General features: G+C 41.2%; 1 protein-coding gene across 1 annotated transcript; it reads left to right on the top strand.

Moving 5' to 3' along the window:
- The first annotated feature begins 17,367 nt into the window (after nucleotides 1-17,367).
- valopa (vertebrate ancient long opsin a) lies at nucleotides 17,368-50,324 on the top strand. Its single transcript, XM_072239375.1, has 5 exons — nucleotides 17,368-17,614; nucleotides 31,711-31,921; nucleotides 40,572-40,689; nucleotides 43,613-43,852; nucleotides 50,106-50,324. Exons 1-5 carry the CDS (start codon nucleotides 17,383-17,385, stop codon nucleotides 50,322-50,324), a joined length of 1,020 nt encoding a protein of 339 aa, XP_072095476.1. The 5' UTR covers nucleotides 17,368-17,382.
- Nucleotides 50,325-72,089: the final 21,765 nt, after the last annotated feature.

Below are 72,089 nucleotides of genomic sequence, written 5' to 3'. Positions count from 1 at the left end.
GAAAGCTTCAGACACTCAAAGAAGTGCAGCAATACAATGAAAAGATAAACCTGTATTTAATTTGTGCATAGCTGATGGAAGTTCTTCCTGCTTTAGAAAGAGGGCATTGACTGGAGGTCTGAGCTCTGAACTGGTAGCTGTTGTGTAATATTGTCATTGTACATTTAGTGACCAGCCTTCTTTGTGTGCACTTGCAGTAAGTCAGTGCACTAAAGACCTACAATGTGGAGTCCCTTGTGACTTAGATCATAGGCATACTGTCCGCATGTTGCAGTCACTAGTTTGGGCTCGTGACATCTATTGTGCCAGAACATCAGATTTTACTCCAATACTTTTACAGGCTTCATTAATTCATGATGTATAATCTGTTGACACTAAGCTGAGAACAAAGAAGATTGATGGATCAAGGTGCCGCTAGTGATGTGTCCATTTCAGCTGTCTGAACTCTAGGACCTTCTCTATACTTGAAGATTGTGCTCACATGCAAGAGAAAGCATGTTTATTACTACCAAACTAGAAGGGTCATCTAGATACCTCATGAACACTCTGATCTTTTATTTAAGAATGATTTCAGATTATTGACGTTTGCTCTGCTTATCACTGACTTGAGAGTTAAACATCTGTCAGTCATGTATAATGACCAAGCAATATGATGTTATTTAAGACTCCTGTCCAGGCCAATGCTTTGGAGTTATTCTAATCCAATAAAATCCTCAACACTCTGATCTTTTATTTAAGGATGATCTCAGATTATTGATGTTTGCTCTGCTTATCAGTGACTTTAGAGTTAAACACCTGTCAGTCATGTATAATGACCAAGCAATATGTTATTTTAAGACACCTACCCAGGCCAATGTGCACGCTTTGCAATGGGTTAACGGGAGAGAGAAGAAACATAACTTTTAATTTTAACAGCTTTCTTTATCTAGTCCAGTTTCGTGTGGGAAGTGATTGAAATTATAATAATTTTACATTTTGTATATCATCTTGAATATAGTAAAACCACCTTTAAGCACTACACAGGAAAGTTAGTAAATATCAGCAATGCTAGGGATCTTGTTGCAGGCAAATGACCAAAAGTTTAGTGAGGAAACAATCTTAAGAGAGAAAAGGGGAGGGAGACAGAGAGAATCACAGAGTTGATGGTCTTGATAGCTGAAGTCACAACCTGCAATAGTAAAGTGATGACATTTGATGATGATTATACTTGATTAGAATGGGAGCAGAGCATGTATCATAGACATCTCTAAGTCTGGAGGAGATGGGAGAGAGAATAGTAATGATAATCTAATTGATCTGAAAACAAGTCTATGAAGTTTAATATTAACTAAGACCCAAATAGCAAACATGGGTGATGGGTGTTCAGGCACCAGAGCAAATCAGGATATAGGCAGTAAAGTTCTAGATACCCTGGAATTTTCAGAGAATATAGCAAAGGAAGGGATGGTAATTACATATGTTAATAGATTGGTAGCCTTGATGATGTTGTAGCAGCAGAAAAATCAATAACTCTTGTATTTAGTTTGAGTGATCTGAATAGCATGGAATGCAATGGTTAATGTAATATTATTACAGCACTAGCTATAACATCAGGGTTCAATTCCTGCTGCTGCCTGCAAGGAGCTTGTACTTTCTCCCCATGACCACGTGGCTTTCCTCCAGGTGGTTTCCTCCCAAATTTCAAAGATGCACAAAGTCTAACAAAGAATTAGTGTGTTGTGATCATGCTACAACAGTGCCAGGAGCATGGTGGGCTGCCCAACATGACCCTCACTGATTTGATTTGCCGTAAATGACACATTTCACTCTATGTTTCAATGTACATGTGACAAATAAAACTAACCTTCTTCTCGAATTTTATTTGTGCTGATGGCAATGTGTACTCCAGTTAGACGCTACAGGAGGCGCTACAGGAGCCTCCGCTCCTGCACCAGCAGGCACAGGAAGAGCTTCTTCCCTGAGGCTGTGACACTGCTGAACCTCTCATCACAGCACTAAGCAGTATTGCATCCGTATTGTACTGTCTCAGTACTTTCATATTTGTGTGCTGTAGCACTTCTTAAATTCACAGTTATTTTGTAAATAACACTATTCTTTGCATTTCTGGTCAGATGCTAAATGCATTTCATTGGGTTTGTATCTGTACTTGGCACAATGACAATAAAGTTGAATCTATTCTAATCCAATCTAATTAAGAGGCCGAAGTTGATTGGATTTATGCTTTGGTTTAATAACAGTGCTGAGTTGCTGAAACTTGCTGCTTCTGCAGGTAGTTCACTCATTTGAAGGCAAATGGGCCATTTGTTAGCTTGCTTACCAATTGAATCAAGAACCTAGCAATAAAGGCGAGGAAAGTCAGCACTGATCACACCGCCATCAGTGGTAAATGAGACGACATTCCTCAACATGCCTGAACATGCCTTCCTGTTTTCATAGGCAGGGAATCTCCAGCTTTCCCAGCCTGGTCCACAGAAAAAAAATCATTATAACAGCTAGATATGTTTGGAGTTATTGGAAATGCTTAATGTTAGATACATTAGGTATTACCATATCTTACAAGTTGGCCAAAGTGAGATATCAAACTGGAAATCTTCATTCAAGACACATCCTTGATGAAAGAACTGAAACTTCCTTTATAAACATCTGGGAGATCCTTAAGGTATTTGCTGCCACATAAACTGGCTGCCAGCCCTCACTAATGAAATCCCAGATTCTGATGGATTACATTGAACCTAACTGAGAACAAGGAAGTAATTAGAGTGAATTATTTTACCCTTTTACCATTTTAATATTACATTTTATGCATTATTCACTGCTAGTCCCTTTGACTTTGTGGCTAAGCACAGCTCTGACACCAAATACAAGTTTGCTAATGACACCACTGTTGCCAAATCAAGGGTGGTGATGAATCAGCATAAGGAGAGAAATTGAAAATTTGGCTGAGTGGTGTCATAACAATAACTTCTCACTCAATGTTAGCAAGATCAAGGAACTGATTGTAGACTTCGAGAGAGGAAAACCAAAGGTCCATGAGCCAGTTCTCATTGGAGGATCAGAGGTGGAGAGGGTCAGGAACTTCAGCTTTCTGTGTGTTACTATTTCAGAAGATCAGTCCTGGACCCAGTGTGTAAATGTCATTGCAAAGAAAGCAAAGCAGTGCCTCTATTTCCTTAGGAATCTGCGGAGATTCAGCATGACATCTAAAACTTTGACAAACTATTGATGTGTAGTGGAGAGTGTATTGACTGGCTGCATTGCAGCTTGGTATGGGAACACCAGTGTCTTTGAATGGAAAATCCTAGAAAACTTAGTGGATTCAGCTCAGTACGTCATGGGTAAGCCCTCCATAGCATTGAGCACATCTACGTGGAATGCTGTTGCAGGAAAGCAGCATCCATCATCAAAGATCCTCACCACCCAGGCCATGCTCTCTTCTCGCTGCTGCCATCAGGTAGAAGGTACAAGAGCCACCAGGTTCAAGAACAGTTACTACCCCTCAACCATCAGGCTCTTGAACAAGCAGGGATAACTACACTCATCTGCCCATCTATTGAAATGTTCCCACAACCAATTATCCCACTTTAAGGACTCTTTATCTTGTTATTTCATGTTCTCGCTATTTATTTATGTTTGCATTTGTACAGCTTGCTGTCTTCTCCACTCTAGTTGATCTTTCATTTTATCTTGTTATAGTTACTATTCTACAGATTAGCTGAGTATGCCTGCAGGAAAAGGAATCTCAGGGTTGTATGTAGTGAGATATACAGTCTGTACTCTGATAATAAAATTTACTTTGAACTTTCTTCATTCGCACATAAAGCTTTTCTTTTATCATTCCTGCTGGCCCTCTCACAAACTGAGCTTCACCTTTTCTGGAACTGCCACATCAGTTGTTTCACATTCTGTTACAAAATGTTTTGCTTCAGTGAAATTGTCCTTTACACGCTTCAAACCTTCCTTGTTCTATCTTGTAATTAATGTTCTGACTCTAATGCAATTGTTTCAAGTCCAATATTTCATTAGCACATTCCTAATAGATTTAACATAGCTGTTCTCTCCCTTGATATCTGCCTGATTCAAAAATATTAATGCAACCTTAATTAGTACTCCAATCTTCATGTCTGCAATTTTTATTCATGTTTCTGTTTGGTAATATTATTACAGAGAGTGGCAGAAACTGAACCTCGATCCTACAGCTGACACTGGAAAGCATGACACTAACTGCTACACTACCATGCTGTCCTTTCCATGTCTACATGGTCAGATTTACAGTATACAGTTCAATATTTCACAGACTGAAAGCTTAGCAAATATTAATAAGAAGCTGCATGGTTACCAAATGTCCAACTGAAAGCTACATTAGATAAGCTTGATTTCCCTAAGGAACATGAATTTGTTTGTACTGAATCCTGTTCCTCGAAGCACCCTGCTTCAATCTTTGTTTTATGCTTATTAGTATCAAGTACAGGATTACCTTCAATACATTTCTCAGGTCAAACTAAACATTACAAAGCATGACTTTCAGTCTTAGAAGCCAATTTCAAATAGCTGCAAAATTTTTTTTAGGCCTGCACTGAATTTGTTACAAATACTGAAAATATTGTCACGCTGTGCGCTGACAGATGACTGAATCCAGGTGCGGAGGAATGACAAACTCCCATGTCGAGACAGGAACAAGAGTTTATTCACTGGAACTCCTACTGAACCTTGCTGGCTTGACCGAGTGTCACCGAGAGATGAATCATTCTCGAAACACACACAAGGACCCCAAGATGAGTGCTAATTGGGAGTCCACTTTCAGTAATCACAGAATGTGGATAAGCTGTGCTATTCACAATTAACTTGACAAGATTAAACAGAAAGCACATAATGACTGTAGTTAAGACAACATTTAGCAAATGCAGGTGCTGGAGAAACATAGGAGCCCAATGCTCTACGGCTCACTACAAAGGCCTGCAGGGATCATGATAAACCAATCTCCATTTTTTATGTCATTATGAACTCTGAACAGCAGAACCTTTCTCCATAATCACAAGAGATTCTGCAGATGCTGGAACTCTTTCCCCAGTTATATAATTACATTAAAACTATGCAAGTCTTAAGGACAATATCAGGTGAAAATACTTACGTTACACGAGGAACACACATCAAAGTTGCTGGTGAACGCAGCAGGCCAGGCAGCATCTCTAGGAAGAGGTACAGTCAACGTTTCGGGCCGAGACCCTTCGTCAGGACTAACTGAAGGAAGAGTTAGTAAGAGATTTGATAGTGAGAGGGGGAGGGGGAGATCCAAAATGATAGGAGAAGACAGGAGGGGGAGGGATGGAGCCAAGAGCTGGACAGATGATTGGCAAAGGGGTATGAGAGATCATGGGACAAGAGGCCCAGGGAGAAGGAAAGGCGGGGGGAACCTAGAGGATGGGCAAGGGGTATAGTCAGAGGGACAAAGGGAGAAAAAGGAGAGTGAGAGAAAGAAAGTGTGTATAAAAATAAATAACGGATGGGGTACGAGGGGGAGGTGGGGCATTAGCGGAAGTTAGAGAAGCAAATGTTCATGCCATCAGGTTGGAGGCTACCCAGACGGAATATAAGGTGTTGTTTCTCCAACCTGAGTGTGGCTTCATCTTTACAGCAGAGGAGGCCGTGGATAGACATGTCAGAATGGGAATGGGATGTGGAATTAAAACGTGTGGCCACTGGGAGATCCTGCTTTCTCTGGCGGACAGAGGGTAGGTGTTCAGCAAAACGATCTCCCAGTTTGCGTCGGGTCTCGCCAATATATAGAAGGCCCATTCCATGCACTCACCACTCTCTGCATAAAAAAACTTACCCCTGACATCTCCTCTGTACCTACTTCCAAGCACCTTAAAACTATGCCCTCTCATGCTAGCTATTTCAGCCCTGTGAAAAAGCCTTTGACTATCCACACGATCAATGCCCCTCATTATCTTGTATACCTCTATCAGGTCACCTCTCATCCTCCATCGCTCCAAGGAGAAAAGGCCGAATTCACTCAACCTGGGGAATCCTGCCTGACACATCTTTTGGAATTCTTTGAGGACATACGAGGCAGGACAGGCAAATGAGAATCAGTGGATGTTTACTTGGATTTTCAGCAGGCTTTTAACTAGATGCCGTACAAGAAGCTATTAAATATACGAGCCCATGGTATTACAGAAAAGGTACTAGCATGTATAGAGGATTAGCTGACTGGAAGGAGGCAGAGTAGGAATGGGGGGGCCTTTTCTGTTTGCCTGCCAATGACTAGTGGTGTTCCACAGGGGCAGTGCTGAATCCAGTACTTTTCATGTTATATGTTAATGATTTTGATGACAGAATTGATGGCTTTGTGACCAAGTTTGTGGATGATACAAAAATGGGTGGAGGGCGAAGGAGTCTTGAGGAAGCATGTAATCTGCAGAAAGACTTGGACAGATTGGGGAAGTGGGAGATGGAATTCAGTGTAGGGAAGTGTATGGCCATGTACTTTGGTAGAAAAAATAAAGGTCCTTTCTAACAGGGAGAGAATTCAGAAATTGGAAGTTGAACAGTACCTGGGAGTCTTATTGCAGGATTCCCAAAAAGTTAACTTGCAGGCTGAGCCAATGGTAAAGAAGGCAAAGGCAATGTTAGTATTCACTAAGAGGACTAGAATATAAAAGCAAGGATATAATGCTGATGCTTTATAAAGCATCGTTCTGACCACATCTGGGGTATTGTGAGCTGTTTTGGGCCCCATTTCTAAGAAAGAGTATGTTTACATTAGAGAGGGTCCAGAAGAGGTTTGTGAGAATGATCCTGGGAATGAAAGGGTTAACATATGAGAAATGTTTGATGGTTCTAGGCCTGTACTCGCTGAAGTTAAGAAGAATAAATGGTGATCTCATTGAAATCTACCAAACATTGAAATGCATAGATAGAGTGGATATGCAGAGGATGTTGCCTATAGCGGGGAGTCTACGACCAGAGGGACTTCCCTTTGGAACAGAGATAAAGAGGAATTTCATTAGCTATATGGTGGTGACATTGTGCATTCCGCTGCCACATTCAGCTGTGGACATCACATAATTGGGTATATTTGAAGTTAATTTTGATAGGTACTCAGTTAGTAATGGTGACAAAGGTTATGGCAGAAGAATAGGGTTGAGAGGAAAAATAATCAGCCATGATCAAATCATGGAGCAGACTCAATGGGCCTAATGGCCTAATTCTGCTCCTACTGTTTGTTTTATGGTCTAGTCCTCGGTAGGAAACAATGTGTGAGACATCTGGGCTTCTGTAAAGAAGGTTTCAGTGAAAATATTGAAATTCGTCACTTGGTGTATCTGCAATACCCAGGGAAGGGCAAAATATGAATTGCCAGTTGACTTAAGAATCAGAATCAGGGTTCTGGCATATGTCAATTCTGGCACATTGCAATACTTAATAATAAATGCAACTATAAGTTACAATAAGATATATATATATATATAAACAGTTACAATTAAGTAAGTAGTAAGTACAGAGAAAAAGTAGTGAGGTACTGTTCATGGGTTCATTGTCCGTTCAGAAATCTGACGGCAGAGGGGAAAAAGCTGTTCCTGAATCGTTGAGCGTGTGTCTTCAGGCTGCTGTACCTCCTTCCCTGATGGTAGCAATGAGAACAAGGCGCTACATGAGTGACTGGGGCCCTTAATGATGGCTGCAGCCTCCTGAGGCATCACCGTTTGAAGGTGGCCTCGATGCTTGGCAGGCTAGTGTCCATCATGGAGCTGGCTGAGCTTACAACTTTCTACAGCTAAATGTGCATCAGCTTTAAGGTAAGTGTGGACATGAACCATTATATATCTGGGTCCTCTAGAGAAGAGATAAAGAGAGTGATCACAATATTAATTCCCTTATGTTTGAAACTGGCAGGTATTAAGACTATGCTGTGTGATCAAGATTGTTGACCTTAAAGTTATACAGGCTCTATCATCTGTGCATATTATTTCATGGATAATGCATGGAACTCTGCTGACCAAATAACCAGGTCAAGTTCCACACAGAATAAGGCCTAAGCAGCTTGTGTTATCCAAATGTAAGGAAATTACAATCTCCAAAATCTACCTATCTAGCTTTGACTTGCAAGAGCATTATTATTCCTACTCCCCTACTATCAACATCATGGGGGTTATCAACAACCACAAATTTAAATGGACCAGCCATATAGATGACTACATGCTAAAGTACCCATGTTTCCTGTATTCACTGCTTATCAAAGCATTTCTAGCATCTACAATACACAAATCATGAGTGTAAAGTACTATTCTCTATTTGTCTGGATGAGTACAGCTCAAGCAACACATTAGAGGCCAGTTGCAAACACTTGATTGATAGCACATACATCACTTTAAGTTTGCATTCGCTCCACTATCAACAGATCATGGCTGCAGCATGTATTAGTTATAAGTTGCATGGCAGGTGTTCACCAAGGGTCATTCAGCAGCACTTTCCGAACATCCCCTTCCCCCAACCATAACCTCCTCCAAGAAGAAAGACAAGGAGACCCAGTCAGGGCACTGGGAAACACTTCCATCTGAAGATTTTTCTCAAGGTAAACACATCATCTTGACATGGAAATATTTTTTCTTAGTAGAAACCCCGGAACTGCTTACACTTAAAACTTTGGGGGTACCTTCACTAGAAGGACAAATTTTTCTAAAATGTGGCTCACTACCATTTCCTCAAGCAGACTTGCAATAAATACAGAACTTCCCTGTAAGATCCTCATTAGTATGGCTACAGAAATTTTCCCCTTGGAATGAAGTTACAACATAATCACATCAGTGGAGCATTTTCCATTGGCCATGAAGGTTAGCTGATGGATAAGACAATCTATTTAAAGAAGGACTGTGCAGGAAACCCAGCCTTTGACTTGCTCGTATAATTATAGCACTTATGTAGCTGGAAAATATTTGACATCTTAATGTTCAAACACACTTCTCATCACATGGCCTATTTTTGTGTTGGCTCACTAAAGCACCAATAAAATTCATCATTGATAGCTGTCTTCATTAACATGACTCCTAAGACATGCAGAGTGATGTGCTTTTGTGGGTCTTATTGTGAATCTTTATTGTCAGAGGGTATTTGGTAGAGCACTGTTGTTTTGTCACTGTTAAGTGTAAGGCCCATTCATTGAACAACTTGTCAATGGCTCTGAGCTTCACCTCCAAATATACACACCCACAAGGGTTATCTGTATCCCACAGTTCCATGAATGAAATCAGGACGATCTTGTTTCTTGAATCGAAGCTGTATGATTTGAACAGTTGGCCATTTGTCTTCTAGTCAGCCCTTTCTGGCTAGAACCTTGCTGAAGGTATAGTGCAACAAAAATAGTCTGATAGAAGTATTAAGGCCATGGTACTGCCTTGCACAGTGATAAGATCTGCTGTGGCCCAATGATTAAAATTATAACTTGCATGAAATCATGAAACAGGTAAAAAGAGACAAATTCCTGCAGACATCCAGATTTGCAAATGATTCTCCAAATTCTCTCTTGATTGAGATATTGGAGATTTTAGTGAGGTCTAAAACACCTTTGGATAATGAATGATGCTACTTTTTGATTTTCTCTTGAAGATGACACAAGATAAAATTCATGCCCATAGTTTCTCTAGATGGGCAATATCCACATTGCAATTTAAGAAACAGCTCTTTCACCACTGGGAGGAGACTAGATTTGTCCTTATGCTTGAAATTTGTCACGAATATGACATCACTGATATCCTCTGGCATGTGCATCCTCCCAAAGGGAGATGAAATAGTGAACTTGCGATTAAAGTTCTTCTCTGCCACAATTTAGAATAGTTTATTGTTCTTCCATTGGCAAATAGCATCTTCAACTTCATCTCAAGTGTGGCAGTGATGGCATGGTTATTGGTAGCTATATTAGATCTGATTCTAAGCCTTACTGTGTTGTATTTCCCAGTGGCCCCATCAGGCAATGGTATTGGTATTTAGTACCAATGGAATTAACTGGCCTCCATACCAAGAGTCACAAGAGCTGCAGGAGGAGTCATTCGAAAGAGAAACGGTATTTTTCAGCCATTTTAACTGTTGTATTTAATTCTAGGTATGAAAAGCTAAACTGCTGATCAGCTGCATAGTTGTCAAGTCTTTGAATCCTTCCATTGATATGCACATCTTGGCCAGACAACTTCAGAGAGAGTTTGAATGTTGAATAAGATGATTGTAGCTTTTTGCTACAACAGAACTGTAGGTTTTGCTGGAACATAACTTAGGGTTAGTTGGTTGATTGAGATGACACAGGATGTTTCTATAGACTAGTGTCCAGAGAGTGATAATAATGAAACTTTTTTACTTTTAATTGGCAGTCCTTTATCTTACCTCTGTTTTCATGGGAAATCTGGCCTTGATGATTTGATAGAATATTTTGGAGGGGCAACTAAGCATATTGATGATGAGGTTAGGAGATGCAGAATGGTTCACAGGGATTTTAGTAAGGCCTCTGATCCCATGTGGTAGACTGTTCCAAAATATTAGAGCCCATGGGACCCAGGGTGAGTTGGCAAAGTAGATCCAAAATTGGCTTGGTAGTAGGAGACAATGTGTGGTGATGTAGGGATGCTGTGGTGATGGAGGGTGACCAGTGGTGTACCGCAAGAATAGGTGCTGGGGCCTTTGATATTTGTAAAGTACATTAATAGCATGAATATAAATGTTGGAGATATAATTCACAAGTTTGAAGATATCATGGTAATTGGTGGTAACAGATAGCAAGGAACATAGTGTAAGTCTACAGCATGATATTGATCAGCTAGAAAATTGGACAGATTAATGGCAGATGGAATTTAATCCTGAAAAAATTGAGGTGATTCATTCTGAGAGGGCAAACTAGGGTACAACTTATACACTAACAGCTAGTGCCCAAGGGAGTGTTAGCGAACATCCAATTCAAAGTTCAAAGTACATTTATTATCAAAGTATGTATACCATATACAACCTTGAAATTTGTCTTCTTGCAGGCAGCCACCAAACAAAGAAACATAACAGAACCCGCTAAAAAAACTCGCACAACCAATGTGAGAAAGAAGAACAAATAGTGCAAACGATATAAAAGTAAACAAAGAACACACAAACATGAACTGCTGATCCCCAAAAGCGAGTCCACAGCCACAGAGCTAGTTCACCTTTGATGTCTTTTGTCTAGATAAGAGTTTATTTTGTGGATCTACTGCAACACACACAAAAGGCTCAAGGAACTCAGCAGTCGGACAGCGTCCATGGAAATGAATAAACAGTTGTGTTTCAGGCTGAGGCCCTTCTTCAGGACTGGGTAGGAAGGGGGAAGTGCCAGAATAAAAAAAGGGGGGGGGGAGGAAGAAGGATAGCTAGAAGGTGATAGGTGAAACTAGGTTTGTAGGAAAGCTGAAAGGTTAGAGAGGATAAAATCTGATAGGAGAGTAGATCTGAAAGAGAGAGGAGCAGACCGAGGGTGAGGTGATAGGCAGGTGAGAATATGTAAGAGGCCAGAGTAGGAAATAGAAGAAGGGGGAAGGGGAAGGATTTTTTTTTAAATCTACTGCCTTTCATGTTCTTGGAAAAACTAGGCCAAGGAATGAGTTGCTTGCCAGCTGCATGCATTGATAGTAGGATATTTTATAATATACAGTGCTGAAAATGAGTCTCATTTACAGGAATCAAAGAAGAGAGATGTGCACGGTGGAAATGGATTATTTTATTAACTCATTTCCCTCCCCTCTCGCTGTTAGGGTGAAAAATACTGATCAGGCATCACACATTGCTAAAACAATGAAATGGATGTCTGTCCTACATATGTCCCTGGTTTCAAAGTGAGATGCTTTGTTATGCTTTGTCCTTCTTGCTTGTCACTGGGAGAATGCAAGAGAAGGCTAAGGAGATTACCCGTTGTTTGGGAACAATGGACAGGGCACTATTAAATTAATTAGGATTATTGTTTTCGTACAAAATTTAATATTGTATAATGGATGGCAAGCTAATTCTGTAATAATAATATTCGCTTGCTTATCTTCCCTGAAAACCAAAAAACATGATTTCAAAATCACTAGCAGGCTATACACAAACGTGAAATGGGTATTGCTGTTCTAATGGATGCATCATCGCTATTTGTGCAGTAAATAAAAATTAAAGTAAACTAAAAAAAACTGTAGACGCTAGAAATCTGAAGTCTCGGCAAATCAGAGCATTGTGGGAAGACATTGCTTCAGTACTGAAATATTGACTGTTTCTGTGTCCACAGATGTTACCTGACCGGCTGAAGTTTTTTCCCTGCCTCTTCTGGTTTTGTTTGTATCGTACTTTCGCCGATATGCGAATGGAAAGTTCTACCTCCCTTAATGTTTTTTTTCCGCGGAGACTAAGAGATTGATTGAAACGTATAGTCAAATGTTCTCATTGTTGTTCAGCGCCCAGATTGGACATTCAATTATGGGACGATTGACACGTTTCCACCAGAACAAAGCGAGTTGCCACCAAGTATTTTAGAAGTTAGATTACTGGAATCATGAAGTTGTGCCCGCATCACCGCCTGGTATGGGAACTGTATTTCCCTCAACCGTAGGACTGCAGAGAGAGGCGTGGACAGCCCAGTCAACTTTCCACGATGTAGGACATTTACAAAGACAGCTGTGTAAAAAGGGCCCGAAGGCTCATTGGGGGCCCGAGTCGCCCCAACCACAAACTGTTCCAGCTGCTGCCATCCGGGAAATTGTACCACAATATAAAAGCCAGGAGGAACAGGCTCCGGGACAGCTTCTTCCACCAGGCCATCAGACTGATTAATTCATTCTTACACAACTGTATTTCTATGTTATATTGACTGTTCATATTTAACCATCTTATTACTGTCCTGTTGTATATGCTATTTATTATAAATTACTATAAATTGCACATTGAACATTTAGACGGAGACATAACGTAAAGATTTTTACTCCTCTTGTATATGAAGGATGTAATAAATAAAGTCAATTCAATTCAGTACAGCACAGTACCAGCTGCACACTGTCCATGCCGACTGTTTCGCCCATCTACACTCGCCTTTCTTGTTGGGTTAAGGTCAAGCATTCGGTCAACACATCTCATTGTGTTCTTTAGACTGAAACTTTCGGCTAGTTTCAAATGTATACAATCAAAAACGAGTAGAGTTTATTTTAGTCACTTGTTCCCTATTTCTTTCAGCTGGGCTATTGTACACATGGGGATATCAGGAAGTTTAAATTGTCAGCAATATACAGAGTTCCCTTTATTAGTTACACCTGTATACCTGCTCGTCAATGCAAATATCTAATCAGCAAACCATGTGGCTGCAAATCAATGCATAAAATCTTGCAGTAATCGTCAAGAAGCGTAGTTGTTGTTCAGACTAGACATCAGAATGAGAAAGAAATGTGTTCTCAGTGGTTTTGACCATGGAATGATTGCTGGCGCCAGAAGAAACTGCTGATCACCTGGGATTTTCATGCAGAACAGTCTTTAGAGTTTCTAGAGAAAATGATAATGACCCCCGCCCCCGGAAGATGCAGTGAGCGGCAGTTCTACTGGTGAAAACGCCTTGTTTATGAGAAAGATCAGAGGAAAATGACCTGACTTGTTCAAGCTGCTAGGAAGGCAACAGTAAGTCTAATGTTCACGCAGTACAACAATGGTGTGCTGAAGAACACCTCTGAATGCACAGCACATCAGTCCTTGAAGTGGGTGGACTACAGCAGCAGAAGACCACGAGCATACACACTCAGTAGCCACTTCATTGGGTACGTACCTAATAAGGTGATCACTGGGTGCATCGTGGCTGTAAATCAAGGTAAACATCACCCGAGAATCATAGACGATAATAATGGGCATCATAGTCCAATCCTAAATTGGTGCACATGTGTAGCAACCACACAAAATGCTGGAGGAACTCAGCAGGCCAGGCAGCAGCTATGGAAAAGAGTGCAGTCGACGTTTCCGGCCGAGACCCTTCAGCAGGACCCGTATTTTTATCCTAGTGCTGCCTGGCTTGCTGAGTTCCTCCAACATTTTTGTACCTGTTGCTTGAATTTCCAGCATCTGCAGATTTTCTCTTGTTTGCACATGTGTAGCGTTGGCCTTGCACAAATTTTCAAAGTTAAATAAGAAGGTAGGGATGTTACAAATTGAAAGGTTTGTAGAACGAGGACAATTCCTATTTTGTCCAGCACGCCGAGTGGGGTAGCGTTGCAACACGGTGTCTTATCGTCAATTCCTCCTGAAAGTTGATGATTTAGACCAGGTAGCAGCTTAGCCCGGTAAGTATAAACGAACTGAACTGTCACTAGGAGTGAAAATGCTTTTGCCAGCTTGTCACATTTAGAATTCCGCCTTGCATGTTGCTTTCCCTCGCACTTCAGTACCTTCCAATCGCCAATGCTACTAAAATATGAGCACGATCAATATTAAAGTTCGTCAGTGATGACGGTGAAGACGTTTCAAAAGAGGTTCGGGCTGTAGAAGTAAATGCAGTAAAAACAACCCTGCAGTATTTTCCTCACAAAGAAACGAAAATATTCAGAATGTATAGTACTGTGCAAACGAAGGATGTTGGGAATGGCGAGGGTCGGATGCAACGGGACGATATCGGAAAGGTGGCGGAGAAGGAGTGCCTGGGGCGGGGGTTGGCGCGGGTGCAGACATGTTCCGTCCTGGGACACCCGCAAGGTCATTTGACTTTAGAAAGGGAAAGAGGAGGGAACACACTCCAGTCTTCATAGAGGGACCAGAAGTGGAAACAGTGAGCAATTTCAAGTTCCCAGGTGTCATCATCTCTGAGGATCTATCCTGGGCCTAACGTGGTCAAAGAGCAGTGTCTCAGAAAGGCAGCGTCCATTATGAAGGACCTCCAGCACCCGGGGCATGCCCTTTTCTCGCTGTTGCCATCAGGTAGGAGGTACAGAAGCCTGAAGGCACACAGTCAGTGATTCAGGAGCAGCTTCTCCCCTCTGCTATCCGAGTCCTAAACGGACATTGAATCCTTGGACACTACGTCACTTTTTTAGTATACAGTATTTCTGTTTTATGCACAACCAGTTTCCCCTGGGATCAATAAAGTATGACTATGACTACGACTATGTTTTCAAAAAATCTATTCAATATACGTATACTGCAATTGATTTGCTTGTTTATTTATTATTATTTTTCTCTTCTATATTAGTATTGCATTGAACTGCTGCTGCTAAGTTAACAAATTTCACGTCACATGCCGGTGATAATAAATCTGATTCTGATTCTGTCGATGCAGTTACAAAACAGGCACAACAGCGGCGATGTTTTATTAGGAGTTTTCGAAGCTTTGGTATGTCACCAAAGACACTCACGCATTTCTACATAGGTACCGTGGCTGCATTACCGTCTGCTGGGGGGAGGGGGGCACTGCATAGGATGGAAATAAGCTGCGGAAAGTTTAAAAACTCATTCAGCTCCCGGATGGGCACGATCCCCCTGAAGGAGCGATGCTTCAGAAGGGCGGCACCCGTCATTAAGGACCCCCATCACCTAGGACATGCCCTCTTTTCATTTTCTCATTGCTACCGTCAGGAATGAGGTACAGAAGCCTGAAGACACACACTCAACGGCTCAGGAACAGCTTCTTCCCGTCTGCCATCCGATTCCTAAATGGACATTGAACCCATGAATACTACCTCACTTTTTTCACTATTTAATCTAACTCTTTAGTATGTGTGTGTGTGTGTGTATAAATATATATATATTTTCTGTAATTTACAGTTTTTATTATTATGTATTGCAATGTACAGCTACCGCATATCAACAGAATTCACAACACATGCCGGTGATGTTGAATCTGATTCCAAACAACTGGTTTATTGATCATTACTGAGTGTCTCTAGTACTTCCCACTCACTCCCCTCTCCCTTCCCGTTTTCCCAAACGCGATTCCTCTCTCTCTGCTCCTTTCCCACACTCAGTCCACAAAAGAGACAGTCGGGTTTATCATCACTCACCTATGTCACGAAATGTGTTTTTTTTTTGAGTACAGTGCAATACATAAAATTACTACAGTACTGCGCAAAAGTCTTAGGCACCCTAGTTATACACATTTGCCTAAGATTTGCACAGTACTGTATAGGAGATGGAATATAATTCAAACCAGTTTACACGTCACTGATGTCATTAAATGACGGGAGATTTGATAGAGGTGTATAAAATTATGGTGGGTACAGGTAGTGAATGCAAGCAGGCTTTTTCCACTGAGGCTAGGGGAGGAAAACAAAACGGAGGACATGGGTTAAGGGTGAAGGGGGAAAAGTTTAAAGGGAACACTAGTGGGGGGGCTTCTTCACACAGAGAGTGGTGGGGGTGTGGAGTGAGCTGCCAGATGAAGTGGTAAATGCGGGCTCACTTTTAACATTTAAGAAAAACTTGGACAGGTACATGGATGAGAAGTGTATGGAGAGATATGGTCCAGGTGCAGGTCAGTGGGACTAGGCAGAAAAATGGTTCGCACAGCCAAGAAGGGCCAAAAGGCCTGTTTCTGTGCTGTAATGTTCTATGGTTCTATGGTTATCAGAACGTGTTCGAGCCGAACTGAAATTGCACACTACAGCTGGGAATGTAATACAAGCGAAATATGACTCTCCCACCTGTCTTCTGATTTGGATATATATTGCGTTCCGTCCATCAGACCGATTTAAAGCCTGTTGAATTGCATTGTGATAAACTTGTTACCGTTTCCCCCAAAATCACGCAAAACCTTGTTCGAATACCCCTTTCAGACGGATCTCTGGGATGTTAGTAAATACTGCACTTTTGCTTTATATATATATATGTAATGCGACGTGATGTTACAGCAAATCTGTTCCCTCTTCAAAAAATATCTTGACAATTTACTTGAGATTTATGAAACAGTGTTGTGGGAGCTCATCGTTTCCCGGTCCAACATAAATAGTTCCCTTTACCTTCCAGTGGTGCACATTGTAACCTCAAGCCATCGCTTTCAGTATAAAAAGGGTCCCCGTACCCCTCCCTTTTCAAACAAGGGCTATGCTGCCAGATGTTTCCTGCCTGAAGATAGTTTAACTAATTGCGCAGAACTCCAGGCGCATTTTAATCAGTGAAGTAGATAAGGAATAAATAATCTATAGTTTATATATATTATTTGTTTGTTTACTGGGGCTGCAGCTTGATCAACATTAACAAGCCTGTAGTGATTGGTGGATGCTGAAGGCGAATTTCTCCAACCGGCAAGCGTAAAGGATGAATTCCTCTTGGAGAAGTACTGTGAACGCAACCCTGTCTAACACGATATCCCCACGAGCCGACCCGTTCAGCGGTCCCCTGAACACCATCGAACCCTGGAACTTCAAACTCCTGGCGACTTTAATGTTTTTCGTGACATTTTTATCACTTTCTGAAAACTTCACCGTGTTGTTGGTGACGTACAAATATAAGCAGCTGAGGCAGCCTCCGAATTACATCATTCTCAATTTATCCCTGGCTGATTTCCTCGTCTCGATTATCGGCGGGACTCTAAGCTTTGTCACCAACTTGCATGGATATTTCGTCCTGGGAGAATGGGCGTGCGTTTTGGAAGGATTTTCCGTAACTTTTTTTGGTAAGTCACATTTCTTTTTGAAGACGCTAGTCATCAACTTTATTTCTTGTATCAAGTAAGGTGGCTGTCAACTGTTATAGATGATGGTAACAAGGGAAGAAAATAGTGAGTAATTATGTTGGGAATTAAACGTACACTATACGGACATTTCTGTTGGCCTGATTGTATTACTTGATGGAAGATTAGTGCTCTGTGCTTCTGACACAGGGCGTTTGCAGTGAAAATACAGAATTCCTGCAGCAGGTTAGGTAGGAATAATGGCCTATCACGGATCTCTGGGAGTCCAAGTATTTTCAACAGAAGTTTATTATGAATGCATCACCTGATCGATTGTATCAGTTCAGTCGAAAAGAGGGTTAATCCCCAACACGCTGCCGAAGTAGGAATCGCAATCCCTTTGCTTCCTCCTCAGTTTCAAATTGAAAAACTTAGTGCAGAGCTGGCGGTTCGACGCGGAGTGTGGAGGGAGGGCTTCAAATCTGCAGCGAAATGTGCGCTGACCTTAAGCTCCGCGTGCGTTTACTAAACCTGGAGTGAAGGTAAAGTGTATTACCTCGGAACATACTACAGAGTCAGAGAATGAGTCTGTTCCTGCAGTCAAAGGGAAGGATAAAGCCGGCATTTCAGGACCGTCTGCTGCAAAAGTGGCTATTTCTGAGCTTTGCCGCGATCCTCCTTCAGGGTTATTGAGTCCGGTTCAAATCTCCACCCCTTTTCCGTTAAGCCAGGTTTCACCGGCAGAAGATGCTCTAGAAACGTAAGCATGTCCTGTAAGCTAGTGCTCCCAGAGACTGAAGTAGGCGTTGAAACAAAAGGCCGAAATATAAAATTTGTGTCCCAAAACCTTCTGGGCGGACTTCCGCTTTTACCGCTAGAGCACAGAGAGGAAAAACCTACGGCGACGATGTAGAACTGAAGTCAACTTTCTACTAGCCTTTAGTTTGAACACGGAGCCGTTTTGGCTTGATAGCGAGGAGAAGCTGTTTTAATCAGACAGAGGCAGACACTGGAGGGACCCACCTCGGGTGAGAATGGAAGTAGAACAGAATATTGGTCCACAGGGGAGAATGGGAACTTAACCTAATTCTTCCAAAGCACAAGAGCCAGCTTGCTGCTAACAGTTCATTGCAATTGCAATTTGACTCAAGTGCAGAGCAGGTGAGCGGAGCTTTGTAGGATGCAAAATCACAGACGCGCAAAACTATAAGGCTGTCAGTTGCTCGAACTAATTGTTAGCACCCTGTGAAAGCAGTAATGCAAGTCATCTTCCTACTGCCTTTTTATTGTAGTTTAGGTGGAGCGATGCTCAGAGATGAAGCTCAAGTTCAAGTTTAATTTTCATTCAACCGTTCATGAATGTAGCCTAACTCAAACAGCCTTCCTCCGGCGTCAAGGTACAAAACACATTGCCAACGGCACACGGCACACGGCACACGGCACATAGCACATATCGTTCCGATTTGAGAAAACATACAGCCACAAAGAAAAAAATATATAGCCCAGATCCCTGCGGGGCATGACTAAAGTGTAAATTGTCCTGGTCCAGCTTGTTCTTCCATCGAGCGAACACCGGGGGGCAGCACCGAGTGAACACGGGAGCGCCCAGCTTCCAACCCAGTACGGATTTCAACGCGCCCCTCTGCTTGCTCCCTCACCGCCGCCTCCTGTCATCTGGCACTACTCTGCCAGCAACCTTAATTAGTTAAAGCAAAATAAAAACGAATATTACCTGATCATTGGATTGTAAAGAGAAACAGAGATTCAGTACCAGCTTTATTAACACTGAAATATTTCGTAAAATTAGTTTTGTGGCAGCAGAACAGTGCAAGACATAACATTTACTACTAGTTATAGAACTCATAACTAAATGCTGCAATGCAAAAGCGGTATTATTATTTTTATTTTATTTATTATTTTTTCTCTGCTAGATTATGTATTGCATTGAACTGCTGCTGCTAAATTAACAAATTTCACGTCACATGCCGGTGATAATCAACCTGATTCTGATCGTGTTCATGGGTTCATGGACCATTGAGAAATCTGATGGCAGAAGGGCAGAAGCTCAGTGTGGGTCGTCAGGCTCCTGCACCTCCTTTCTAATAATGGGAAGAGGGCACGTCCCAGATGGACGCTGCCTTTTTGAGGCTCTGCACTTTGAAGTTGTCTCTATAGTGGGGAGGGCTGTGCCTGTGTGAAATGCACCCTCCTGTAATCCTGTGAATTAGAGCCTCCATACCTTGCTGTGATGCAACCAGGTAAGAATACTCTCCGCACTATATCTGTAAACATTCGCCAGTCTTTGGTGACGTGCCAAATCTCTTCAAAGTCCTAATGAAGTATAGTCACTGTGATTGTATCAATGTATGGAACCCAAGACTGATCCTCTGAGATGTTGATGACCAGCAGCTTGAAGCTGCTGACTCTTTCCACCCCTGACCTCTCAATGAGAACTGGCTTGTGTTCTCCTGACTTCCCCTTCCTCAAGTCCACAATCAAATCCTTGGTCTGGGTGATAATGTGCAAAGGGTGTTGGCGTGACACTACTCAACCAGCCAATCTATCTTATGCCTGTACACCTCCTCAGTTCCATCTGAGATTCTGTCAACAACAGTGGTGTCATCAGAAAATGCTGAAGGAAAGTGAAAGTGAGCATTCAGTATGATGACCTTTAATCAGAATATGCAATGTTTTGTAGTGAAACAATCTTTTTTTCTAAGAATATACTTTATTCTTCATATATGCAATTAATCCAGTCAAGACTGATCTTTATCTATACTTAGTTCACCACATTCCTTTACAATGCATTAACACCACTCATGCTTCCTCCTTAAACAACATGACGGTGAAATAGTTGAGATGGTTGCACACAAGTCCCAGCCCATTGATAAACAATGGTAGTGGAACCTTTGTCTGTGGCCCACTTTCACTGAGTCTGGGCAGTGGCTGCACCAGGGTTCGTTACATCCCTCTGCATCCAATCCATCAACTTGGAATATGGCGTTCATTTGTGGATATCTCCTTCCACTGGAAGTCCAACAAGTTTTGGACAGAGCAAAGTGTGTCATTCATGGGATTGATGGTCTTCCAACAGCAGGTGATGTTTACCTTGGCATGCCTCACTGGGAAGAGCTGATGTCTCAGAGAGGATTGTGTTACACAGTTGCTCTAGGTGAACCTTGTCAAGGACCACTGCAACCCTCTCTGGACAATCTAAAGAAACACATACTCCATGAGGAGGTAGATGATCATCTTATCCACACCACATCCATTTTGAAGCTGGCACGGGGTGGCATTGAATCAGATAGGAAGGGTCCCTCTCACTCTGAGCTAGGACAGGCCTCGGTGATTGTGAGCTTTGGCAATGAAACGTTCTGCCAAATAACGTTGACCAAGAAAAGAAAATCTGCAGATGCTGGAAATCCGAGCAACACACACACACACTCAGCAGGCCAGGCAGCATCTATGGAAAAGAGTACAGTCAACGTTTTGGGCTGAGACACTTCATCAGGACTGGAGGGGAAAAAAGATGAGGAGTCAGAGTTAGAAGGTGGGATTGGGAGAAACAGAAGGAGATAGGTGAAACCGGGAGGAAGGAGAGAGGGGTGAAGTAGAGAGCTGGGAAGTTGATTGGTGAAGGAGATACATAACTGGAGGAGGGGGAATCTGGTAGAAGAGGACAGGCCATGGAAATAAGAAAAGGTGGGAGGAGTACCAGAGGGGGGTGATGGGCGAGGAAGGAGATGTGGTGAGATGAGAATTGGGGTCAGCTTGCGGAATCTCCTCTCAGGTTCCATTTTCTCCTTCTCACTCAAGACCTCTAGGACATCCCATGCTGGCTCTGCTTGATGGACAGACAGTCAGAGGTATGAAATATCTAGCTTGGCTGCTGGAGATTGGCATTGTCACACTGTCTTTGTCTTTTACAGTGCCAGATGTGGCTCAGTCAGTACCACTCACAACCCCGAATGGAACGTTGTGATTTCAATGGTCCACTCTGCAGTCGAGCCATTAAAAGCTAGTTTCACACTCCTGACGAATGGTCTCAGTCCGAAACGTTGAGTATTTATTCCCCTCCATAGATGCTGAGTTCCACCAGCATTTCGTGTGACCTACTCTGAATTTCCAGCAACTGAAGAATCCCTTGTGTTCATATTCCAGTGCAGTACCGCAGAGGGCTCCGACGTCAAATATGCTATCACAGCTGGGATGCCACTCAGATGGATGTGAAGGATCCCATGCCATTTTTAGCAAGAGTAGTGGAGCTCTCTAGAAGTCCTAAACAATTCTTCTTTAATCAATATCACCACAAAATTCTCTGCTCTTCTCACATTATTAACTGAGGGAATTCCTAAACACAAATGGACAAGAATATTCCCGACATTGCACACCTTCAAAATTCTTTATTAGATGTAAAACTGTTTGGAATATTTTGAGATTTTGCAATATACTGCACCTGTTCTTTAAGAATAGTTCTTAATGTGCCTGCACGTTCCAGGCAACTGGCAGGAATTCTGCAGATGCTGGAAATTCAAGCAACACACATTAAAGTTGCTGGTGAACGCAGCAGGCCAGGCAGCATCTGTAGGAAGAGGTGCAGTCGACGTTTCAGGCCGAGACCCTTCGTCAGGACTAACTGAAGGAAGAGTGAGTAAGGGATTTGAAAGTTGGAGGGGGAGGGGGAGATCCAAAATGATAGGAGAAGACAGGAGGGGGAGGGATAGAGCCAAGAGCTGGACAGGTGATAGGCAAAAGGGGATACGAGAGAATCATGGGACAGGAGGTCTGGGAAGAAAGACAAGGGGGGGGGACCCAGAGGATGGGCAAGAGGTATATTCAGAGGGACAGAGGGAGAAAAAGGAGAGTGAGAGAAAGAATGTGTGCATAAAAATAAGTAACAGATGGGGTACGAGGGGGAGGTGGGGCCTAGCGGAAGTTAGAGAAGTCGATGTTCATGCCATCAGGTTGGAGGCTACCAATATTATTCTCCGTAACTTCCGCCACCTCCAACGGGATCCCACCACTAAGCACATCTTTCCCTCCCCCCCTCTCTCTGCATTCCATAGGGATCGCTCCCTACACAACTCCCTTGTCCATTCGTCCCCCACATCCCTCCCCACTGATCTCCCTCCTGGCACTTATCCGTGTAAGCGGAACAAGTGCTACACATGCCCTTACACTTCCTCCCTTACCACCATTCAGGGCCCCAAACAGTCCTTCCAGGTGAGGCAACACTTCACCTGTGAGTCGACTGGGGTGATATACTGCATCCGGTGCTCCCGATCTGGCCTTTTATATATTGGCGAGACCTGACGCAGACTGGGAGACCACTTTGCTGAACATCTACGCTCTGTCCGCCAGAGAAAGCAGGATCTCCCAGTGGCCACACATTTTAATTCCACATCCCATTCCCATTCTGACATGTCCATCCATGGCCTCCTCTACTGTAAAGATGAAGTCGCACTCAGGTTGGAGGAACAACACCTTATATTCCGTCTGGGTAGCCTCCAACCTGATGGCATGAACATCGACTTCTCTAACTTCCGCTAAGGCCCCACCTCCCCCTCGTACCCCATCTGTTACTCATTTTTATGCACACATCCTTTCTCTCACTCTCCTTTTTCTCCCTCTGTCCCTCTGAATATACCTCTTGCCCATCCTCTGGGTCCCCCCCACCCCCGTCTTTCTTCCCGGACCTCCTGTCCCATGATCTTCTCGTATCCCCTTTTGCCAATCACCTGTCCAGCTCTTGGCTCTATCCCTCCCCCTCCTGTCTCCTCCTATCATTTTGGATCTCCCCCTCTCCCTCCAACTTTCAAATCCCTTACTCACTCTTCCTTCAGTTAGTCTTGACGAAGGGTCTTGGCCTGAAATGTCGACTGCACCTCTTCCTACAGACACTGCCTGGCCTGCTGCGTTCACCTGCAACTTTGATGTGTGTTGCCAGGCAACTGGCACTCTGTTTAAAAAAAAAAATACTGCCTCACAACTCTCCTTTAAACTTTACCCCTCATCCTTAAACTTGGGCTTTCTAGTTTTAATATTTCCACTCTGGAAAAATGACTCTGACTATCTTTCCTATCTATGCTCTTTATAAAGGTATACATGCCCGTGAGGTCACCCCTCAGCCTTTAAATATTGAAGTTTATCCAAATTCTCCTTCTAGCTAATATGGTCTCAATTCAGGCAACATTCTGGTGAATCAGTTTTCCACCCATTCCTCAGCCTCCACTTCCTTCCTATGGAAGGAGAATAAAAGAACTAAGTGAACTCAAAACGTATGTGACCCTTAGGTTTGGCCGATGGCATTAGTCTAAGGAAGATAGTCTCTGGCCTCGCCAAACATATGGAATCTGAGGTGCAAAACCTCCTGTTTGTGTGAACTCTGTGTGATCGGTTCCCCCATTACAAATCAGTACCACAAAAATAACAGACAGTACAACCATATGCAATTAAATGATTTAGCCTTATAATTTTTAATTTGACTAAAGGAAACAAAAAGAAAAGGGCCCATTTTAATGAAACAATCTAATGTGTACAAGTTGGAGCTCATGTTTTCCCTTCCGTTGGTCCTCCATCGATTTCCCCGGGCTTTGTTGACTCCTAGTCCCACTCCAAGTCCACTCTGTCCTGTTGTGTACGACCTCTCCTTTCTGGTATCTTTTCTCTTCATCTCTCGCTGAACAAAAGACCCAGATCACCTCATTCTCAAGCACACAACAAGAAAAAAACACTCCCTTCATTGGACGGCACACATTCCAAAGCCCCTATTATCTCTCGCTGTAACCCAAACACTGCTGCTACAGAAAAACCATTATATTAGCAGTGCTTCTACAGAAAAACCATTACATTAGCAGTGAATCCTTTCCCAGGGTGTTACACGTGAATGAAACAACATATTTTGTCAATTTTTTACATTATGAAAATTTGTTGTCCTAATGGTTTCCTAGGAATGTAAACCCTCCAAAACAGGCAAAAATAATGTTTTCTGCAGCTGCATATGACAACTTTTATACTCACTGACCCTAGCAATGAAGGCAAACATGTCATATGCCTTTACCATCCTACCATTTGAGTTGCCACTTTTAGTGATCGACGGATTTGTTCCTTAAGATTTCTATGTCCATCAGTACACCTAAGGGTCCTGTCATTTACACTACGCTTTCCTCTTGCATTTGACCTCCCATAATGCATCATCTCACACTTGTCAAGATTAAATTTTACCTGCCATTTCTCTGCCCAAATTTCCAACTGGTCTATATCCTGCTGTATCTTTGACAATCTTACTCACTATCCATGACTCCACCAATTATTGTGTCATACCTGCTGATCAGACCACCTATATTTTCATCCATATCATTTAAAATTGCTTTCACCACTTTATCATGCATACATCCCAATAAGAAAACCTTCTTAAAGATTGGTTTCTTCAGTACTTTGGAGTACGTCTTTAAATCTGTGTTTGGTTTGTTGTCTTTCTTCCACCAGAATGTTTCTTGTTCTTTACTCTCACAAAAGCTTTCATGATTTTTAACTCCTCATCAAATCTTTCCCTTGTTTTCTCTAGTTTGAGAAGCTTCTCTTACATTACTTTTTCCTTTATATACTGTAAAATTCTAGTCACTCTTTTATAGTTATCCATGCCACTGAAATCCTCCTTATGCATCTGTTTATAAAGCCAAAGATTCTTTGTCTCTTGCCAACAGCCAGACTGTTCTCGCTTCAGAGATTTGAGTGTTTTCATCTCAGGCTTTCTCTACTGCAGCATCCCATTTAAAATTGTACCATTGCAATTATATTTTGCACCATATCCCTCCCCTCAAATTAAACTATGTTAGCAGAACATGGTTTCCTCAAGCACTGCAGACATCTCAGTGGGTTCAAATGGCAATTTCCCAGCTGACAGTACTGGATTTATCCCATGGGAGCATCTCACATCAAAGACCCTGAAATGAAAAGGCATGAATTCCCACAATGTCTTTAAACCCAAAGGGTATCTGTTGCCTCTACTATCCTTACTTCCACGTGGCCTCCATCTTCCTTGCTGCCCTCACCCTGTCTCTCTCTTTCCTGTATTTTTCATAATCTCTTTCAGTGTCAGACCTAAAATGGCTGTCTATATGTGCCCTCTGCTTTTCTTGCTATTCCTTAAACCCATGGACCACTCTCTTCCTATCTCTTACTGTTCCCCAAACTAGCGAGGCCTCCATCTTGTAAGCTGCACTAAATGTGCAGCTTCTCCTTAAACCCATTTGGGCTCACTCTCTCCAGTGCTGAGTTTAAACCCCATAAGACCTCAGTCTCCTGTGCTGTACCAGGTCTTCTGGGGCTTCTGTCTTCCATATGGTGATTTAAGCCTACGAGACCACCGTCTGCCCTCTGTCTCCAAACCCTTGGGCTCTCTGACTCTGGTAATGTCCCTAAACACACAGGGTGTCTGTCACATAAGCACAATGCGGCCTTGGGTTGATCATCTAACTCTCTTAGACCTTGCTCCCGAGCCTCCTTCTTTTAACACAACCAGCCAATATGCAGTTTTCTTTTATTGTCATTAAATTCCATTAGGAAGTTTCAAACTAGATTTATTTCAACTTTTGATGTGTGGTCCATACAATGTCTAGCCAGAACATATGAAGCTGCTTCCCTTAAGGTAACTACAGCATTGCTTTATATAGCAAGTTTGGAATCATGATCTGCTTGGAGGATTGCAGCTTGCACGCTAGTCCCAATAAAGCCTCCTTTAGCATTTCTGCCCCAATATCACACTTGGTAATTTTCTAAGCATTTCTTTGAATCTTGAAATCTAGTTGTGGTTCATGGGGAGCAGATTCGTTGGCCAATTCATGCCTCTTTTCTGTTTCCCTTCCTGTGGTTTCGATCCAGTTTGACATCAGTGTTGTTAGTTGTCTATCCAGGAGAAGTTAGCAAAATAGTTTATAAGGCTGAATTTGCCTAATTAATTCCATATTTTTAAAATTATTCACATTTACCATTTGGGCATCCCAAATAATAAGGCCAGTTATTTATTGCCCATCTCTAATTGTCTTTCATAAGTGTGAGTGTATATCTTATTATATTTCTGCATTCTTGGCAGTTGTTCTGTACAATGCAAACTGAGCTCAAGCAGGTATTGAATATAGTGGCATGACATCGTATCAAAAGAAAGGCTGAACGACAGAATAATACAGCAGAGTAAGACCAATGAGTAGTTTGATTTTTCAGGCAAGGGTTAAATTAAAGGTATCCGAGGCTCACTATTGGTCACGGTCGACCATGGATGTCACTTGCCAGCTGTCTACATAACAAGCAAGCCAGGGCAGTACGTTATGAAGAGCAAGCCGTTGTCCATGCACCAGGCTCCCCCTCTCCGCGCAGCTGATGAATCCAAAGGAATGGCAGAGACCAATACAGTTTGGCATCAGCGGCGTCGCAGGAGTCATCGTTGAACCCAGCCTGGGACTGCCTTAAGGACTTCAGCTTCGGATATTTCCTGTGAGATTACACCTGAAGCCTTCCCCATGAGTGGGTATAGCCGCAAGGCAGCAGAGGGTTGAGACTGGAGGTTTCCTTCTCCTAGATAAGCTGCCAACCATGACAAGACAAGCCCCATCTGCCCGAAGTGACTGGTTTTAAGGTGCCAGTAACCCACCTTTTCCCCTTCTCTTGTCAGAAGAAACAGTTCTGCCGGGCTTCGTAGTAAGCCACATGTGAAAGTCAGGGGCTAGACTTGGCTATTTGAGAAACGCAGCATTGGGAACATTTAATTGGTAGTGGGAGCTTCTCCCCACTACCATCCCCAGACCTGACAACCTTAAGCAACCATAAAGGCATCAGGGTTTGGGTTATCAGCCTAGGTTTCTGGTTGTGGCAATTCAGTTATCTGATGCTGGAAGACTTTTCAGCCAAAAGAAAAAAATGTTAGGGAGGTTGATGATATTCAAAGTGACTTTTCCAAATTGATTGAGAGAACAAAGTATTTGCAGAGGTTTTTAATGTGAATAAATCTAATCTTCATCCTTTCTGTCTGGCAGTATTTGCACATGGATTGCTGTACACATGGTTAACTTTGTTCATTTTTGCTAGCAAATAGTTGGATGGAACTATGAAATATTTGCTGACTTTAAGAGCAGTCGGTCTGTAAATAATTAAGTCTTTAGCGGTACTGTTCATGATGTGACATGGATGTTCCAGAGTTGATATATTAAAGCTAGTTGCTGAGATGGGAACTGGCCTGGGAGTAAGAGCTGCGATTTAGGAATGGGATAGACGGTGGTGGTGCAAGCAGTTTAAGATTCTGGAATTGATAGGAGATCCTGGAAGTGTGAGGTAAATTGTACAAGCCCTAGAAACTAGGAACCAGTGATCACTATAAATGCACTCTATTTGTGTGTGACAGTAAGCGTGAAAGATTGCAAAGTCTGGAAAGCAACAAATTAGAATGGAAAGTCAGGGTTTGAAGCTGGAAATATTGAAGAGGACAGCAGCAAACAGCGTCTTTGGGGAAAGGAAATCAGAAAAAAATAGGCCCAAAACTGTTAATGTTCTCTGTCAAGCTATCAGACCTCCGGCTGCTCACTATCTCTCACTCACTAGCAGATTCTCTGCTTTGTTCACTACTGTTCATGACTGCTGACATACTCTATTTATGCTTTGCTTGTTCTTATGCCCCTACCTTAAACAATACTCTTCTTTAAAATTACTAGGTGAAAAATAATGAGCAGGATTAGACAGTATTTTAGTGTGCTTCCCAATGTGCCAAAACATGTCATGAGCCTTGTGGCTTGCCGTAGAGCGTTGAGCTTCTGGGGTTTTTGTACACCTGTATTTACTAATCAGTGTCTTAACTAGAGTTGTTACATCTTGTGTTTTTGGATTAATCTTGTCAAGTTAATTGTGGCTGGCATTTGTTTCCCGCAGCCTATGATTACTTAAAGAGGCCTCCCATTCAGTGCCGCCTTAAGGGGATCATTGTGTTGGACAGAATGAATTGTCTCGTGGTGTTGTTCAGTTGCTCCTCTGAGGCTCTTTTGGTATTCCAGTGTTTAATCTCTTGTTTCCATCTCTTCTTGGGGATCCTGCCTTTCCTCTGCTCCTGTTTGAGACATGAGCCTGCTATCCATAGCTCCTGCGATGAGCAGATTTGTGTCTGAGAGGACAAATTATCCCATGGTGTCACTCAGTCCCTCCTCCAAGGCTCTGATTCCGACGTTTAACTCTCGTTTCTCTCTCTTCCTGCCATTTCTCCACACCTGGGTCTAGTCCTTCATGAGCTCACAGTGACAAAACTACTTTTTGTCAATACTAGACATACAACTTTTATAATAATCTAATGAAACAACCTTTGAGATTTCAGAAGTACATAGCTAATATAATTTTAGCCTTTTTTTTCAACAACCATGAACAACAATTGATTCCCTTTTTATTTCACTTGTGTGTTCTGATGATACAGAATTAGATGGGATTATGAGGAGGGAGGACAATTTGAAAAGGACAATGTATAGGCTAAAGTGTGTGGGTGAGAATAAAGTAGGTGGAATAACGTGATGAAATGTGAGGTTATCCATTTCGGTGCATTTACAAAAAAACAGAGTAGTTGCTATGTGGTGAAACTGCAGATGGTCAAAGAGACCTGAGTGTCCTTGTTCACAAGCCACTGAAGGCTAATAGGTGAAGGGAGTAATTAGGAAAAAAAATGGCTAGAGAAACCATTTCATTGAATCTTAGGCCATTTGGGTCAAGAGGAACAGAAATTTCATCTTTCAGAGGATGGTGACTCTTTGCAATTCTCAACTCTAGTAGACTTCAGAAATTCCGTCAGAGTTCATTTAAAATAGAGACTGATTGGTTTCTGGATATACAGTTATATAGTGATAGTTTAGGAAGTAGCACTGAGGTAGGAGATCAACCAAGGCTTCGATAAAAGGTAGTGTTGGCACAAAGTATCAAATGATCTACTAGTGCTGCTCCTAATTCTTGCAGTACTTAGCCAAGATGGTAAACACCATTTCAGGTACCTGCTTTCACATCTGCTGTTGTTCATCAGTGTACTGTTAACCAATTAAAGAATCTTCCAACCTTACCTGAAGTAAAAACTTTGATGGCTCAGTTTTCAATTTCTTTTAGGTCTTTGCAAAAACATAAACATTTTCAACCTTTTCACAAAGTGGAAAGGCACTTTTTTCAAATCATGTCCCTGAATAATGGTTTGTAGGGGAAATGCTGCCAACATGCATAGAGGGCCCAGGCGTTATGACACTCTCCGGAGTGTGTGAAGTAGAATAGGTCATTCGGCTACTCCTGCTTAGTCAATGAATGAGAACAATACAGCATGGCAACAGGACCTTCAGCCCAACTCGTTCATACCAATCAAGAATACCCATCTAAGCTAGTCCCATTTGCCCACATTTGGCCCATATCCCTCTCCTCCATTCCAATTAATTCCTTTTCATTTAGATTCTGTGATCATTAAGGTAAAAGAAGCAGCTGCAGCCTTATTTACTGAGAGGGGTTCAAAACTTAGAGCGGCAACTCAATCAGTTGGGATTTGCAGTCTTTGACGTGGTGGAGCAAATCATTCTTTTCCAAAATCTCTCCTTGGCTCTCCTCCTGGAAGGGTTAGTCAACCTTCACTAGGTTGACGAACCGGTCTTTAGAAGAGAATCATATGCATTGAAGATCATGCAAATGGTAAATTCTCCACTCCCACATCTTTAATTCAGGAGTTTTTCATTCATCTAGTTTTGGCTTTCCCCCTTTTCTCATCTATGGTTTGCCTTTTGGTGACATCATCTAAAAACACAAATTAGCGGAAGAGCCTCAGACTGATCTCACCACGAGGAACTCACTCCGGTGGGTAGGGTTTGGCTAGGAGGCTGGAGCTGATGAGTGTCATGACCAGTCTCGTGAAGCATTTCATGATGGTGGATGTCAGAACCATCAAGTCATCATAGTGAGAAAGGCATGTTACTTTGCTTTTCTTCCGTACTGGGCTGATGGTGGCCTTCTTAAAGCAGGTGGGAAACTCAGATTGAGTAAGAAGAGTATGAGCAGAACATATCAAGAATTGTTTCTATGCCATGAATCATCGAGAATTATAGTATTTATGTTAGTGTGCAATATTCTTGATAATATTTTTATTGAAGGAACATTTTGTTGAGTGCTTCATCAAATAACCTACTTATGATGTTGATGACTAATTACAGTAGGAATTTCAACTTGTTCATTTTGGACTTGTAAATGAGGAGCAGTCATTTCTGATCTTCTCTGCAGATCGGTCTGGCAAATTCAATAAATTATGTTACACATTGTTATTCAGTATGGTTCAATGTGAGAGCCTCAAATATTCAAAGAGATGCTTGCTGACAAAGCATCTTATTTACCTTAAAATGATTTTTGATGTTTAGGATTTAATAGTATTATCAGGACAGGAGGTGAAAGTGGTAGATGATGGCTTGATAAGGAAATTCTAAATCAAAAACGTTTCCGCCAGTGACTGTATGGGTGGAGAGAGGAGTCTAGCTAGTCAGTCATATTTATTGAGAACGTTACTTACTTATTTATTAAGTACCACAACTTTTCATCTACTGAAATTATTAGTTTGGATTAAGTGGATCTATTGAACTGAAAAGACTGTGCCTTCAGTGAACAACTCAGCAATGCAGGCAGCATCTATAGAGGGGAGTAAACAATCTATAGAGGGGCCGAGACCCTTAATCCCAGTGAATCCTGATGACAAAGGGTCTCAGCCTGAAACTTCGACTGCTTTCTCCCGTGTATAGATCTTGCTGGACTTGCTGAGTTTCTCCAGCATTTTGTGTGTGATCCACAGAATGTGTTATTTTTATATCAGTGAGATTATTTATAATTTTTTGTAAATCGCCAATTTATCTTGGTTCCAGTTATGCATTTCTGCATTTTGGTGGGAGATACTTATGTCCCATAGTAAGGGATGATTGAACGAAAAATTGTTTAATCTGCTTGAATTATAATGGAATGTTGTATGGATGGTATACTTTAGATACTTTGTATACTTGTGTGAACACAATTTGATAAATAGAAATTACAGATGTGATTATTAGGGTTCTGTGTCTGTTTTTCAGGGATTGTGGCACTTTGGTCATTAGCAGTATTAGCCTTTGAGCGATATTTTGTGATCTGCCGACCACTGGGTAATATTCGTTTGCAAGGAAAGCACGCTGCCCTTGGCATTGTCTTCATTTGGGTGTTTTCTTTCATCTGGACCATCCCACCCACCTTCGGCTGGAGCAGTTACACTGTTAGTCCAATTGGCACCACATGTGAACCTAACTGGTAAGTCTATCACTGAAACACATTCAGCTAAGTATTAGTAAGAGTGTATGTTAATTTGCAATTGTTACATTTTTCCTGAGCTTAGTTGATAGATTTGAATTTGAAACTTTGCATTCCATGGATAATCTACAGTTTTGTTTCCAAGTTGCAGACAGACTTAAGCTATGAACTGTTAAAGAAATCTGTTTTTAAACATCAGAATTTATTCACCCACTCATAACATTCAGATTGTCGGATAACATTCCCTATATTTTTGTCACAGAATGGTAAAGCCAGCATAGCTCAAGCTTATCACATTTTATTTAACATAATAGTGGCATTTTCAGTCCCAATATAAAAAAGATTTACTTTTTATCTTCCACTTGCTCAGAAGAAAGGTTTATGCAAAGGCTTTTGTCCTGAGTAGAATATGTTCTATATGAATTATAGAAGGAAAATATGTGGGTATCTGGTTATATTGATCATCTTCACTGAAACGTTTTGATTTGTTATCCCAATAGTAACTTCATTTTGCTGTGGGGCTTTGAAGTTTCAGTATAATGTTTGCTCAGCACAGAACATGGTAATGCCGGTGCTGGGCATTGCTGAGTGAGCTGAATTTAACCTGAGCGCCAGTAGGATGGATTTGAATTCAGGACTGGAAAGATCAGCAAGGGTTCTCACAATTTGTTCTCCAGTGACATTTACTCTGTGCTAGGTGAGGAGCAAGTTAACTTTTGTCTTTTACCATGACTGAAGACTGACAACACAAAAGAAGAGAAGAACTAGAATCAGGAGTTGACCACACAGTCCCTTGATGCAACTACACTATCTAATACCATCATGGCTGATCTGATTATACTAGTGGCAGCCAAGTTCACTCTGCTTGTGCATTTCAATGTCTCCAGCTCTTTCCAATCTGGTGATAGAAATGTTAATAACATCTCCATAGGGACAGCACAGCATTCCGTCAGCAAGCTAATGATGCTAGAACTGAGCTGCCAAAGGAGCTCAGCAGGTCAGGCAGCATCTGTGGTGGCAAAGAGTTATGCAATGCTTTTGTTCGAGACCTTGCATTAAGACAATTATCCAGCCTCTGACACTTGTGAGAAAGGACAGCTATTCAACAAAAGTTTGCAAGTTTGTGTGAAAGATTTGAGGTTGTCTTTGTTTGCTCTGGAAACATTTAAAAATTCAATCTACTGGCTTGAGAAATGTCAGCATGATAGACAGATATGGATCATTCCCAAGTTGCCCTTAAGTTACAGTGCACTACTGGAGCTGCACTTTATTTAGTGAAGATGTTCTGACAAGGATTCAGGGTAGGTGTTATATTGATTTTGTCCTGCCAATAATAAGACCTTCCAACTACAGATAGAATTAGACTTTGTTACAGGAGCTTGTTGGCAATGCTACGATGTACCTATTGGCCTTGCTCTTTTAGGTGATGAGGGTTATAGGTTTGGGCGAAGACGTGGAATTCAGCCTAGAGATAATTAGCAAGGCATCCAAGCTACACAGAAAGGAAAAGACTGTCTTTTAAGCTTGCTTCTGATTTTTAACTTCAGGAGTGTTTCAGCCAATAGTTTTAAGCTATTCTTTCAAGGTTTTTTGCCTCCTAACTCAACAGATCTGTGTTCAATCCTGACTTTGGAATCAGTTTGTGCGGTATTTGCACACACTTTCTGTGGCAGTGAACATTTGCCTCAGGACCATCCGGTTTCCTCCAGCTTCACAAAGACATGATGGTATGTTAGTTTGCTCTAAAGCTTATCCTTCAGTGTAAGTTAATGGCAAAACAAGTCCAAGGGGAATGTGAGAGGAAAAAACTTACAGCAGTACAGGAAAATAGGAGGAGAAATATTATTGATACCCTGGGAGCCAGAATAGATCTGATGGGCTGAGTGGCCTCCTGTGTAATAACCATAAGACAAAACACATTTTATTGCAAAGAAGAAATAATTTACTCAACTTTCATTAGTTGAGTTTTTAAGCTAATGGCTCATAAAAAAGATGTGACGGGGAAAGACTCACTCAGGCAGAAATCTCACAATGTTAAGTGCTTGCTTCCTTTGACAGAGGCCATGTTGGACATCATTGATTTTCAAGAGCAGAGAAGGAGTGTGAGAGAGTGTAGTTGAGGATCTTCTGTTGCCTTCACCCAAAACTCACTGTCTATGATGGCAATTCAAGGGTATCTGAAACGGAGCCCACTCACATCAATGTTCATATAGGAGGGATGCCAACATGAATAGACTCTTCTCAGGTTTCCAGTCAGGTACAGGTATCAATTATAACTGGTGTTTTGATGACAAACTCTGCCATCTTCATCAGGGATGATGCTGATGTATCCACAGTAGTGGTTAGTGTGACGCTATTATGACTTTAAACTTGCAGAATAACGGTATGGTCAAATATGATTAGCCAATTATAATTGAACACTTTCTGCATGTGTTTAGTCATCCAAAATGATTATTTTTCCCCAGAGGTGGACAAATCAAGAATGTTTCTTCTTTAACCAATAATGCAAGAATACATTTTAACTTCATGTTTATTGAGTGTTGAAATAATCTCACCATCCCAGACGTCTGTTATTGTTATCACTGCACATATTCATCTAGAGAAGTATTAAGTATGACACAGTAATAGATATCAACATGTACTTCTGTTCCAGCTCAGAAGGAAACTTCATTTGCAGAATTGACATACTGAACCTTGTCATCGGATAAGGGTGGTGATTTGATGTACAGAAAAAAATTGTGGCGCAATTTACTTTATTATTGGAGCTGAAAAATCTCAAAATCTTAAAATTACTAATAGAGTGAACCTATTGTAATCGAGGGACAATTATAACATTCTGAGCAGGTCAAATTCTTGTATTCATTGGGGACCATGAGGTCACATTTTTGTGTGACAGCTGTAGAGTTTGACTACAGTATGTTAATGGCCCAAGGTAACCTACCAGCAGAAATGTTTTTGCTTTTGCTACAGATGGATGTGATGTGTCTTTTCTTACCTATTTGGGATCAACACCTAATGAAGTGTTAGTTTGATATTCAGTGGTTTAAGTAGTTTGATATTCCTGCTTGAGTATGGAAGTTCTCTGCATCATGTGGACAAGAACAAGTCCAACTTATTAAACATTTGAAAAGTATTAATTGAGGGCTAACTAACAATCTCAGACTTAGCCAAATGTAAAACTAGCCAAACTTTGAATGTTTTTGAATGTCTTTGACATTCAGAAATACTCAAAAAATTGACTTAATGATTACAATAATTTAAAAATACGAACTATTTGAACAATTTAGAAAAAAACATTTTAAACATCTTTAATTAAACTCAATTAGTTTGAAAATATGTAAGTAATCTAATTTTGACCATTTCCTTTCAATACAAATGAATGAAAGTGCTCTTTCTGTGCAAATTGTCACCTGATGTGTTCAAGGCAGATTCTCCAACGTTGAGTACCAGACGCTCAAGTCATCTCCATGAATCATAGAATCATAGAGAAGTACAGCACAGAAACAGGCCCTTCGGCACAGCTAGTTCATACTAAAACCAGTTAAGCTACCTATTCCCATTGACCTGCACCGGGACCATGACTGTCCATTCCCCTACCATTCATGTACCTATCCAAACTTCTCTTAAACGCTAAAATCAAGCTTGCATGCAGCAGCTATGCTGGCAGCTCATTCCACACTCTCACAACCCTCTGAGTGAAGAAGTTTCCCCTCATGTTCCCCTTAAACTTCTCACCTTTCACCTTTAACCCATGATCTCTAATTGCAGTCCCACTCAACCTCAGTGGAAAGAGCCTGCCTGTATTTATCCAATCTATACCCCTCATAATTTTGTACACCGCTATCAAATCTCCTCTTAATCTTCTACATTGTAAGGAATACAGTCCTAACCTATTCAATCTTTCCTTATAACTCAGGTCCTCCAGACCTAGCAACATCCTTGTAAATTTTCCTGTACTCTTTCAACCTTGTTTACACCTTTCCTGTAGGTAGGTGACCAAAACTGCACACAATACTCCAAATTAGGCCTCACTAACATCTTATACAATTTCAACATAACATCCAATCTTGTGTACTCAATACATTGATTTATGTACCAAAAGCTTTCCTTACGACCCTATCTACATGTGACACCATTTTGAATGAATTATGGACCTGTATTCTCAGATCCCTTTGTTCAGCTACACTTTTCAGTGCTCAACCATTCACTGTGTAAAACCTACCCTGGTTAGTCCAACCAAAGTGCAAAAACTCACACTTGCCTCCATTAAATTCCACCTGCCATTTCTCAGCCAATTTTTTCCCTCAGCCGATGAGGGATCTCTGCAGCCATGATAGCCTTCCTCACTGTCCACTACCACCCCCAATCTTGGTGTCATCTGCAAATTTGCTGATCCAGTTAACTACATTATCATCTGAATTATTGATATAGATGTCAAACAACAACAGACCCGGCACCAGTCCCTGCGGTGTGCCACTGGTCACAGGCCTCCAGTCAGAGGAGCATCTAGCCCTTTTATAGTATGGGATCCCTTGTCAATATTTGGAACGGTAAAATCACCTTCTTTAACAACCTTGTGTTTCTTCCAACAGTCTGTGATCTCTCTACAAATTTGATCCAAATTCCCCTGACTGTTGGGTATGTAATACAGCCCCATTTACGTGATCGTACATTTCTTATTTCTCAGTTCCACCCATGATGCCTCACTAAATGTGTTCTCCAGTCTGTCCTGATGGAGCAGTGCTGTGACATTTTCCCAACTAGTAACACCACCCCTCTTCCTTTAACCATTCCCATTCTGTCACATCTAAAACAATGGTAACCCCAGAATATAGAGCTGCCAATCCCATCCCTCCTGCAACCAAGTCTCACTAATGGCTACAATATCATAATTCCAGGTATTGATCCATGCCCTGAGCCTTACCTATGATACCTTCTTGCATTGAAGTATTCGCAGCTCAGGACACTAGTTGCACCATGCTCAACCTTTTGATTCCCGACTTTGTCTGAGGTTTTACCAATATCTGTCTCCATAATCTGTCCACTAGCTGTTCTGGCACTCTGGTTCCCATCCCCCTGCAAATCTTGTTTAAACCCCACCGTGCATCATTAGCAAACCTTCCTGCTGGGATATTAGTCCCACTCCATTTCAGGTGCAAACCCGTCTCTTCTGCACTGGTCCCACCTTCCCTGGAAGAGAGCCCGATGATCCAAAGATCTTATCCCCTCCCTCCTACACCAACTCCTTTACCACCTATTAAACCGTATAATCTTCCTAGTTCTGGCCTCACTAGCATGTGACCTGGGTAGCAATCCTGGTATCACAACCCTGGATGCCCTTCCCTTTAACTTGGCACCTATCTCCCAGAACTCCCTTTGCATAGCCTCATCACTCATCCTACCAATGTCATTGGTACCTACATGGAGCACAGCCTCTGGCTGTTCACTCTCCCACTTAAGAATGCCGAGGACTCAATTCAAGATGTCCCACACCCTGGCACCTAGGAGGTGACATACAACCGGGAGTCTTGTTTTTGCCAACAGGACCTCCTTTCTGATCTCCTAACTAATGAATACCCTATCACTGCAATTCGTCTCTTCTCCCGCTTCCCTTTTGAGTCACAGAGCCAGACTCATTGCAAGAGACCCTCCCACTGAGACTTTGCTCTCGTCATCCCTCCCAACAGTATCCAAAGTGATATTCCTGTTGTTGAGGGGGATGGTCAGAGGGGTACTCTGCACTGGCTGCTTACTCCCTTCCCCTTTTCTAGCTGTCACCCATTTTCCAGTGTCCTGCCCCTTGGGTGTAGCTACCTCTCTATATGTCCTATCTTTCACCCCTTCAGACTCCTGAATGATCTGGAGTTCATCCAGTTCCAGATCCAACTCCTTAAAGCAGTTTGTTAGAAGCTGCAGCTGGATGCACTTCTCACAGTCGTAGTCATTAGGAACTACAAGAGGAGCATTCCACTATCCTGCCTGGCATCTCAGCTGTTCTGACTGAGTAAATGTAAAGAAGGGGGAAATATCTCTACCTGCAGCTTTTGTTTTTGGCTTTGCTGACTGGAGCCTCTCTTTGCTGAAGCCTCGAAGAGCTAAAGCCTCAAATTCTCCACTCTGTCAACTCCAACAATGGCCGCTCCACTTGCCCCTGCCTTCCTTCAATTTGTTCTTGCTAATCAATCTAAAGAATTTGTAATAACGCCCAAGAATTATGGGATTCCTCAGGGTGCTCCAGTTTCCTCCCAAAGACATGACAGTTAGTAGGTTAATTGATAAATGTAAATTATCCTGTGATTATCGGTGGTATCCGTTAGTCTCACGAGACCATGGATCTGTGCCTGGAAAGTCTTTCCGTGTTGTGCCGTTGCGGTGAGGCAACGCTGGAGTATCCTTTCCAGGGCGCAGGCCTGGGCAAGGTTGTATCGAAGACCGGCAGTTGCCCATGCTGCAAGTCTCCCCTCTCCACAACACCGATGTTGTCCAAGGGAAGTGCAAGGGCCGATATAGCTTGGCACCTGTGTCGTCGCAGGAGTTGCCAGAATGAGGTTGAAGGCAAAGTCGGACTGCCTTAGGGACTCCAGCTCCGGATTTGTCCTCAGGGTTTACTCCCGAAGCCTTTCCCATGAGTGGGTATGGCCGCATGGCAGCAGAGGTTTGAAATCGGAGTTTTCCCTGTCTTAAATGTCCTGTGATTAGGGTAGGGTTAAATAGGTGGGTTGCTGGGCAGTGAGGCTCATCGGGCCAGAAAGATCTGCTCTGCAGTGTATCTACAAATAAAAACAGAACGGTGTGGTGGAAGGAGGGTAGTAACTATTGTTTAATGAAGAAGGACTTTAATGAAGTCTACTTATATGAAGTGAGATGGATTGTACATAAGCTGAAGTGAAGACAGACTGATCTGTTTCCAAGCTTGTTGAAATTACCTCAGAATGGTCATTGCATAGAAGGGTGCCATTCAGCCATATTGACTGTATTAGGTCAATGTTAGGGCAATACAGCTGGTATTGCTCCGTTACCCCATCTTAATGCCCACCATAGCCTCCCCCTTGAGAAATGTTCAGGAGATACAAGGATGAAAGCCACCGCAACGACCTGAAGTTTCAATTGTAAATGAGAAAGAAAGTTGCAAAAAAGACCCTCCAGGTAAATCTGTTCAGCAGTTCAACTACTGGAAAATTGCCTCGACATCATTAAATTTTCCAGGCTGCAGTTTTCGCTGAAAATATATATCCATGTCAGTGAATGCAAAGCATCGTTTTTAAACTAATGACCGGCTTTATATGAAGATATTTTCACAAGAATTCTTCCAATGAGATAATTATTTAATAATGGATTACCATCATTAATTGATTATCTCATTATTAAAGTAGCATGTTAAATGGTTGTAGTGACACGTCTGGTGTGGTCATGGGCAGTGCTGGTTCCTCTTGCTTTCAGCTTTTCCACTTCTGGCTAGCAGCCTTGCAAAAAGGAGAGCTGAATGTGTAAATCTCTCCCTGCCAGTACACAGCCTCCCCAACATCAAGCCTCATGTAGTACCTCCTCGCTGGTGACACATGGAAAACTGCAATCCTTTCAGACTCAGGCCCAACTACAGAGGATGGGGAGGAGGTCTGGCCCCTGCGCACATAGCAAGCAGGCCCACTGGCGTGTGGACACAACCCGGTGCTCGTAAACCAGATCCCCAGCGATGGGTAAGTAGCCCCACTGCCTTGTGGGCAACCTCAGGAATGACGAAGGACATGGGAGTGAACCCAGGCAGCAAATCCTGAGTGGAGCCCCTAAGGCAGTTGAATGTCACCGGATGTCCTTCCAGCACTGCCAAATGTATTGCTTCATAAGCTTTCCTTTGGATTACGTTGCTGAGGCTGAGAGAGGGATCTTGATGACTGGGCATCCGAGGATCTTCATACCTTCGGCCCAGGCTTGCCCCCTAGCGGACACCCATTGTCCTTTGAGACAGACAGATGCCACCATCATCATCATCATCAAAGTACAAAAACCCTGAGTTCTGTACTAAGACCTTTATTTGTGGCAAACTCACAAAGCGAAGCCTTCCTTCACAGTGTGGTTAGGACATCATGGATATTCAGAGTAGAGACAGAGTGAGGAGCTAAGAAGCAGAGGTCTTTACTTGTCTTCATCTGTAGCTCACTCGTTAGGATGGCAACGCCAAGCGCATCCGAAGTGGGATTCTGTCCTTGTTCTGACAGCAGAGGGTGAGATTAGGGCATTAGATTGCTAAGTGATATGAAATCATGTTGAATATTCTTTACAGAAAGCTCCTGTAATTGGAAGGACATGTGATGTCCTTTTTGAACTAGAGAAGTTATTAATGTGATATTATATGTAAATGACACAATTTATCATACTTGAGCCATGTAAAACAATACGTTAACTGCAGTAACAATGTTGTAGTGTTTAAGGCTACTTTCACAAATGAGGGAACATCTGCAGATGCCTGAAACGTCGACTGTACTTTTTTCCACAGATGCTGCCTGGCCTGCTGAGTTCCTCCAGCATTTTTGTGTGTGTTGTAAGGCTACTATCAAATTTTAGCAGTGCTGCATTATATCTAGTTTTTAACATCTGTGCGTAATAGTAGTTAAAACACTGATACTCAATATAACTGTTTTATTTCTTGCAGGTATTCTGGAGAATTCAATGATCACACCTACATTATTGCTCTTTTCACAACTTGCTTCATTATGCCTTTATTGGTTATATTTGTGTCTTATGGGAAGCTGTTGAGGAAACTAAGGAAGGTAAATTACTTAAAGTAAATTATTCTACCTTTTGGCATAATCATAAATCTCAAGAATGTTAATTTTATGGTGTGTTGATTTTCTTAATAAAAATCTGACCTTATCATTTTATTCAAACTGGGCTGGAGCTTACTGCAAAATACCAGAAGTTACATATAGAATACAATTCAGATGTGCCAGCAAGTTTGAAATTCCTTCATAGATACCCATGCTGCTATAGTTTATACTGGAGTCTTCACTAGTGGCCTGCACATGGTTTAGGACTGAGGCCCAAGAAAATGTAACTTAATGGTTAACTGACTGTAAAGGCATCTAGAGATCTGAGATGTTTCTCCGGAGACAGGATCCCATTACAGCATTTGGAAGATTTAAATTCCAGTAATTAAATAAATCTGAAATTAAGAAATTGGTGTTGATAAAAGCTGGCTTTTCACAAAAGCCCATCTAGTTCACTGTTGTCCTCAGAGATAAATTTATGATCCTTCCTGGTACAGTCTACACATAACTCTAGATGAATCCAACCCCTGACCTAATTGCCTTCTCAGCAGGAAGGTAATAAATAATGGCCTTCAGCAAGGCTACATTATATGGATAAGTTAAAAGATAATTATTTGATTGGCAATTCTGCAGCTATAAGGAAGGAAGTCAAAAGTTGAGCTTAATTTCACGTGCAGAAGTACAGGTCCAATGAAAATCTTACACTGCATCACAGGCACATGGCATCAGTCACAAGAAAGCATTCACACCAAAAAAAATGAAAACTGAAAACAAATTAAACAAAATTATACAAGAAAGAACAACTAGGAAATAAAGTCCATTGTAGTGAAAAGTGGTCATGATGTTGCTCTTCTTAGGCAGTGATTATACTTGTGCAGGTTGGTTCCAGAAACAAATAGATGAAGGGAGCAACTGTTTTGAAACTAGCAGTGTGGGAACTTCAGGCTCCTGTAGCTCTTGGCCAATGGCAGCTGCAAGAAGATAGGGATCTTTGATAACACATGCTGCCTTCTTGAAGCTGCGGCCTGCATAGGTACTTCGGATGGTGGAGAAGGAAGTGCCAGTGGTGCAGGGGGCAGAGTTCAGGGGGCAGAGTTCACTATATTCTACCATTTCTTATGTTCACATTGCCATACCAGACCATGGTGCAACCAGTCAATATTTTCAACAGTACATCTGCAGTTTGTTGCAGTGTTCAGTGGCATGCCGAACCCCTTTAACCTTCTAAGAAATAATGCTGGCAGAGGTTCCTTGTGATTTCATCTATATGTTGGGTGCAGGATAGGTCGCCTGATAAGTTAATGCCCAGGAATGTAAAGCTGCAGATCCTCTCCACTGCTGACTCACCATGTAGACTGGCACGTGCTCACCCTCCCTCCCCTTCCTGAAGTCAACCAGCATTCCTTTACCTTCAGTGACATTGTATAAAAATGTTGCTGTGGTGATCAGTTTGAAATAAGGTAATTTGCATTTTTAAATTATTTTTATTTGCTGCATTGGTACTGATTACTTAGAGCATTTACGTGCTTAGTTAAATAATGGAAAGAATTTGATCTGCATTGTTTCCAAACATTGTAATCAGAATCAGGTTAGTATCACTGGCATATCTCATGAAATAATGTTGTTTTGCAGCAGCAGTACATTGCAATTCATAATAAATGTAAAAATTAAGAAATAATTTATGCACTATATGTATCATTAAGAAATATATATAAAATTTAGTTAAGTAAGTAGAGCAAAAAGAGAGCGAAGAAAGTAGTGAGGTAGTATACATAGGATCAGTCTCCGTTCAGAAATCTGATGGAGGGCAGAAGCTGTAGACCTTCAAACTTTGAATGTCAAGGATATTCAAAAGCACAGAAGGATCGGTTTTTTCAGATGACAAGTGTTGGGATGAGGCTCTGCCTTCTGTGAAAGGTTTTCTCAGCTTTTTCCTGGTAGCATTTGTTCTGGCTCTCACCTGACAGGATTTCCTTTCAGGTCTCAGCACTTCAAAACAAGATATAAGCATTTTCAGTTTCATTCCCAGTTGGTTCAGAATGTTCATTCAGTAATGAATAGCCCTGGAAATACTTGACCAGTGACTTGGTCTCCACACGTGACTGTGGCAATGAATTCCAGAGATTCTCCACACTCTGGCTAAAGAAATTCATTTTCATTTCTGTCCTAAAGGCATCTCTTTAAATTCTGAGGCTGTATTCTCAGATTTTAGAGACTCCCACTACTGGAAACATCCTGTCCACATCTACGCTTCCTAGGCCTTTCAGTATTCAATAGGTTTCATTGAGATCACCCCCCCCACCCATTCTTCTAAACTCCAACAAGTACAGTTCCAGAGTCTTCAAACATCTCATGCGTTAACCCTTTCATTTCCAGAATCATTCTCGTAGTCCTCCTCTGGACCCTCTCCAATGGCTGCACGTCCTTTCTTAGATAAGGATCCAAAAACTGGCATAATACTCCAAATGTGGTCTGACCAATGCCTTATAATGTCTCAGCATTACATGCTTGCTTTTTTATTCTAGTCCTCTAAATGAATGCTAACATTGCATTTGCCTTCCTGGTCACAGACTCAACCTGCAAGTTAACCTTCAGTGGATCCTGCACAAGGACTCCCAAGTTCCCTTGTAGCTCTGATTTCTGAATTTGTTTCCCTGTTTTGAAAATAGTCTATGCCTTTATTCCTCCCACCAAAGTGCATGACCATACACTTCCCTACACTGTTTCAAATTCCAATACTTCAAAAGGCTCGTAATAAAGTTGACATGGAGAAAAATATGAAATATGCAATCAAAAAGGTTACAAGCGTTTACAGATTTTTTTGCCTTGAAATTTGTGTGAATTAAAGAAAACAGAAAAATAACCAAAATGCAAGACAACGTTAAGGATGGAGCAGTTGACTATACTGTACCTTCTCTTGCTGTAGGTATCAAGTACACAAGGGAGACTGGGAGCAGCAAGAAAACCAGAAAAACAAGTCACCAGGATGGTTATTGTTATGATACTGGCCTTTCTTTTCTGCTGGTCCCCATACGCTGCTTTCTCCATAACTGTGACTGCCTGTCCAGCCATTGAGTTAGATCCACGGCTGGCTGCAATACCAGCTTTCTTCTCAAAAACTGCTACAGTTTATAATCCAGTCATTTATGTGTTTATGAACAAACAGGTACGATATTATTTCACCCAGGCTTTCAGTGAAACAAGGTTGCTTTTGCTAATATATATGCTGTCAGTAACAGTGATAAGAGTATAACTTGCTGCTATATAAATAACAATGATAGAACTGTGCAGCAGTGATTACACCATGTGCATTTGAAAATATTTTGCAAATTTATTGCAAGGTTAGTGTTGTAGCACAGTATTTTGAATATGGTGTTAAATATGGAAAGCCAAATGTTACTTAATGTCCCTACCACAACATATTAATTATACAAATTGAAATTATGATGGGTACAAGTGCATTTATACAAATAAGATATAGACAATTTTTCATATAACTATTGCCAAAATGGAGAAAATACATAACAAATACACCAGCTGGTGGTATAGTGGCATCAGCACTGGACTTAAAGACAAATGGTCGTGGGTTCGAATCTGGACGGCTCCTTGCACGCCTTCCATCCGTGCTGGGTTGAGCATCGAGCTAGCAACTCGGCCTCGTAAAAATCAGTCACTTTGCTACGGAAACAGCAAAAATGCTGCTCAATGCTCTACAAGGCGTGAAGAGGTACAACAACATAACAGCATAACAAATGTCATTTGACAAATCCCTGTGCACTTTGTAGAAACTTAGAACATCGAACAGAAGAGCACAGGAACAGGCTATTTGGCCACAGTGTTGTGCCAAACCAGCTAAAAAGCAAATCAAAAACACCCAAACACTAATTCCTTCTACATATACCATGTGCATATCCCTCTACCTTCCTTACATCCATGTACCTGTCCAAACGTCTCTTAAAAGCCTCCAAAGTATTTGCCTCTACCACCACACCAGGCAGTACATTCCAGGCATCTATGACTCTCTGAGTAAAACCTTACCCCTCACATCCCCTTTGAACTTACCCCCTCCCACCCTGAGAAAAAGATGTGAAGTGTCCACTATCTATGCCTCTCATAATCTTGTAAACCTCTATCAGATATACCTTCAGCCTCTGGCGCTCCAGAGAAAACATCTCAAGTTTACCTGGCCTCTCATGACAGCACATACCCTCTAAACCAGGCAGCATCCTGGTAAGCCTCTTCTGCATCCTCTCCAAAGCCTCAATATCCTTCCTATAGTGGGGCAACCAGAACAGTGTGCATTCTCCAAATCTGGCCTAACCAGAGTTTTATAAAGTTGCAACCTAACCTCTTGACTTTTGAACTCAGTACCTCGACTAATAAAAACAACCATTCCATAACGCAGGGGTCCCCAACCTTTTTTGCACTGCGGACCAATTTAATATTGACAGTATTCTTGCGGACCGGCCGACCTTGTTGGGGGGGGGAGGTGGTAATCAAGTGGGGTTAAACTCACCTCAACATGTCTTTTACAGTGAGGATTACCAACTTTCTCACTTCCAAATAAGGGACAAAAGTAGCAGTCAAATCCTGACAAAGGGTCCCAGCCCGAAACGTCGACTGTACCTCTTCCTATAGATGTTGCCTGGCCTGCTGCATTCACCAACAGTTTTTGTGTGTGTTGACGGGACACTTGTGTTTACCCGGAGAAAGACTACCATGACCGTGAAGCCTTGCGCGGGCACCTGTGTGCGCATGCGTGACGCGCATATGTGATGTACACATGCGCGTAGATGCCGTTTTTTTTTCCACAAATCGGTTTTGGCTTAATCTTCCCAACCACATTGTACATACATTATTTCTACTTTATATAGGCTGTGTATTTATCATATCATTCCTGCTTTTACTATATGTTAGAGTTAGTTACTTGGTATGATTTGGTAGGTTATTTTTTGGGTCTGAGAACGCTCAAAAAATTTTTCCCATATAAATTAATGGTAATTGCTTCTTTGCTTCACACCATTTCGGCACAAAAGGTTTCATAGGAACGCTCTACCTTAGCGGGACAAACCAATTTAGCCCAATATACGGGATGTCCTGGGAAATATGGGACAGTTGGCAACCCTATGTTCAAGTTCAACAGTGCATGACAGGGAATGAGGAAATGTGCAGCTGACTCATATCGTTTACTCGTGGCCCGGTAGCACATGCTTTGCGGCCCGGTACTGGTCCGCGGCTCGGTGGTTGGGGACTGCTGCCATAACCCTTCTTAATCACCCTTCTTGTGTGTCAGTTTAATTAATAATTTTAATAACACTTTTATGAATTAAATCATAAAGGATTTTACAATTTCACACCAGCTCCAAGAATTTTTTTTGAAGAATTCATACCCAAAAGATAAAAGATCTGGCAGATTGTGACAGAGTACATGTTGAGATTATGTTTCCTCCAGTAGGAGAGCCTAGAACTAAGGGTTTTGGTGTAAAAATAACTATTTATTTTTCTCAATGGGCAACAGAAGCAGAGTCCTTGAAGGCACAGTTAGATATATAGTTGATTAGTAAGGGGGCCAGTGTTTGCCAAGGTTAGAAAAGATATGGTGTATTGTTACAATTGTAATAGAATTATTGTGTCAAATATTGAAATAGGCTACTTCTGCTCCCTATTTATATGTGAATTAACTGGAAAAATAGATTGCTTTATGTTAAAAGTTTGACTGGAAAAGCAAACTTAATTTTCTACCTGTGTAAAACTCTCCTCTCTCTTACACCCATACAGCTTTTATTTACCTCTCTCCCACTCTATTTTCCATCATTTTCTAAGTCGGTAGTGTGGGAACAGTGAGCTTAGTCAACAGTCATTATCTGTTGAGTGCAGTTACACACTGTCATTTGTATAAGGAAGAAAGAACCATGGCAAGTTCTTAAAGTGAGAATACTCCAAGTCAGCACAGTTTGACACTGTGGCAAAATACAACATCAAGATATGGTAAACGCAGTGTCCAGAATTGTCAAAATTTACTGATCTAGCTAAGCAAATATGAGTGGTAGAATTGATTTCATTTGCATTCAAAATTAGCCCATCAAGTGATACCTGAGTTACAGTAAATCAGTTTTTAAAATTACACATTGTTTAACTTCCAAACACAGAATGCTGGGAATTTGGGATTTGTTCGAATGTAAGCAGCAGAGTTTTGAATGGTATCAAGACTATTGACAGTAGTGTGGGAAAGGCAGTTTGGCATCTGTTAGAATAGTCAGAACTGGAAGCAATTACGAAATGCCTGCAAATATCTGGATGATTTGCGGGATGTGTTCTTTTATGCCATTTACTTCAATAAAAGATTGATTATTTTATTTGTCTACATTTAAGAAATTCAGTTAATATTCACATATTCTTTGTGGTGCTATGCTGAAGAAGTCATTATTACAGATTTACTATCTATGTCAGTTTGTGAAGAAGTTGTGTACTGCTAACCTATTATTGACATGATCTACCTTCATACAGAGAGGTCAACAGATTCAAGATATCTGGAGGTATCAAGGAATTAGAATTAGATTTTTTTTTATTTCTCTCATCCATTTCGCAACATACAGGGGGTAAAAATCTTTATGTTGCGTCTCTGTCACTATGTACAAACACTGATGGTATACATAATTGTCTTGAATACATGTATGTACAGTCAGATGCAATGTACAGTCAGAAACACAATCAGATCAATGTGTATTGATAAATCTGATAGTCTGGTGAAAGAAGCTGTCCTGGAGCCTGTTGGTTCTGGCTTTAATGATGTGGTACCGTTTGCCAGACGGAAGCACCTGAAACAGTGTATGGTTGGGGTAGCTGGACTCCCTGATGATCCTCGGGGTCCCTTTTATGCAGCTGCTGTAAATGTGCTGAATAGAGGGAAGTTCACATCCACAGATGCGCTGGGCTGTCCACACCACTCTCTGCAGTGCCTTGTGACTGAGCATAGTACAGTTTCCATACCAGGCAGTGACACAGACAGTCAGGAAGCTCTTGATGGTGCCCCTGTAGAAAGTCCTGAGGATCTGGGGACTCATGGCAAACTTTTTCAGGTGTCTGAGGTGAAAGAGCTGCTGTTGTGCTCTTCTCACCACACAGCTGGTATATACATTCCAGTTAAGATCCTTGGTGATGTGTATACCAAGGAACATAAAACTACTCACCCTCTCAACTACAGTCCCATTGATGTCAATAGGAGCTAGCCTGTCTCCATTCCTCCTGTAATCCACGATCAACTCCTTTGTTTTTTTGACATTGAGGGAGAGGTTGTTTTCTTGGCACCACCATGTCAGGGCATTGACTTCTCCTCTGTAGGCTGTAGGGAGTAAGACTTCGTCCTGCTTTTCTGCCTCAGTGACCTTATCCAAAACAAGGACACCTGTACCATTAAATATACTACTGATTTTCTGAATTAACACCTGTATAGCTCCACCAGGACTTTGTTTTGTGGGTTCAGACTGGTCATGATGTCCAGCAGAAATACTTGTGTTGCTGTTTCATTGCATTCCCAACCTATATTCATTATTCCAAATGATAAATAAAATGGTCAGAATTTTTAATCCTATGATAGGTGTAACTGCTGAGCTTTTTCACGCTGCATAACATCTCACAAAGTGTACTTCCTTTCCACCTTCTATGACATAGAACCCTTTTCCGTCAAACTGTAGCATATGCAGAAAGTATAATGAAACTGATAATATAAAAATAGACTGAGGTGTAATGTGGGCAGTTGAAAGTAAAAGTTCCAAGTAAATTTATTATCAAAGCACACATATGTCACCAGATGCAACCCAGAGATTTATTTTCTTGTGGGCATAGTCAATAAATCCATAATAGAATAATAACCATAACAGAATCAATGAAAAACTGCAAAAACTTGAGCATTCAACCAGTGTGTAAAAGACTATGTTGTTGCCACTTTCCCACAATAGTGCTTCATGTAAAGGTGCTCAGTGGTGGGGAGAGCTTAACATGTGATGGACTGGGCTGTATCCAGTACCTTTTGTGGGATTCTCCATTCAAGGGCATTGGTGTTTCCATACCAGGCTGTCAGTCAATATATTTTCACTATACATCTATAGAGGTTTGTTAAAGATTTACATGCCGTGTGGAATCTTTGCAAACTCCTAAGGGAGTTTATCTTCTCTAATCTAGTCATATCTTCATCTGGATCTTCTCTTCTTCTTAGAATGCAAACAAATTGTTTCCAGTCCAGGTTTGCTCATTCTGAAGTGGTTGATGAGACCCATGTTGACTTCTCCTCTGTAGGCTGTGGGGGGTAAGACTTCCTCCTGCTTTTCTGAGTGAGACCCACAGACCCTGCCAGAGATGGGGCAGGAAGTGCTTGATAGCGTGGGGAAGGTGGATTGTTCAGGAGATGATCTTTTACCTTTTATGTTGTGCACATGTGTGTTTCTGATCCATCACCTCAAGGCTCTCAGTGATAATAACAACTTGTTCCACTGACAGAAATTCAACGTTTCCTTCCATTTCCTATAATGCTAGACTGCAGTCTCAATACAACGAAAATATAGATGCATATATACATTATGAATCTAGGTCAAAACATCAAAGCACCAGCATATGTAAATTCTGCAACAGCAGATCCCACCTAGCTGGCTCCCTTCTGCTTGTCATCACAGGTCATAGGAAAGCTCTGCAGCAGATCTGAAAGCAATTCAATTTTTCACCTTTCAGATGAAAGCTGGTGTGTGAAACCTTGAAACATAAAAGTGCCTGGCAGTGCAAATTCATCAGAGTACTTCAGAGAGATTGCAAGATGTAATGCTGTTGCTGCAAAGCATTAGCTAAATCCAATAAAATCTTTCAAGCAAATCTTTCAAACCTTCAATTAAACATAAGTAAAATTGAAACTGCTGGCAAAGTGATGTGGGATTTTATTTCTACATGGTATCTTTGAAAAATTCTCAATTTGTGTGGCTGACAAGTAACCTCAAATCATACTGTGTTACACTCTGTAACAAGAAACAAAAGGTAGACCTGCCTTAAAAAAAATCAGAACTTAAAGTATTAATAGTCATCTTCAATCTAATATGTATTTCCAGTTTATTTTGGACTCTATTTATCAATCTCAACTATTAACCCAAAGAAGCACTTTTTTCCAACTAATAGGGCAGTAATGTTTTCAGAAAGAAGACTTCATAGCCAATGTTAAAGTTTGTTTTTGATGAAAATGTACGCATTTCTTCTGGAGAAACATTCACCAACTAGAAACTGACTCTTTCTTCCTCCACAAATGCTATAGCAGTTGTTTCCTCTTTCAATTTGCTTTCATGTTTGGCAGAATAACAGTACAGTATAAAGGTCAAAATTCAGACAGCAATTATTGAACCTTACATTTGATTTACAGATCTTTTCTTATCTTCATCCAGTTTAGGCAATGTGTCCTGCAAATGTTCAGCCTCAGTGAATCTGACACCAACCCAACAGCAGACCATCGAAAGCAGGGTGGTAACAATAATGAGAGCAAAATGTCCACTGTTGCAAGAGTGAAGACTTCTTATGCTAATACAACAAAACAGGAAGAGTGTAGCAAACGTGATACCTTTGCTCAGCTGCTATCACCTGAGAATGAAGTTTGCCCAGTTTAAATATAAGGCACCAGTAACCCATTGCATTAAATTGTTGTAATCCATTATCTGCAAATTGGATGAAAATGATCTGTAATCCAAGTTTTCAATATTCACTTCTTTCACAAAGAGAACATTGACCATGCCAATAATAAAGCTTCATATAATGAAGCAATGTGTAGATTTGTCAATAGTTGTAGAAGAGAGGGTTCTATCATGTTTGCTGCTTAATCTGTTAATCATAATTTTCATGTAGAGATGTAATTTGTTGCTATTTGGAACTAGGTGGTTGAAGTGATTCTTCTGCTTTTGTACACACCCTTCAAAGTAGAAGCCGCAGCTTCAATTATTACAAGAGTTTTAAGATGACACAATAGGTATTGGATTGAAAATATCATATATTTTAGACTAAAAGGAGCAATTAGCTTTTCAGATCAGAACATTATTTTATGAATTGAGTACAAGCCAACAGACCACTTCCTAGCTTTTGCAAAGACTCCTGAACTCAGTGTGACATGAAATCATAGATTCAAGCTACTGAATTGTGTACCATGAAATGAAGATCAATTATTCACATTAATTGAGTATGAACATGATAGCTGAAGCATACATCCAAATATAATGTGAGTCAGCCAAATGCTTGACTACTGCAGTATTAGTTTCTGCACTGAAGTTTTCAAGGTGGTCAGATCTGCAATGTTGATTTGATACCAATTCTGCCATTTGAAATCTAACATTAAGCAATCATTCATTAGGAAAAAGAGAAAAAGGGTTCAAATGGTATTTTGGGGTTAGTTTCTGAAATCAGTACATTCTAGAGCTAGCTACAGAGCAGGCTTCACTAGACCCACCCTCATCTCATTTTCAACACACTTCAAAGGTACCAAGTTCAAGTTCTAGTTTATTGTTATTCCACTATATACACATATACTGCCAAACGAAACAATGATCAATAGGTATAGGTACATTTCATGTCACAGAAATGTATGCAATATACATCCTGAAATTCTTTTTCTTTGCAAACATCCATGAAAACAGAGGAGTACCCCAAAGAATGAATGACAGTTAAATGTTAGAACCCCAAAGCCCCCCCCCCAGCTCCCCCTTCCCACACATAAGCAGCAGAGAGCAACGACCACCCCCCCCCCCCACCACCAGCAAAAAACGCATCGGTATCCCCCACTGAGCACTCAAGTGTGTAGCAAAGCATCAATAAGGGCACAGATTTGCAGTATCCCAAAGACTACTCGTTCATCCGGTAATTTGACATGCCACCAGCGCTCTGTCTCTCCCTAATAAGGGAAAAAGAGGTGTCTCCGTTTCACAGGTGCACACAAGATGGCACTGGCAACACACAACAATGTCTTGTGGGCTGCTCACAAAACTACTAGATATACTTCTGAACTATCATCACTACCTGTAATTTCCCTTTAGGAAATATAAATTTCAACCAGCTAAAGAAATTATCAATTTTATGATGTTGTGAAAGCTTCGGCAAACTTGACACTCAAGAATGCAGGTACAGCCGCTGCCGGAGCAGCCAGCACTGGGGGCAGATGCTGCATCGAGGCCGGAGAGCAGAAACAAACCTCTGCTCAGCTTCTTTACTCTGCGAGACTCCGAAGGGTTTCGGCCCGAGATATCGACCGCACTCTTTTCCTAGATGCTGCCTGGCCTGCTGAGTTCCTCCAGAATTTTGTGTGTGTTGCTCAATTTTATAATACTCCTTTTTCTTCCAAATTGCTTTTTTTTTTAAAAAAAAGCTTAAACTTAATTCCTTAATATAATTCATTTCTAATTTCATTTTTAACAAGGTTTGGCAATTTGTTCTATTATCTGCTATTGAGTCCAACATAAATATTTACTTGATTACCCCAACCCCACTCCCCAGCGCCCCATGGATAATGAAACTCCAGATTACCCTTGGGATTTTATTATATCATAAGCACTTTATTAGGTACACCTGTATAAATGTTTATTAATACAATCAGTCAATCATGTGGCAGCAACTCAATGCATAAAAGCATGCAGACATGATAAAAAAGGATCCTTTCTTGTTGAGACCAAATATCAGAAAAGGGAAGAGATATGATATCAGTGACTTTGACCACGGAATGATTGTTAGTACCACATAGGCTGGTTTAAGTATTTCAGAAGCTGCAGATCGCCAGCGATTTTTCACACACAACAGTCTCTAAAATTTATAGAAAATAGTGTGAAAAACAAAAAATATCTAGTGAGCAGCAGTTCTGTGAACAAAAAAGCATTTTTAATGAGTGAGGTCAGAGGAGAATGGCCAGCCTGTTTCAAGTTGGTGGGAAGATGACAGTAACTCAAATAATCACATGATACAAGCATGGAATGCAGACGAATGTCTCTGAACACACAACACATCAAACCTTGAAGTGGATAGGCTACAGCAGTAGAAGAGCACACAGGGTTCCACTCCTTTGGACATAGTTCTTGTTGCACAGATGGGTTGTTGATGCCTTCTCTCAGATGATGATGAAGTGGGCTGATTTGTCGTCAGTTGGAAAGTTGAATGGAAAGTTCAGTTAATGTCCCTTTATTGACAGGTAGGAGGGAAGACAGAACTGTGCTGGCAAAGAAAGATCATGAACTTTGAGAAAAGGTTGCATGGTGATCCTTTCAATAAATGCTTCTTGAATCCTCAGCCTGTGTTTATTGTCCATATATCAGTCGATTGAAAATGTTTGTATTGGGTGGATGTTGTGTTAATGTCTGAAGGGAGAATCAGAAGTAACTACGGCCTTTTGAAATTAAAATGGAAAAATAATACTGTGCTTAGATATATTTCCCGGTTGTGATATCTGCAGACCTCTTCGTTTCAATGACTCCTCCATTCTGTCATAGAGTCATAGAATCACAGAAGACAACAGCACAGGGTCTTTTGCGCTTCCAATCCGTGCCAAACCATGTAAACTGCTTCATCCCATCGACCTGCACCTGGACCATAGTCCTCCACCCTCTCCCATGAGCCTAGTCAAACTCTTAAACTTTGAAATCAAAATCGCATCCACCACTTGCACTGGAAGCTCATTCAACACTCTAACCAGTCCTTGAAGGTACTTATTTGATTATTTCCCCCCCCAGCCCTGCCCCCTGTGTGTAATCAAACTCCAGATTACCATCATGATTTTGTATACCTCCATCAAATCGCCTCTTAATCTTCTATGTTCTAAAGATTACAGTCCTAACCTATTCAATCTTTCCTTATAACTCAGGTCCTCCAGTTCCAGCAACATCCTTGTAAATTTTCTCTGTACTCTTTCAATCTTATTTACATCTTTCCTTTAGGTAGGTGACTAAAAGTAGACACAATACTCCAAATTAGGCCTCAACAATGTATGATAGAACTTCAACATCCCAACTCTAGTACTGAATACTTTGATCTATTAAGACCTATGTGCTAAAAGCTTTCTTTATGGCCCTATCTACCTGTGATGTCACTTTCAATGAATTATGGACCTGTATTCCCAAGTCCTTTTGTTCTACTTCACCCCTCAGTGGGTTACCGCTTACTGTATAAGACCTACTCTAGGTGGTACTCCTAAAGTGTAATACTTCAACTGTGTCTACATTAAGTTCCATCTGTAATTTTTCAGCCCATTTTTCTAGCTGGTCCAGATCCCGCTGCATGCTTTGAGAGTCTTTATCGCTGTCCACTACACCCCCAATCTTGGTGTCATCTGCAAACTTGCTGATCCAGTTAACCACATTATCATCCAGATTGTTAATATAGATGACAAACAACAATGGACCCAACACCAATCCATGCAGCTCTCCACTAGTCACAGGCATCCAGTCAGAGAGGGAATCGTCTACTACCACTCTCTGGCTTCTACTACAAAGCTGATGTCTCATCCATCTTACTAACTCACCTTAATTGCCAGAGAATTGCCAGTGACTGAACCGTCTTGACCAACTTTCATGTGGGACTTTGTCAAATGCCTTGCTGAAATCCATATGTAGACAACATCCACTGCCTTGCCTTCATCTACTTTCCTGGTAACTTCCTCAAAAAACTCTAAAATGGTTAAACACGACCTACCATGCAAAAAGTCATGCTGACTATCCCGAATCACTCCTTGTCTATCCAAATACTCGTATATCTGGTCCAACAGAACACCTCCCTCAAGATTGCAGCATAAGTTGATAGGGTTTGTAAAGCATATGGTGTCAACACAAGGAAATCTGCAGTTGCTGGAATTTCAAGCAACACACATAAAAGTGGCTGGTGAACGCAGCAGGCCAGGCAGCATCTCTAGAAAGAGGTACAGTCAACGTTTCGGGCCGAGACCCTTCGTCAGGACTAACTGAAGGAAGAGCTAGTAAGAGATTTGAAAGTGGGAGGGGGAGGGGGAGATCTGAAATGATAGGAGAAGACAGGAGGGGGAGGGATGGAGCCAAGAGCTGGACAGGTGATTGGCAAAAGGGATATGAGAGGATCATTGGACAGGAGGCCTAGGGAGAAGGAAAAGGGAGAGGGGGGGAAAACCCAGATGATTGGCAAGGGGTATAGTCAGAGGGACAGAGGGAGAAAAAGGAGAGTGAGAGAAAGAATATGTGTATATAAATAACAGATGGGGTACGGGGGGAGGTGGGGCATTAGCGGAAGTTAGAGAAGTCAATGTTCATGCCATCAGGTTGGAGGCTACCCAGACGGAATATAAGGTGTTGTTCCTCCAACCTGAGTGTGAACGTCGACTGTACCTCTTCCTAGAGATGCTGCCTGGCCTGCTGCGTTCACCAGCAACTTTGATATGTGTTGCTATGATTTCCTGGTTTATTTTTAGAGCCAACTGCAGAACAATGTTAGCTGTCCTCCAGTCCTCCGGTATACCACCTGTTACTAAGCTTGATTTAAATATCCCTGCTAGGGCCCCTGCAATTTCTGCACCTGACTCCCACAGGGACCAAGGGAACAGCTTGTCAGGCCCTGGGGATTTGTCCACCCTAATTTGCTTCAAGACATCAAACAGCTCCTCCTCTGTGATTTGTCTCGGGTCCATGACCCAGCTGCTGCTTCGCCTCACCTCTATGGACTCTGTGTCTGTCTCCTAAGTAAATATGGATGCAAAAGATCAATTTAAGATCTCCCCCATCTCTTCTGTCTCCACACATAGATTACCACTCTGATTTTCTAGAAGACCAATTTTGTCACTTGCAATCATTTTAACGTATCTGCAGAAACCCTTAGGATTCTCCTTCACCTTGTCTGCTGGAGTAACCTCATGCTTTCTTTTGGTCCTCCTGATTCCTTTCTTAAGTGTTCCTTTGCATCTCTTATATTCCTCAAGAACCTCATTTGTACCTACCTGCCTATACCTGCTATGTACTTCCATTTTTGTCTTAACCAGGGCCTCAATATCTCTCAAAAACCAAGGTTCCCTAAACCTGTTATCCTTGCCTTTTATTCTGACACATACAAGATTTGTACTCTCAAAATTTCACTTTTGTATGCCTCCCACTTACCAAGTACACCTTTGCCAGCAAATGGCCTGTCCCATTTCACTCATGCCAGGTCCCTTCTGATACCATCAAAACTGGCCTTTCTGATTAGATTCTCAACCCAAGGACCAGACCTATCCTTTTCCATAACTACCTTGAAACTACTGACATTATGACCTCTAGATGCAAAGTGTTTCCCTACACAAACTTCTGTCACCAGCCCTGACTCAGTCCCTAATAGGAAATCAAGTATTTCTCCCGCTCTCATTGGGACTTCTACATCCTGATTAAGGAAATCCTGAATACATTTGACAGATTCTATCTCATTTAGTCCTTTCACAGTATTGGAGTCCCAGTCAATATATGGAAAGTTAAAATCACCTACTATCACAACATTAGATTTCTTGCAACAATCTGCAACTCCTCTACAAGTTTGTTCCTCTAAATCCTGTGGACTATTGGGTGGTCTATAATATAGCCCCATTAACATGGTCAGAGCTTTCTTAGTTCCACCTATAAAACCTCACAAGATGATTTCTCTGGTTTGTCCTGACTGAGCACTGTGGTGAAATTTTCCCCGACCAGCCACACCATCCCTCCTTCTTTAATCTCTCCCACTCTATCACATCTAAGACAACAGAACCATGAAATACTGAGCTGCCAATCCAGCCCCTCCTGCAACCAAGTCAGTTGATACTTTGTGGTAAACCATATATATATATATGTTGTAACTGGGTTACCTGTCTGGACACGCCCCTCTGCTGACTGCTCCGGTGGCTCCTCCCACAGACCCCTGAATAAAGGCCATTGGGCCATGACGCCTCCTCTCAGTCCAGGGACAGACACTCAGCATGCTGGAGGTCACATTTTACTGCGAATAAAAGGCTTTCAGTATTTACTCTACTTCCAGTCTTTTGAAGTTATTGATGGTGCATCATCCTTGTGGTCGCTGAGCTTCAATCCTCTGTAGTGCATGAGGAGTATAAGAGAAGGGAACTCAACCCTCCAGTTTACACTTTTCTAAGTAACCGTTTTTCAGAAAGAGAGAACATGAAAGCACAAGTAATCTTTCAGTTGCTTCACACAAGATCATGTAGGACCAGAGGGCACCGCCTCAGCCTAGAAGGATGCCCCTTTGGAACTGAGATGAGAAAGAATTTCTTTGGCCAGAGGATGGTGAATCTACGGAATTCATTGTCATAGATGGCCGTGGAGGCCAAGTCATTGGGTACATTTAAAATGGAGGTTGATAGCCTCTTGATTAGTAATTTTGTCACAGGGAAAAGGCAGGAGAATGGGGTTGAAAGTGATAATAATCAGCCAATATGGAATGGCAGAGCAGACTTGATGGCCTAAACTCGCTCTTATGTCTTATTGTCCAATCATATTCATCATTTTAATGTAAAGGTGCATAAAAGCCCATACAATATAATTGCCAAGAACAATCAAATCCTTCAGCTATTACCACCCTTCTTATGCAATTTGCAAAAATAATAGATTTCAAAATTTAAGATGTCTGTCATGAAAGATTCAGAGAGTAATTTGCTGCTGTGTATACTGAAAAATAATACTTCATGCAAACTGCTTGCAAAATTAAAGAATATTTGAAGTATCATTACACCATTGATATCATTATTAACATGAGACCACATATATCTACTCCTTGTCATGTATAAGTGCATAGTGAAAAGGAGAAATTCAGTTCTTATTGTGCCAAGGAATCACTTTGACAGAGCTTTGAGACAGACAATTGTATTTCATGTTGCTGTGTTCAATATGAGGGATTGTGCAGAACACATCAGGACACCAGCATGCAGGATACTAAACTGAACTTCATTGAAAACTCAGCTTGTACAGTATGTGAACTCCTCCCATGTAAGAGTGGCTAACGGACTGACATCGGAATTAGATCATTAACTCCAGCTACATCTCCCCTTCTTGAAAACAAAATTATAATTGGTACGTACTTCTTGTTCATAGAAATGCATTGAAATTGTAGTCACTGCAATTGAGCAACTCTGTTCATTTTACCCATAGCAGGTAATTTATGCTCCTTCCGCTGCCATAAAAATGAATTATCAATATTATAACTGTCTTTCTCTTTGTTTTTAATGATCTTTCACTCTCTTTATTTCCTCCATTTTTTCCCACCAATACTTATTTTTTAGGAACAATCTCATTTTGTGAAATGTTTTCAACATTGGAGCTCTTTAAAAAAAAACTAAATCTAATGGAAGTCAGGGTAGACTCTGGTAAAGTGAGAAAATGATCTTGCCTCTGCAGTCACTTGCCCTAAGCTATCTGGCTATGGAGTATATCTCTATGATGAGACAGATAAACAAACCAAACTGGTATACGTTCCTGTAAGTGTTGGAGCGGATGGAGATTCTTAAATAGATGTGTCCATCTCAGGCAAGTGGCCATTATCTATTTCTTTCTCTACCTTTTGTGGACTTTGAAGGTGCATGAGCACACATTTGTTCCACCTGCTTTCACCTTGTGGTGTTCTGATCACAAACGATCGTGGTGCATGCTGCTGGACTATTGTTCCTTTGTTGAATCGGTCTGAAACCCAAACAGCTTCACTCCCACTCCTGAGCGGCGACAAAGCTTTTGCTTGGTGTCTGAGATCATGCATGCTCTTCATTTTCTCACGCTGTGTTGTCTCAAAATGTCTCACTTTGTCTAAGTCCAGTAAGTGAGGTAGGAGAAGGGAAGGAAGGATGCCAGGCTTGTTTTCAATCTCCAGCCCATTGACAGCTCTGATGTCACAATCACAAGGTGGATAGTGAAAAGCTAGCATGCCTTGTCAGAGTCTTTTGCCTTCAGTAGGAAACCCTTAACAGTTTGCACTGCTCTTTCCACTGCTCCATTTGTCTCTGGATACCGTGGACTGCTTGCCTAGTGTTTGAAATCATAGTCCCTGGTAAAGGCTTTGAATTCTGAGCAGCTGAATTGTGGACAGTTGTCTGACACAAGTGTCTCTGGTATTCCAATGTGAGAGAATACAGCTTTCTGGTGCTGTTTAACTGCTGTTGAGGATGTAGAGGACAGCTTGGACGTTTCGGGATTCTGTGAGTAGTAATCCACAGTGGGAAGATATTTGTGTCTTTTCAACTTCAAAACATCTGTGCCTGCAAGTTACCATGGAAAGTCTGGGAATTCTATGGGACAGAGAGGTTCACTATGATTTTTGTGCAGTTGTCTGTATGTTTCACATTGCTTTACATAATCTCCCAGCTGCATTCTCAAATCAGGCACCCACACGAATTGCCTTGCTCTTAGGTGGCATTTTTAGATGCCTTAATGTCCTTGGTGGATTTGACTGATGATTTTGACATGCATAGCCACAGAGACAATGAGTCTGACGCCCTGTAGCAGCAAACCATCAAGAATGGTGAGTGTGTCTCTTTCAAGCCAGTAAGGTTTGAGGTCATGAGCTCCCTTTGGAACAGTTGGCCATCCATGCTCACCGTATTGCGTAACTTTGCTGCAGATTTGGTCCTTTTCCAACTCAGTGCAAAATTTGTCCGGTTTACTCAGCGATGCAGGAAAGCTTTCATGTTCCTCAGCTAAGTAGATGTTGCTGTGTCTGTGTCTCTGTGCACTTCCTCAGGCTTGTAGCCCACGGATTATTACTTCTGGGTGCAGCCTGAAGGCATTGCCAGGCAACCCTGGCCAGTTCTCAGTTCATGCAGTGCATACAATTAGCCATTTAGCAGTTTAGGTTGATATGTCTCCAGATATTTTTCATAGATGTATGCAAACAAGAACAGTCTTACTGTAAATTCTTTCTTGTTGGGGATCTTACTTGGTCTGTAGCATCAATTCATCAGTAACCAACCACCTCTGACATCATGTTGCATTTGATATGAGGGATAGGGCATCAGGCAGCCAGCGTGCAGGATACTGAACAACTGAATTTCATTGAAAACCCCATTTGTATAATATGCGAACTCCTCCCATGTCAGAGTGACAGAGGAATAACACTATTTATGACCACTATATATGTATCTCTTGCTTTAGATGAATGGATAAAAAATTACTTGGGCAAATTTTGATGCTGTCTTTCTGCACAGCCTGACTTATTTAAGAGTGCCAGGAACCTAAACAAGGAAATAAGTTAGTTAGTTAGTTAAAGTCTGTCCCGAGCCTTATGACAAGGTTAACCCTCAGCATTTTGCTGGTACCCATTTTCAGCTGGGTGGACTGGAGCAATGTGTGATTAAATGCCTTGCTCAAGGACACAACATGCTGCCTCGGCTGGGGCTCAAACTCACGACCTTCAGATCGCTAGTCCAACACCTTAACCACTTGGCCACGTGCCACACAAACAAGGAATTAAGTCCAAGATAAATTCCATTAGCAGAGAACATGAATTCAAAAGGCTGCTAATCTGATTCACTAGCAAACTAGAGAGGAGAAATTCTTGAGGGCATAAAACATATTAATGGGATGAGAAGAAATAAACCAACAGAGTAGTAGCAAAGTATATAAAATTGAAATGAGACCGACATAAATCTAAGTAAGATATTAAGAAGAGCACCATTCTTTCTGTACTCAGCAGTGAATTCTTTTGCCAGGACAGATAGTAAAGAGGAGAGTTTGACAGAGCTGCTCCTGTCAGTACCTCCAGTTGAACTTTGTCTTTTTGTGTGTTTCTCCCTAGCTGACAGTCTGTGGTTTTGTATTGCCATGTACTCCTGTCCCCACTCCTGCTCTACTCCGGCCCCTGTATTACTGAGTACTCCACCTCTCACCTGTTTCTCATTATTACCTGTTTTGCTGCCACTTCTGTCTCATTGTGCTCCACCTATCACCTACCTCTCTGTTTATTGCTCAGTGTATTTCAGTCCTGTGTTTTCACCTATTTCTTGCCAGCTTGTATCAGTGAATTTTCCTGAGCCTTTCCAGCATTTGTATCTGTACTCTGTCTGTCTGAATATTGACTCTGCCTGTTTCCCGATTCTGGTTTTTGGATTTCTCTGGATGTTTTGATCTCTGCCTGAACTTTGACACCAACTTTGTTTGCACCTCAGGATTTGTTACTCAATTAATATCACTGTGTGCACAGTACTGGGTCTGTGATTGGATCCCTGCTCCAGTGTCCTGCCAGCTCCATAATTGTTGAGACTAAAGAGACAATACAGTGAGTCTTTGTCATTTTATTTATCCATTCAAAGAGTAGAATACCAGCTGGATTTATCAGGATAGCTCAAACCATTTTTGATTATAATAAGACCAATGTTAATTAAATAAAGCAAGTAATTGTTTAAAAATACATAAAAATGACACACTTCTTAAACAAATAAATACAGTGGATTCTGATTAATTGGGCTATGGGTTAATCAGGGCAGATGTTTATTTGGAATAGCTCTTTATGAATACAACTATTGGGAAAAAATTACCATGATTCACTTAATTCATTTGGGACACTATGCTGCTTAACTTGGTCAGTAGGTTGTTGCTGAACAGTTTCCAACTTGTGTCTGTCACATGCACTTGTGCTGCCAATAGATACTACACTGTGTTTAGAGCAAACAGTTTTTACATCGTGTTGTTATGTGTGTTTCAAAAAGCAGTGAGTTCTCACAAATAGTTGACAGAAATAAGCAATAAGATAATTCAGAATTGTTTTGTTCTCTGCAGTTTCAAGTATTTAGGCTTGGAGATGCTAGAAATGGTCAGTAGTGAAAATGAAATGATTTCACTACCTCGACAAGTTAGGATATATGAAGAAACACTCACAACACGCTGGAGGAACTCAGCAAGTCAGGCAGCATCCGTGGAAACGATATTGACAATTATCTTGAATGTTACAACGAAAGTGAAGATTTGGAGGATACATTTATCAAAAGCATTGTATGAAGGTAGGACAGTATCAGCACCCAGTATCTGCACTGATTTTGTTCAATTACAGTCAATCAAAGGAACACAACATAGAATAGTACAGCACATTACAGGCCCTTTGGCCCACAATGTTGTACCAACCCTTAAACCCTGCCTCCCATATAACCCCCCACCTTAAATTCCTCCATATACCTGTCTAGTAGTCTCTTAAACTTCACTAGTGTATCTGCCTCCACCACTGACTCAGGCAGTGCATTCCATGCACCAACCACTCTCTGAGTAAAAAAAACCTTCCTCTAATATCCCCCTTGAACTTCCCACCCCTTACCTTAAGGCCATGTCCTCTTGTATTGAGCAGTGGTGCCCTGGGGAAGAGGTGCTGGCTATCCACTCTATCTATTCCTCTTATTATCTTGTACACCTATATTGTGTCTCCTCTCATCCTCCTCCTCTCCAAAGAGTAAAGCCCTAGCTCCCTTAATCTCTGATCATAATGCATACTCTCTAAACCAGGCAGCATCCTGGTAAATCTCCTCTGTACCCTTTCCAATGCTTCCACATCCTTCCTATAGTGAGGCGACCAGAACTGGACACAGTACTCCAAGTGTGGCCTAACCAGAGTTTTATAGAGCTGCATCATTACATCACGACTCTTAAACTCTGTCCCTCGACTAATGAAAGCTAACACTCCATAAGCTTTCTTAACTACCCTATCTACCTGTGAGGCAACTTTTAGTGATCTGTGGACATGTACTCCCAGATCCCTCTGCTCCTCCACACTACCTCCACACAACAGCGCACATTGGATGAGTTCAGGAACTAATATATAGTTTTATACCATTGTAGCAGTATTGGTAGTGTTCAAATTTGTTCTGCATTTTAATTTAAATACAGTACATAATTTGTTCCTCAATTAAATGATAGTTTATCTTTTTGATACCTTTTTAATTATTTCCACAAAACTTCAGTTAATTGGGGCTGCTGCTTAATTGGGGCAAAATTGGTAAAACAACAAATTTCACAATACATGCCAGTGACATTTAACCTGATTCCATTTCCTAATGTGGTCCAATAAATTAGAATCTACTGCTACATGTTTACTTAAAAAATTTTATGAATTCAGCAGCAAACATGAAGTATTTTTTCTGTCCTCACTTTCTACAATAACATCCTGCTTATCAATTTGACTTCAGTGTATTGGCACGTGGCCAAGTGGTTAAGGCATCGGTCTAGTGATCTGAAGGTCACTAGTTCAAGCCTCAGCAGAGGGAGCGTGTTGTGTCCTTGAGCAAGGCACTTAACCACACATTGCTCTGCGATGACACTGGTGCCAAGCTGTATCGGCCCTAATGCCCTTCCCTTGGACAACATCGGTGGCGTGGAGAGGGGAGACTTGCAGCATGGGCAACTGCTGGTCTTCCATACAACCTTGGCCAGGCCTGTGCCCTGGAAACCTTCCAAGGCGCAAATCCATGGTCTCAAGAGACTAACGGATGTCAATTATTTGTCAGTCAACACTTATTATTGGCAAAATGGACTCTCAGAATCTGAAAATAATATTCTCAGTTAATTATGATTAATCTCCCTATTGTTTCAAAAGTAATTTTCTATATTGCCTTTGGTTAGAAGTATACGAATGTATGTATATTTCCCAAAATGTGTTGAAAGCCACTTATGTTAATAGTGTTCATTTCCAGAGTTCCAAGAAAATAATTCTTGAATATTTACTCAGTGGCCATTTATTAGATCTTAAGACCATAAGACATACGGGCAGAATTAGGCCATTTGAGCAATCATGTCTGCTTCAGCATTCCATCATAGCTGATTTATGATCCCTCTCAACCCTATTATCCTGCATTCTCCCCCAAAACTTTTGATAGATCAAGAATTTATCAGCCTCTGCTTTACATATACTCAATGACTTGGTCTCCACAGTCATGAGTGGCGATGAATATCACAGATTCACCACCCTCTGGCTAAAAGAATTTTTCCTCATCTCAGTTCTAAATTGACATCCCTCTATTCTGAGGCTGTGCCCTCTGGTCCGAGACTCTGGCACTATTCTCTCCACATCCATTCTATCTAGCCCTTTCAATATTCAATAGGTTTCAATAAGATCCTCCCTCATACTCCTAAATATCAGCGGGTACAGGCCCAGAGCCATCAAACACTCCTCATACATTAAATACTCTCATTCCAAGAATCATCCTTGTGAACCTCCTCTTGAACCTCTCCAATCCCAGCACATCTTTTCTAAGATAAGGGCCCAATTCTGCTCACAATACTCCATGTGCAGACTGACCAATGCCTTATAAAGTTTTAGCACTGCATTTTTGCTTTTATATTCTAATTTTTTGAAATGAATACTAACATTGCATTTGTCTTCCTTACCAGCAACTCAACCTGCAAGTTAGGAAATCCTGTACAAGGACTCTGTCCCTTTGCACTTCTGATGTTTGAATTTTCTCCCTATTTATAAAATAGCCTATGCCTTTATTCCTTCTACCAAAGTGCATGATAATACACTTCCCTGCACTACATTCCATCCACCACCACTTTAACCATTCTCCCAATCTGGCTAAGTTCTTCTGCAGACTCTCTGCTTCCTCAGCTCTACCTGTCCCTCCACATATCTTTGCATCATCTGCAAGATTGGCCAAAAAACCATAAATTCCAACTCCTAAATCATTGACGGAATTTAGTGATCTCAACACAGACCCCTGTGGAACACCACTAGTTCCAACAGCCAACCAGAGAAGGCCCCCTTTATTACCACTCAGCCTCCAGAAAGCCAGCCAGTCTTTTATACATGCTAGTATCCTTGCTGTAATACCATGGGCTTTTATGTTGTTAAGTAGCCTCATGTGTGGCACCTTGTCAAAAGACTTTCTGAAAATCTAAGTATACAACATCCATTGACTCTTCTTTGTATATCCTGCTTGTTCAATGAATTACAACTGATGTGTCAGGCAAGATTTCCCTTTAAGGAAACCATGCTGACTACAGTGCCTCCAAGTACCCCGAAACCATATTCTTTATAGTGGACTCCAATATCTTCCCAACCACTGGAATCAGACTAATTGGTCTGATTTCCATTCTTCAGCCTCCCACACTTCTTAAAGAGTGGAACGACATTTGTGGTTTTCCTGTCCTCCGGAACCATTCCAGAATCTAGTGATTCTTGATAGATTAATACTAATGCATCTACAATCTATACAGATGCTTCTTTCAGAACCCTGGGGTGTAGTCCATCTGATTCAGGTGACTTATCTACATTCATACCTTCAGCTTCTCAAGTACCTTCTCCTCAGTAATTGAAACTACATGCAGTACGATACAGGCAGCAATCTAGAGATTACTAACCTGGAGTTCCTGCTTTTCAGCTTTCTACCTAACTCCCTATATTCTTTCTCCAGGACCTCATCCCTTTTCCTACCTGTTTCATTGGTCCCAATATGTACCATGACGTCTGACTGCCCACTCTCCTTTAGAATGCTGTGGACCTGATCTGAGACCTTCCTTAGACATGCATTAGTTAATGCAAATATCTAATCAGCCAATCATGTGACAGTAACTCAGTGTATAAAACCATACAGGCATGATCAAGAGGTTAAGCTGCTGTTCAGAAAAAACACTAGAATGGGGAAAAATGTGATCTAAGTGACTTTGACTGTGAAATAATTGTTGGAAGCAGACTTGGTGGTCTGTGTATCTCGGAAACTGCTGACCTGGGATTTTTAACTGCAACTGTCTCTAAAGTTTACAGAAAATGGTAAGAAACACAAAAAAGAACACAGTGTGCAACAGTTCTGTGGGTGAAAATGCCTTGTTAATGAGAGAGTTCAGAGGAAAATGACCAGTCTGCTACAAGCTGAGAGGGAGGTGACAGTAGCTCAAGTGGCCCACATGGTACATCATTGGTGTGCAGAAAAGCTTTTCTAAATGCACAAAATGTCGAACCTTTAAGTGGATGGGCTACAGCCGCAGAAGACCACGAATATACACTCAGCTACTTCTGGCTCATGTTAAATATTTCAGGATTGTTAGCCCACTTTTCCCCAGTAATCTCTCCATGTTAACAGCGAGAAGGTTCCTTTTGGACAATCTACTGATACATTCTATCATGCACTCCATTTTCACCATTGCTTCCCATTCTCAAGCACTGATAAATCCTTTTTCCCAGTATCCCCATTGGCAATAAAATGCAGAATATTTTAAATATCCTACATCAATAGTCAGACTCTAGTAGAAAATTATGCTTCCCAACCATTGTTTTGAATCTGCAGGTGTCAGTATAAAATCTATTTAAAGGCACTTCATGCATAATTATTTGAATTGAGTCCTTATCAAGGTCCCATTCATAATTAAATAAATCATCTTACCAGCTGTAACAAAGTTGATAAGAAACTCTCTGATACATACAGTTACTGCACTTTAAAATATTATTTCAATAATGACAGCAGTGATGAATGAGAACTTTCATGACATTTGATAATCAGATCTTGCTTAATGAAGAAAAACAATTCTCTTCTCTTGTAACCTTTCTTTTTATTTTCAAATGTTACTGTGTCTTAAAAAAGGCACACAAAACTGGCAATTTTCCAAATACTTTGAATATTGATGGCGCAACTAATATACATCAGAAAGTTAAATAGTATTAAACCTTTCAAGAATTGCAAGTATTTTGCTTTAATAGTGATCTAACAAAAACAAGCTGTGGCTGGATGCAGAAACTATTATTTAATCTCGGAATGGCAAAAAGGAATTGTGACTTTACAGGTAAATCGATTATGAGTGATGAAATGGGTGTGATGTTCAGAGAGTTTGTGAGTGGGTGATCTAGTGGTAACATGCTGATATCATTTCTGCTGATCTATAGGAACTTCTGAGGTCGGAGTGTTAACACGGATTGAAGACTGGTTTTTATATAGAAGACTGAGCAGCAGTAAATAGGCATTTTTTAATGTCTTGACGGATGTGACTACTGGAATATCCCAAGGATCAGTTCTTGGGCTCAATTATTTATGTTATCATTAATGATCTGCAGGAAGGGACATTGTGTAACGTATCCAGGCTTAACAACACCTGAAAATAGGTGGGAAGGTATGTTATGACTAGGGTATTAGAACTTTACTGATGGAAACAGGCTGAGTGAGTGGGAGGAAATCTGGCAAATGAAGTGTAATAAGTGAAGTTGTACACCAGAAAGTGGAATCTAAAGGCATACTATTATTTAAATGGTGAATTATCTAGATTTCAGATGAGTGAAAGACTGAGAGATCGAAGTATTCGTGTGTGAATAACGAGGTTAGCTGGCAAGTGCAGCAAACAGCTAGGGACGCAGATGGCACATGGGCCTTTATTACAAGAGGTGGAGTTCAGATTGAGGAAGTATTATTATGATCATATTAGGCACTGGTGAAGTCGCATATGGAGTACTGTGCATAGTTTTGAGTTTTCTTATTTATGAAAGGATAAACTAGCATATGAGGCATCCAAAATACATTAATTAGGCTAAATTCTGGGATGAGATGCCCTCAGTGAAATATGTCCCTAATGCAGCCAGAATTTCAACAGAGCCATCAACTGCATTGCTAGAGGGTGTTAGATGAGAACAGTTGACTTGAACCTAATTCTTCCTGGTAGTTACCATTTTGTTTTTGTTAACCTGGGTTGAAATAAAAAAGAAAATGACAAAGTAAAAGAAATTATTAACTTTCTTGAACTTGAGAGTATCAAAAACTGGAAGATATTTTAATCTAAGGTATATAATGAACAGAATACATTCACAGGTATATAGGCAATATGCATGACACATGGAAATTGGAATCAACAAAAGAAAAAATCAAATAACTATAATTTAAAAAAAACTATTTTCACAACTTATAGGATGGACTTGGGATAATTTCTCATACAATCCTTCCTCATCCTCCAACCATGGTCAGTGTAAGTGTAGTTTATAAATTTATTTGGAATATAAACAATTTGAGGTTACAAACAGAGAATGATCTTTCAGTAGATTAATATTGGCAGTATGCAGTCTTATAGACCAATTCAAAGGTTTAAGATTCATTTTATTATCAAAGTACGTACACAGAATACAACTCTGAGATTTGTCTTCTCCAGATAACTATAAAAATACAGAAGCACGTGAAAATTGTTGAGGCCACCTTCCAGTACGAAAAAGAATAAGAAACAAAACTCACAAACCCCAACCCCCCCCCCCCCCCACCAAGCCCTCTCTTGCACAAAAACTAACAGATCACCTAGCAGACCATAGCAGGCCACAGCAGCTAAAACGTCAAACCCCCAACCCCCAAGGACCTCCCATGCAAAAACAGCGACAATGACATCAAACACCTAACCCCTTCGACTCAAAAAAGTAACATATTACCCACTCCCCAAATCAGCAAACACAGAAAACCTGAAGGAGGCCAATGTAAACACTGATAATCACGTCTCGGAATTTTGAAAACATCCTCTGTCAGCATCGAGAAAAGCAACAGCTCAAACTCAGTGTTTCCGCGGGGCCTTCATCCACCAGGAAATGGCCTCCCATGGGGAGCGACCTCTAGCCCAATACGCCTCGGTGAATGAACATTACTAAAGTGGAAAAGAGAAGGAACATAGACAAGTCTGCTCTTTAATTTTCTTCAAAAACTTGGTGAATAGAATCTCTAAATCATTTCCATAATTAGTCTCTTAAGAATATGAAATAATTATGTTGAGTGCCTTTCTCAATGCACAAATATAATGAATATTATTTGTTTTAATGTTAATAATCTAATTAAAATGACCTAATGTCAGTTTATTTAACTAATTTGCTTTAGATTTCAATATAGAATGGTCTCAATTTGATATTAACACAATCTGAAAAATCTGATTATCAATATAATTGAAATAATTTGCTGTAAACTAAAAAAAATCTTTCCTTTCATGGTTTTCTGAAGGCATTTATTTTGCAGATCATAAACTGAACATAATTTTAACATTCTCCTCAGTAGTTCCATCTTTAACTTTTATCTTAAGGGATTATTTTGAGCAGCTACAAAATAATAATCTAAATACATTTGTGATTGAGTCATATTAATCACTGTAAAAGAGCTTCACCATACCTTCAAATCTGTGAATTGCATTTGGAAGAATCTGTTAATTTGCTTGATTGATAGTTTGGCTTATTTGAAATGCAAGGACTGTCAATGATAAAATCACAGGTTGAGCTATTGCTATTTCCTGGAATATTAGCTATGCACCTCTTTTTATGACAGATCTGCTGGAGCCCAATGCTTTTTCTTAAGCAAAGGAAAAAGAAAACTGTGGCTACATATTTAAGAATTTATAAAACAACCAAGGCAAGAACAAAGACCTTTTAAAGTCACCCTCTAGCTCACCAGTCTAGAAATTGTTCCGCATCTCAAAATGCTGATACCACATTCGAAGTCTGAGGGTGTGAGGTGGGGACTGGCACGTGTTGTGTAGCACCCGCATCCTGCAGCAATATTTTATTGCCCGTGTGGAGAAATACCCAACTAAAGAGACAAACATAACTCAACAGAGAAGTACATTATGAAATTGAGCTATGGGCTTCATGAGGTGAGGAAGTTTCCAGTTACACTGGATTCAGGATGGAATGGAAGGGTAAAGTGCTTCACCTGAAGAGCATTGAAAAATCACAAAATCACAAGAAAGAATGAGTGGGCTATAGTTGTGAGCAGCTGGTGGAGTTGGCTATGTCTTTTCCTCATAGCTTTTCTGCTTTTACTTCTCTGTGCACTCTACTTGTCCAGCCAAGTAACAGTGTATGAAACTTCCAGAAGGACTATATGTCTTTTTATAATTTATCTCTTTATTGTCTGTATATTTTGATGCAATTAAATAGTTCTCTAGCATGATTGAACAAAAGCTGCTTTGTCGAAATAGATTTTAGGAAGAAAGACTATGAAAGATTTTTAGTGTATATAGTAATAGTGAAATTAAGAAGAAAATGTAGTGGAAACAAAGTCTCTGAATTGGTATTTTTCAAACCAATGGCCTAAGGAACACACTTTGTAGATGCCCTCTATATTTTGAAGGCGAATAATTACACACAATGAGCAGTGATATTCCTGTGGCTAACTCTGCAGAAATCCCCAGAGACTCCATTTGGTGTTGCCTACAGTTCCTTCCTCCTATTCCTTGTGAAGATTAAAAACTTGTCTCCAGCAAGGCATTAATGAACAAAATGAGTAGACTTGGCACATCTATTGTCCATTTCCCTCAGCTCCCCATGCTATGTAGGCTGCTCTAGAGTCCAAGAATCATAAAATTTGCAATGCATTTTTAAATAAAAAAATAGGTTTGGAGTCAGGCCTTCTAGCTGAAGCTCCTGGCTGATCTTATACCTCAGTACCATATTCTGGCGCAACACCTTAATTTTCTTAATGTCAAGAAAATCAATCCATTGAACTTCTACAGTTTTCTCATTGGAGAATTCTAAAGGATCACTGCCCCTGATTGAAAGTCTATCTCCTAAATGGCCTATCCTTACTACACAAGCTCTACTCCCTGGTCTTGTAATCCTTCGCTAAAGGAAACATTTTCCCAGTATCTGACCTGTCAAGCTCACAGAGAACTTTATATGCTCAATGGGATTTTCTCCTATGTTAGAAACTCTAGAGAATACAGTCCTATTTATCCACCATGTATGGGGCCAGTTGAGTGAATATTCTGAACTTTCAGATACATTATTGATCCAGAAACTACAGTTAGTTGAGATTTGCTGCATTCATAAGATGACTCTGTTAGTTTGCGGTGAAGAATGAGAGAGAAGTCTTTCTTGATGAGCACATCCAAGGAATTTGGAGAAAATGGCTATGGAAGTGCGTGGAAGGAGACAGAACCACCAAGTGGACGTAAAGCTAAAAGCAGTTCAGTAACCACAATAAACTAGTGGGGAGGTAGACCTGCAACAGCTTAACACTCTACAAAATTGAGAACTTGGCACAAATGAAATGTTCATTGGGAACATGAGGGGGAACTGTTTCAATCAGAAGGTGGTGAGAGTGTGGAATAATCTGCCAGAGGAAGTGGTGGGTACACATTTGAGTTCAAAGTTTGAGAAGTTTGGATAAGTACATGAATGTGAGGGGTATGGAAGGACCTGCAGGTCCTTGGATAGCTGTGAGGAAGATGCTAAGAGGATGCAGGGTGACTTGGATAGGTTGGATGAGTGGGCAAATTCATGGCAGTTGCAATTTAATGTGGATAAATGTGAGGTTATCCACTTTGGTGGCAAAAATGGGAAAACAGATTATTATCTGAACGGTGGCCGATTAGGAAAAGGGGAGGTGCAACGAGACCTGGGTGTCATTATACACCAGTCATTGAAAGTGGGCATGCAGGTACAGCAGGCGGTGAAAAAGGCAAATGGTATGCTGGCATTCATAGCAAGAGGATTCGAGTACAGGAGCAGGAAGGTACTACTGCAGTTGTATGAGGCCTTGGTGAGACCACACCTGGAGCATTGTGTGCAGTTTTGGTCCCCTAATCTGAGGAAAGACATTCTTGCCATAGAGGGAGTACAAAGAAGGTTCACCAGATTGATTCCTGGGATGGCAGGACTTTCATATGATGAAAGACTGGATCAACTAGGCTTATAATCGCTGGAATTTAGAAGATTGAGGGGGGATCTTATTGAAACGTATAAAATCCTAAAGGGATTGGACAGGCTAGATGCAGGAAGGTTGTTCCCAATGTTGGGGAAGTCCAGAACAAGGGGTCACAGTTTGAGGATAAAGGGGAAGCCTTTTAGGACTGAGATGAGGAAGAACTTCTTCACACAGAGAGTGGTGAATCTGTGGAATTCTCTGCCACAGGAAATAGTTGAGGCTAGTTCATTGGCTATATTTAAGAGGGAGTTAGATATGGCCCTTGTGGCTAAAGGGATCAGGTGGTATGGAGAGAAGGCAGGTACAGGATTCTGAGTTGGATGATCAGCCATGATCATACTGAATGGCGGTGCAGGCTCGAAGGGCCGAATGGCCTACTCCTGCACCTATTTTCTATGTTTCAATGGGACTAGGCAGAATAATCGTTCAGCATGGACTAAGTGGTCCAGAGTCCTGTTCCTGTACTGTAGTGCTCCCTGACTCCTCGGCACTAAGTTGCCATTACAGAGTCTAGGGCCAGCAACTGGCAGGGAACATTGACAACGTTGATGTGCTCCAACAATAGCTACCTGATAATACTTGCTTTGCCGCAATCCTGTGATATGTAAGTTTCAGGTGACATAAGCAGATATCCCTTAATTTCCAAGCTCTGTGCAAAGCCCTGGTTAATGCATCAAATGCTGCAGTGTCAGAACTGTCAGAATTGATCAGAAAAATATCAAAGAGCAGATCTAGAACTTACCTCAGTAGGGGTTTGCACAGAGACTGGTCATCATCTCTATAACTCTCATTCTCAAAGAATCTTAAAAAGTATCAA

This window comes from Mobula birostris, chromosome 21, assembly GCF_030028105.1.
Source record: "Mobula birostris isolate sMobBir1 chromosome 21, sMobBir1.hap1, whole genome shotgun sequence".
In the NCBI taxonomy this organism is placed as follows: domain Eukaryota; kingdom Metazoa; phylum Chordata; class Chondrichthyes; order Myliobatiformes; family Myliobatidae; genus Mobula; species Mobula birostris.
This window is presented reverse-complemented; position numbering and strand designations above follow the sequence as displayed.

Bases quoted from the DNA above. Each gene is read 5' to 3' on its own strand.
- valopa (XM_072239375.1), top strand. From the start codon at position 17,383: ATGTTTTTCGTGACATTTTTATCACTTTCTGAAAACTTCACCGTGTTG. The intron at 40,690-43,612 runs GTAAATTACTTA...CTCTTGCTGTAG, and splicing joins TGTTGAGGAAACTAAGGAAG to GTATCAAGTACACAAGGGAG. The intron at 43,853-50,105 runs GTACGATATTAT...ATCTTCATCCAG, and splicing joins ATGTGTTTATGAACAAACAG to TTTAGGCAATGTGTCCTGCA.